This window comes from Lipotes vexillifer, unplaced genomic scaffold, assembly GCF_000442215.2.
Source record: "Lipotes vexillifer unplaced genomic scaffold, Lipotes_vexillifer_v1.1 scaffold69, whole genome shotgun sequence".
Taxonomy (NCBI): domain Eukaryota; kingdom Metazoa; phylum Chordata; class Mammalia; order Artiodactyla; family Lipotidae; genus Lipotes; species Lipotes vexillifer.
This window is the reverse complement of record NW_006790942.1, coordinates 3,016,636-3,088,724: the sequence shown is the minus strand read 5'-3', so window position 1 is coordinate 3,088,724 and position 72,089 is coordinate 3,016,636. Positions and strand designations below refer to the sequence as shown.

Here is a 72,089-nt window from a genome sequence, read left to right as displayed (position 1 = left end):
ATAATTGCTTTACAATGGTGTGCTAGTTTCTGCTTTATAACAAAGTGAATCAGCTATACATATACATATGCTCCCATGTCTCTTCCCGCTTGCGTCTCCCTCCCTCCCACCCTCCCTATCCCGCCCCTCTCCTTGCCCTTTAGATTTCCGTTGGTTTGCTTGTGAGAGGCACAGAAGGGGAAGAAGAGTGAATAGAGGTACTTATTCCCTGGCTCCCCCCAAGCGGGGTCGCCACAGGTGGGCTGCTTCCCTTTTCCAAAGACAGCATTGATTGGACAGCGCTCTTTCGAAGTTCCTAGAGCCACATGTGTTCTTTCTGGGCTTGGAAACCACTCTCCCTACCTTGCCCTTTAAAGCCTACACGTGCTAATGACCACTCACTGGTCCTCTGCTAAACCCTGACTATACCTCAGGAAAAATCCCTTACTAAAATGTTCTCATTTGAGCAGTTAATTTCCTGAGAGCACCCTGACTTATACGGCATGTTAACACTGAGGATATCTACTCAGTAAATAAGAAAACAGTGTATAATTGGCGAAAGGGTAGAGGCTGAGGAATGAAATTTTAAATTCCAAGTCAATCTAAAAGAAGAAAGGAAGGAGAAGTACAGACAAAGCTGGAAATATAGAAAGAAAAAGAAAATGATAGAAATAAATTCAAACATGTCAATAATCACAATATAAATGGTAAACAGTGAGAAGATACGGAATGTCATTTGGATCGAAAAACAAAATCCACCCCTTAATATGTCCGTACAAGGCATACACCTAAAATGAAAGCTCACAAAAATGTTTAAAGTAAAGGGATTAAAAAAAGAAAGATGGCATTGCTAAATTATTAAAAGACAGAGTGGGCTTTCAGTCAGAAAGTATTACTGGGGATACAAAGAGTCACTAAGTAAGAATAATTAAGGGATCAAATACATGGGGTAAGAAAACAATTCTAAACTTGTATGGTGACTTCCCTGGTGGTCCAGTGGGTAGGACTCCGCACTCCCAATGCAGGGGCCTGGGTTCGATCCCTGGTTGGGGAACTAGATCCCACATGCGTGCTGCAACTAAGAGCCCGCATGCCACAACAAAAGGTCCTGCATTGCCACAACTAACACCCGGGACAGCCAAATTAATTAATTAATTAATATTAAAAAAATAAACTTGTATAAATGTACAGTATTACCTCAAAAGACATAAAGTGAAGATGAACAGAAGCTCAAAGAGAAAATGACAAATTTAACGTGACTCAGTAATTGATAGATTAAGCAAACAAAAACTTTGTAGTGATATTGAAGATAAGAGCAGCATAATTAGCGAGCTTCATATCATTGGTACATGTAGGATCCTATATTCTTGTTAAGAACACATATTTTCTAGCACACATGGCTACTTGCAAAAATTGACTATGTACTAAATCTTAAAAGAGCTATCAGCAAATTTCAAAGGTTTGATATCAGAGACTGAATTATGAAATCAAAGTAGATTAAGTTGGAAATAAATTTTAAAACTATAACTAGGTTGTTAGCCATAAGAAAGAAGATGAAATCAGACTTACCATCCTGTCACAAACAACTATAAAATCTGGAAAAATATATTTAAAAAAACAGCGGTTTGCGGGCACTGGAAAGCAACCAGTGCAGACTTGCAATGCTGGAAACATAGGGGCACACAAGGTGAGCCCCAAATTCACCCAGGATTCAACCTGGGGATGTGCTTCTAGGCCATTGCTCAGGGAATATGAGTGCAGAGGTTTTGCTGGGTAGAAGAGACAGAGGAGAGTCCAGGGTACTAAGGGGACTGAGATTTGGGGGCCAGATTGACAGAGAGGGTGAGCCACAGAGAAGGCACCTCAAAATGTGAGTGGAAACTCATCTCAGGTCCTTCGGTGGCTCGTAGCTCTGTGAGCATAGAGCAGAAAGCAGCTGCTAGGAGGCTGAGCACTAAGTGGAGATGCTGGAGAGCATACACATCCAGGGAGACGTTCAAATTCAAGCTTAGAGTGAAGAGATTTGATGGGGAGATATCCCATACCTTCCGTTGAAACCCTAGAAAGACCACACCTTAGGAGAAAGGATCACACAGTAGGAGTAAAGGCTGTGCCTTAGGAAGAAACACAAAAGCACATTTGAACTGCCTTAGCCTGAGAGGATAGAGGTGATCTGCCAGCAGTTTGTCTGCCTGTCGGAACAAAGGCCAACACTCTTTAGGAGAGGATCACACAATCCACAGCTTCAGAAGGTATCACCCACACCACCCAGCATTCGATGACCAGATATTTAAATAAACAGGAAAATGTGATCAATAATCGAAAGACAGTTTGGTTAGCAGAACACCAAAGATGATTCAGATCTTTGAAATAATGAGGCTCTAACATGACTGTCATTTCCACGTTAAAGAAAGTAGAGAAAAGGCTGGACAAAAATGGATTAAAAAGGAATATTTCAACAAAGAATTATAATCTATTAAAAGAATCAAATGAGCATTATAGAACTTAGAAAATATCTTAAATAAGAACATAGTGAATGGTTTCATAACATCATACTGAACAGAGCAGAGGATAGTGTTAGTAAAAAAGAGGACAGGGCTTCCCTGGTGGCGCAGTGGTTGAGCGTCCGCCTGCCGATGCAGGGGACACGGGGTCGTGACCCAAGGGCTTCCCTGGTGGTGCAGTGGTTGAGAGTCTGCCTGCCGATGCAGGGACACGGGTTCGTGACACGGTCCGGGAAGATCACACATGCCACGGAGCGGCTGCGCCCGTGGGCCGTGGCCGCTGATCCTGCGCGTCCAGAGCCTGTGCTCCGCAACGGGAGAGGCCACAACAGTGAGAGGCCCGCGTACCACAAAAAAAAAAATAAATAAATAAATAAAAATAAAATAAAAAAGAGGACAGATGTATTGAATATATCCAAAGGGAAAACAAAACAAAAAACAGGACAGAGTGTGCAAGAGATATAGTGGAATATGGTCAAAAGATGTAACCTATGTGTCATTGGAGTTCTAGAAGGAGAGGGAGGGGAAATGGAGAAGTGAATTTGAAGAAATAATGGATGAAACATTTCCAAATCTAATGAAAATCTCGAGAAAGACAGAAAGATCTGAAAATAGCACAGGAGGGAGTGTCTAAGCAGCAAGTTTTGAGTGAAGCTTTTCATGTGACAAAAGCTCAATGTGCCCTTCAGTTACTGCTCCCCAGCGTGCCCATGGAGAGGAACTCAGGTATGGGAGTATCTGTCCCAAGAGGTGCTCCATGAATCCCTCAACCAAAAAGTTTTTATGCTGAATCTTCCTTTAAGCCAGTCATGCTCCTGTCAGAGTGACACAGTCTCTACATTTTCTCTTTTGTTTAGTCCTCCGGCTTTACATGACTATTTAAACATCAATGACTCCTAGACTTATCTCTCTGGTTCTAGCTCCCTCCTCTGTTAACAGGACTCTATTTCCAACTGAATAAAATACTTTCATTTGGAAGCTGAGGAATAACCTACAAGTTAACATGGCCAAAGCATCATGATGTTTCAGCTCTGAAGCTTTAAAAGATCCCACCCTCCTCTTCTTAGTAAATGGGACCCCCAACTTCCCAGTTACTTGAAACAAAGATCTGGAGGCTACCCTTGATTCCTTCCTTTCCTTCATTCCCCACAGTCACTCCACCAGCATTTTTTGTTAACTTCTAAATCATGTTAAAATTCATGTATTTCTATTTCCAGCACTAGCCCAGACTCCATACCGCTATTATCTCTGCCTTGATGACATAAATGTATTCTCAACTGGCTTTCCTGCATTCCCTCTTGCCCCGCCCACACCCTTAATATTTTGCAAATACAGCAGTATGAGTAATATCTTTGGGGAAAAATCAGATCATGCCACTCCTCGGTTTAAACTGTGTTTGGGTTTCTCATTCTACTTCAGATAAGATTCCTTAACAAGACCTCTGAGTCCCTGGGTCCTCAGGCCCCTGCTTTCTCTGCAGCCTCCTCATTCATCCTTTGTCTCCCTCATTCGCTGAAATCACTCCAGCTACTTCCTTCTTCCTGTTCCTTGAAAGAACGAGGCTGTCAGGTGTTTGTGCTCAGTTATCTGGGGAACAAATGAGCAGACATGCAGAAGCGTTGAAATAAGTCTTGTTTTCATAGTTCTACCCAAAGAGGTGGCAAACCTGTGCTGGTTTGTTCTCAGCCGCATTCTACACTCTCTCCTCCTCCAAGTTGAAAGGAATAGTTCCCAGGCAGTTCAACCAACAGGGCGTCCTGGACAAGTCTGGGTTCAAGAGGGGTGAAGAGGACAAGACATCCCTTCCCCCCCCCCCCCTGTTCTAGAAACACTCACTTTGATTCCTCAAATAAATCCCCCCCCCCCCCCCCCCCCCGGCTTCCTGTTTTGAGCGGCATCTCTGGCTGTACCTACACCTCCCTGTCACCCCAGCTCCTTTGAGCAGTCCTTCCCCCTGGTGTCTGAACTCCTTCAGGGCAGCCCTTCCTATGGTTTTATCTCTTGCCACATATATGTATGTTCCCAGACCGTTTCCCCAGAGTCTAACAGTCCTGGAGCTGGTACAGATCCCTCTGTTCTCTGGCCCCCTTTCTGTCTGTATCCTGTTTCTCTTTTCAGCTCTTCTATCCTCAATGTAATAAGTTTCCTGGATTAAATATTCCTGTTTGAAATACCTAGAGTGGTATCTGTTTTTTGACTGGACTCTGACTGATCCAAACATGTATTTCCAAGTGTTGCCATTGCTAAAAGCATTTTTGGACTCGTCTTTTATAAATGTCATCATAACACGTTTCAAGAAACATCCAAAACAACAGTCTGATTAACTTGATTCACTACACAAGCATACCTCGTTTTATCGCACTTTGCAGATGTTGTGGTGTTTTGCAGATATTGTTTTGTTTTGTTTTGTTTTATTTTACAAACTGAAGGTTTGTGGCAACCTTGCCTCAAGCAAGTCTATCAGGACCATTTTCCCAACAGCACTTCTCTCTTCCTGTCTCTGTGTCACATTTTGGTAATTATCACAATATTTCAGACCCTCCACCAGCAAAAAAGATTACAACTCACTGAAGGTTCTGATGATGTTTAGCATTTGTTAGCAATAAAGTATCTTTTAATTAATATATATATATATATATATACACACACACACACACATTGTTTCTTGGATATAATGCTATTGCACACTTAATAGACTACATAACTTTATATGCGCTAGAAAATCAAAAAATGTGTGTGACTTGCTGTACTGTGATATTCGCTTTTTTGTGGTTGTCTGGAACAAAACCTGCAATATCTTCAAGGTATGCCTGTACAAGCCTAAAAGTGATTTATTTCCAAATACCAAAAGAACATTTAAATTTTTAAAAATCCATGATTTTTACATGTACAAAGTTGCTGAATGAAGTTATAAAAGGAACAATATTCTAATATTTTTTGAGAAATAGCAGTTTTGTTGGTATAAGCATAATCCTTATACGTATCTATGTAGTCTCTTTCTTCCTTCCTCCTTCCCTCTTTCTTTCCTCCTTACTTCCTTTTTTTTCTTTCTGAGAGCAATGACTTTAAGGTTATAGCAACTCACTTTTGCCTCATAGATCCCAAAAGTACGGTCTGTGATTAGATACTTGTATGTGTATGATAATTTAAAAAGTTGATTTGTCAGCAATTCTAGACAGAGAAATGAAGAGAGATAGGAAATTTCAGTATCACCCTATAAACTATATATCTATTACACTTTTATATTGCACATTGGGAATCAATTTCATACTTCTGCTTCATTCTAAGAGCTGTATATGTGGAATTAATTCTGTACAGGACATTCTATCTTCTCATCAAACAAGCATAACTTGAGAAATTTTGCATATTTATTTAAAAGAGAAACTAAAGTTATTCCATAACTTAATTTATATTAGTGTCTCTGCCAGAAAAAAAAAAAAAGCCAGGATCATAAGCAAATGTGCCTAAAATTAGCATCAGTCATTTGACTCTCAAAATATGAGCTGAATGTGTTTCATAGCAGGACTGGTGCCTTGTCTCTGACGAGACTCCTTTGGAACTTTTGTACAACAGGCTTCTCAAAGGCCAGAGAGTGACAGTCCCACTGAATCACTTGTGAGAGAAACACTCACTTACATGCCATATCATTCCTGAAATTGAACGCTGGAATGAGCAATGTAATACTTTTCTTCCCCAGAAAAACTAATCATCAGATCAAAATTTGATAAAGTATTGTTTACAATTTCTATAAAAATGTAAAACCAACCAACTGTTGACTTGGGTTATTACCTGTGCACCCACTGTATGGTTTAAACAAACTAAAATGTAATCTTTTGCTTCAGAGCTAAATGGTGCTACTTTCATGGAAGAAATCCCTGAATTCTGATTTGAAAGAATTTTCTCCAAATTCTGTCCTATGGGGGAGCTTTAGAAAATCTGTTTTCTAGCATATATATCAATGAAATTTAACACTTACAATATATTTATTTGTATATCAGTTCACAATACAACTGGAGTTGTGTGTGTCTCTGAATCTCTTTTCTGGTCACAACCTCTCTTACTTCTGGACCTCACATAAGGCTGGTCATAGTCAACACTAGTGATAAAGTGCTCAGAGAGAGAAGAGAGAGAAAAGTGGACTTAATCCTAACATTAATTGTATTTTAAATATATTAGAGTCATGATACTGTGTAGCTAAATGGCATCTCTAAAGTATGAAACCCTGCTTGATTCTGGTTTCTGTGAGGGCAGATGAGGATGGTGAGAAGATAAGGGAATTAAGTATGATTTCTTATTAGACTTGAAGGACTGCATCTTCTTTTCATTTCTTTGGTTACATTTGTCACATGACAAATTAGTTATTCTCCGGAAGTGCCCTAGTCATTTAGATTACAAGTGTAGGATCACTTAATTGTGATTCTAAAATGCAAAAAGCTCTAAAAATCAATTTTTTCCCCCAGAAATTAGCAGCAAGTTCGTAGGGAGGCAAAATCTGGTCTGAAGTGAAGTGAGACGTCTTGTGGTGTTTATCCCGCTCTGTTTCACTTCAGAGATGTTAATGTTTGATTACAAGAGGGCTGCCTCAGACCTAGTGAAGAAGTTATGTAAAACATGGTGTATATACCAGATAATCTTTAAAAAATATTTATTTATTTATTTAGGCTGTGCTGGGTCTTAGCTGCGGCACACGGGATCCTTTAGTTGCGCCATGCGGGCTTCTCAGTTGCGGCATACGGACACTTAGTTGCGGCATGTGGGGCCCCTGCATCGGGAGTGTGGAGTCTTACCCACTGGACCACCAGGGAAGTCCGCAGATAAGTTTTTGAAAATGTGAAAAATTTAAAATTCTAAAGTACATGAGAGCCCAAGGGCTTGATATGTGGGGTTGTGGGCCTATAATTATACAATTTGAACTTATGGTAAGAGGCGGTTTTATGTTACAAATTATATCTACATTCATAAGAGATATTGGTTTGTAGTTTTATTTTCCTGTGATAACTTTAACTACTTTGATATTAGTTAATACTGGCCCCATAGAATGGTTTGGATTTCTTTCTTCTTGTATTTTTGGAAGAGTTTGCAAAGGATTGGTCATTAAGATGTCTCTGGAGATTTATCTTGTTCTTTTGTCTTAGAATATATTACTACTCTGTTTCTTCATTTTCCTTGACTTTCTGTGTTGGTTTCTGCGCGTTAAAGAAAACAACTGCCTCTCCCAGTCTTTACAGAGTTGTCTCATTTAGCAGATAAACCTGCCCACCCCAGCTCCTAGCTGCTCTCAAACCATTGTGACAATCCAACCCATCTTCTTTGTGCTTAGTGGCTCCCAGTGTCTGAGATAGTGCCAAGATCTATCAGTGTCCCAAAGGGATGGATCACAGCCAGCACCTAGTTGTAGGCTGGTTAGAAGCTGGACCCTCAGGCAGCAGCTGGGAAAGTATTTAGTTGAACCCTTTCCAGGGAGAACCTGGGAGATGAACGTTTTTGCTCCCTGTGTGCTGAGCCCAGATGTACCGCCATGGCAGAGTGCTTCTGCGTCTGTTTAAAAACTGCTTCTTTATTTGCTATAGACCTGTGGGATTCGTGAACGCAAACGCCACTGGCTATTAGAGCCAGGTGATTTAGGTGTTTATCCTTGGTCAGCAGCCGCAAAAGCTGGGCCGTCAGATGTATCTATGACCTTGTTCCAAGAGATACTGGTGCCTTGGCTTTATTGTTGGAGCAGACCAGAGGGGAAGATGGGGAAGGTGTCTGCAGGCTTCCCCAGTCTCCAGGGAGGGTTGCAGGCAGCCCTTAGATGCGTGCTAACGTTAGAGGCTGGATGATCAGGCAGCGTCTTGTAGATGCTTGTAGTTAGACCCCTTTGCGCGAAAGATGAGCAGATGGGCGTTTTTGCCTGTTCCTTCTACACTGAGCCCTGGAGGGACATTCTCAGTGAGTGCTCGTGTGACTGTTAAATGCTTCTTTGTTTGCTGCGGTCTTGTGGGTCTCATGGATGAAAGCCTGTTGGCTTTTCCGGCTCGGTGTTTTGGGGGCCCGTCCCTCAGGAGGGAGTCTTGGTGGTTGGGGTGCTAGCTGTGTCTTCCAAATGCTTCAGTCCTCAGGTAGAAGCTGGAATTAGGAGTCTCCTCCCAATTGTGAGGAGCTGTGCTGGGAGTGGGGGCCACAGTGAGTGTGTCTCAGCGTTTCCTGTCTGTTTCAACATGGGTATTTTCTCTTTCATCTCATGTGTGGAGTCACTTGTTTCTGGATTTCTTTCAAAGGGAATTTCTCTGTGTGTAGTTGTATTGATAGAATTGGTGCATCCGTAAGAGAGAAGTTCACTAGCCTTCTTTGTTATCATTTTGGTCAGTCCTGCAGGCAAGATTTTGATCTCAATGTCACAGGAATAGAAATTAATTTTAAAAATCAGAAAACAAAAAAGATTTTTTCATATGAACATTTAAGAAAAATCAATCTCATTTAAACAACTGTTCTATCAAAGGGAAAATATGAATCACAATTAGAGAATCTCCTGAAAGCACAATAACAAAAACATTTTATTTAAGATCATTTGGAATAAAAAGAAAAGGGCGCTCAGAGGAAAATTTATAGCCCTAAATACTCTTACCTGTTTAAAAAAGGGAAGAAATATCCACCAAATGGAAAAGTAAGAAGAAAAACAGGTTAACTGAAACAAAACAAAAGGAATTAGTAAAGTTAAAAGCCAAAATTATGGAATTAAAAAAGAAAAAACAATAGAGTGAATTCAAGTTCATATTGTGAAACAGTAACGATAAATATTAAAGTAGGTAAGACACTTGCTAACCTATTTTTGAAGAGGGGAGAAATTTCAAATATAAAAGATAAGAAATCATAAGGAGCAAAATGAGAAATTATAGGAAAGTACAGTTTACCAAAACTGACACATGAAAAGACACTCATTTTTCCATTTATATCCTGGTAAAAATAAGGCCAAATTCTTATTGAACTTATGCAAATAGCTATATTGCCATGATAAAATTGTATTGAAAGGTAAAGAGATTCAATAAAAGAAGTGAATTCTTGGAAAGTGAGAATCCCATATCAGTTAAAAATATTTAATTTCAGTTTATCAAAATAAAGTCTACAGCACTGTTATGGATTATAAATAGCTTAAAGTCATCAGTGAGTAGTATGCAAGTAAATGTTTCACAACTGGCTCTCTGGAAAAAACAGAACAAAAGCCTGGTTTGAGGCATTTGCCAGTTGCGGAGGTGTAGGTACCCCATCAGTGCTGATTTCAGCTACTAACCCGTTACGTGGTTCCCCCATACCGATGCAACAGTCACAGCCTCCAAAGCAGAGGTTATAGTAAAACATAGTACAGTAAGTGGCACGGATTCATTTTTAAGTATATATTAGCTTTATCTATGATATAATTTATTTAATTGTAAGTTTATGTAATTTAACTTTTAGTAGTGTCTGTTTCTAACAGCTGGTCAAAAGATTACCCAAATTCTAACAGCTGATCTCAGTACACCATTCTACCTACTCTCTGATCAGATTGTCCCACCTCTGGGAACTTATCCTACAGATGTACCTGCACACACGCCCAAGGACATGTAAGCACAACTGCAGCATTGTTTGTGATAGCAGGAGATTAAAACAATCCAAATTTCTATTTGAGAAGGACTGGTTACATAAACTCTGATATTTCCACAAAATGAAATGCTCTGAAGAAGTTTAATTATTTTAAAAAGAATGAGGGGCTTCCCTGGTGGTGCAGTGGTTGAGAGTCCGCCTGCTGATGCAGGGGACGCGGGTTCGTGCCCCGGTCCGCGAGGATCCCACATGCCGCGGAGCGGCTGGGCCCGTGAGCCATGGCCGCTGAGCCTGCGCGTCCGGAGCCTGTGCTCCGCAACGGGAGAGGCCACAACAGTGAGAGGCCCGCGTACCGCAAAAGAAAAATAAAATAAAAAATAAAAAGAATGAGAAAACTATGTATCGATATAGAACTATCTCCAGTATACATTGTTACATGAAAAATACATAATGCAGAACAATGAATATTTTTGTGTAAAAATGTAGAGAAAGCAATTTAATTGTATTTGCGTAAAGAAACACCCCCCAGGGACTTCCCTGGTGGTGCAGTGGTTAAGAATCCACCTACCAATGCAGGGGACCCGGGTTTGAGCCCTGGGCTAGGAAGATCCCACATGCCACGGAGCAACTAAGCCCATGAGCCACAACTACTGAGCCTGCGCCCTAGAGCCTGCAAGCCGCAACTACTGAAGCCCACATGCCACAAGTACTGAAGCCCGTGTACCTAGAGCCCGTGCTCTGCAGCAAGAGAAGCCACCGCAAAGAGAAGCCCATGCACTGCAATGAAGGATAGCTCCCGCTCGCTGCAACTAGGGAAAACCCGTGTGCAGCAACGAACACCCAATGCAGCCAAAAATAAATAAATAAAATTAAAAAAAAAACAAAAATGAAACACCCCCCAAATACAAAGGAAACTAAAAAAATAGTTTTCTTATATAAGATGGGGGTTGGATGTGGAAAACAGAGATAAGGCTACTTACAATACCTTTGTAAATAGTTCTGATTTTTGGCCCAGGTGAATGTATGAGCAAGTAACAATCTTTTTAAACCAATTAAAAGAAATTACTGTCCATTTTAAACTATAAATGATATTTTCTTAATGTTTACCAACTAAACTTGATAAATTGTACTATATTACTTTCACATGTGCTATATAATCCTGTTCATATCAATTGTTTTTCCCAGAATTAACATATTTTCAGTATTCACTTATTTAATATCTTTCTTTGACTTGACTGTAGAATTGATCAGTCCTCCCTTCTTGCTTTAGTTGTCTGAACATACCACCTTTATAGGGGAGTTTAACATACTAACATTGACGTCATTTTTCAAAATAATTGCCACTGCGTTTGTCTCTGTTTCATAAAATAGATTAACCACCTCTTGCACAGTAGACAATGAAGCCACGGCTCACGCTTCAGCGTCAGAGTGAACACTTGACATTCTTCTCACATTTTAATTTTACTTGTGTGACTCACCTCTGCTTTCATTCAAGCTACAGTTTTTGTGCAAACTGGGAAGGTGAGAAGATCACTGGGTAGGATTCAAAGGAACAATTCTGTTCCTAGCTCCTCCACTTATTAAATGATCATGGTTATGCAACTTAACCCCTCAAAGCCTGTTTTTAATTATAAGGTAGAGATAGGGTTATTCTGCATAAAGCACAAGGAAGTTAACGTGACCAAATGAGATGTTATCGCGGCAAGTACTTTGACAAAATCAAAGGCTCATACACATTTTTATATTGTTATTACCATCAGCACAAAGTGATCTTTTAATATGCTGCATAGATTTTGAAATCAAAAAAAACTGTACCTTTGAAATAAAGCTGGTTTCAAACTTTGCTGTTTTATTGAAAATATTTGTGTGTCGGTTGAAATTTTATTTACTTTTATCTCTTTACCTACTCCCTCTGCTGTTCAACTGTCCTGGTTTTCATATTCTGTTAAACTGGGGGGTAGTGGGTAGGGGTCAGGAGTAAAATCAGAGGATTCACCTCTGTGTCTCCTGAAATATTCTTGTATTGAAATTATCTATTTCTAAGGGTGGATTATTCAAACATTCTGTACTTTTGGGGGGTAGTTTATAGAACTAGGCTTTGATGTTCTTTTAAAACCTCACTCTTTGGGTGCAGTCTAAAAGCTTTTAATTTTAATGGCACATGCTTTAAAAACGCTGGAAATTGAAGGAAGTCTTATGAAACAAAGGAGTCGGTCAGAGACGGTGGTACTAGATTCAGGATGTATTGTGGCTTCTCCACTCAGGGGATGCTTGTTTCTAGACTCTGAGTGCTAACTGAATAATCATGAAGTTTATTGCAAAACAAGAAACATTTTTGGCAAGCACTGCCTCCAAATACAAAGCTTGTTCTGAGTCCGAACTCTCTGGAGTCATGAACTACTAGGTTTTGTTAAGCTCAGTGACTATATTGATCTTAAAAGTGCACAGTGCTACGTAGTGTTCAGAGGAGTCCACCAGCTCGTTTTCTCTAGAGTTATTATCCCTTGAGTGCTGTCCCTTTGCTCATAATTTTGCTTTAAGAAGTATGTGAGAAAAAAGGGAAAGAAAATGGTTTTAAAGTCGATAAATGAAATATAGCTACTGTCTCAAGTTAATGCTACCTTTCAAACACATGCTAACATTCTATCAGCATCTTTTCTGGTCCCAAGCCCGCCCATCCGCCATTTGCTTCTTTACTGTGAAATGTGCCGTATTCTTAATTCATTCAGCCAATGTATGTGTTGTGGATGCTGGATACTATATGGGGGATATCAGCAGTAATGTCATTATGATTATTTATTAAGTCAAAATGCTTTTCACTCTTTGCACACAGGAGGGTGCCTTTGGTGAGGTCGAGTGAGTGAGTGAGGGGGTGACAGGGGTTTGTGTCTGTGAGAAGCCCTGGCCACACTCTGGGGTCCTGCACAGCCTCTTCTGGGCCATTTGAGGACAAGGCAGAAAGCCATTCAGGCACCAGGAGTCCCTCAGTCCCTGGGAAACCAGTTATCCCCCAAACCAGGAGTCCATCAATTCCTCAATGGACAGTGCCTTTGTAAACGTGCCCTAAATGTCCTTGCGTGCTAAGTTGTGCATCAGTGGTCATGGTTATTCCTGAGGATTAAAAGCTCCTGGCCTTTTCGTTCTCCGTTGAAACTCATGTTTTTATACATAAAGTGAAATCCTGTGAACTCTGAGCAATATGTCACACGTCCTCATGTTTTTAAAATGGCTTTTCCGATGTAGTTCTCAGAAGCTGAGGATCTGCAGTCCTCCTGCTACACTCCAAGCCAGTGCTTTCAAGGAGCAAAAAAGACAGACGTGGAGACAGGCACGCTGCTCTCCTGCAGACCCACTCGGCGTGCAGTGTCTCAGAGGCGGGGGGATGGGTTTAGAAAATGTCTATGAAAAGGATCCCCAGGGGGATCCCCTTCTTACTGTGCCTTTTCTAAGCCACACGAGGAGGATGCAAACACCGGGGGAGAGACGAAAATTCCCGTCTTAGTAGCGATGAAGACGTAAGGCATTGAATGCCTGAGACCCCACTGGTTTGACAGAAAACAAACCAAATAGAAAGAAAGAAGAAATAAATAAAAGAATCCCTTGACATTTTCATATGTTTCTGCAAAAGACTTTAGACAAATGCAATTATGTGAGCTACAGTATCACTAGGAGCTGCATGGAAAGTTTAGAGTCTCCTCTCTCACGGGCTGAGACACAATGTGTGTGGTGTGTGTGACCCCCTGGACTGGCCGTCTCTCCCCACAGCCAGTGAGGACACTCCTTGGACACTATCCGGTCTAGTCATGACCTCCGGTGTGTGGAGCTGTTTGTTTTAACCTCATTGGAAACCTCCTAAGGGTGATGATTGAAAGGGAGCAGGCCCTCTGCTCGGGGTACCTGTGCGTGTGGATACTGTTCTAGGCACTAATGTTTCACCAGGACACCCCACAGGCAAGCTCTTCCCTCGGACACCAAGGCCGGGCAAGCAGCAACTTTTCAGGTTCAATCCAGGTGCTGGGAACACAAAGGATCAAACCCAAACGCGTCATCTTCCAAAATGAGCTTAAAGGAAGTCACAACCGCCTGCCTTCTCTGTGGATGCAGGTTAAATGTGCCCCGGGGGACGATGAGCAGGTCCTGCCCAGAGCCGCCTTGCAGGTGGCTGAGCTCATCTAGCAGAGACCCCGTGTGAATCAGGCATGCGGGTCTTGAGACCAGACAGACCAGCACCTTGAACTCCGGAACTGAGAGATTTTAGTAAAAGTCCGTCGATAGGGTGTGCGGAGAGCTGAGTGAATCAGCAAAGGATGAGCTCAGTACCGCAGTGAGGGACGCAGGAGAGAGGGGTTCTGCCGCCCCTTGACCTGAAGGGCAGAGGGAGGAGAGAGCCCTGTCGTTCTGAGAGGACGGCCGCACAGAGAGGGCCTAGGCGGGAGCTGCCCCTTCGGCGGGGGTCGCAGGCCTACCGCGGTGCCCGGGCTGGAGCGCACCTGCTCACATAGGACCTCACTCCCCACCTGCCCTCCGGTCTCTCCCAGGTGCCTTCCAGACCCGCACCCAGCCAGACGCTCCCTTCCCAGAGCAGGTGGGGAGTGATGTGCAGGGGGGAACAGAGTATCCACATGGGGAGGGAGAACCGGACAGCTGGTGTCCTTGTGCCCCTGGGCTGAGTCCTTTACCTTCAAACATCACAGGAGCTGAAAGCCTGGGACCTTGTCTAGTACAGATAGACCTCCACCTTCAGAGCGCGCATGTCCCCCACCCAGCAGCTGGCCCAGATGAGTGGGCCTCTCTGTTCCCTGCAGGGCTATACAAAGGGCCTTCCCTGGGCTGCAGTGGTTAAGACTTTGGACTTGCAATGCAGGGGGCACGAGTCGGATCCCTGGTGGGGGAACTAAGATCCCGCATGCCACCTGGCATGGCCAAAAAATGAAATGAAATGAAGTGAAATAAAATAAAATAAAATAAAATGTGAGGAATAGCCTTGCCACCAGCCACCTGACATAGCCCTGTCTCCCGGGTAAGATGTCCTTGAACAGAGAACTCAGTATCAACTTTTGTGATGCTGTATTATCTGTTCATTTCAGTTCTGATGCTCAACTATAAGTCACGATCTTAATCCTATATAATGCCCGGACCCCAGTGACGTTCTGCTTGTCAAATGTCCTACTTCACGTTCCGTGTCATGTGGACACGCCGTTGATCACCTCTCCTTCCTGAATTCTCCGTCCTCTTGATCTCTGAGTCCGATCCTCCTCCTTCCTCTATGCCTGTCATCAGTCCCCTTTGCTGACCCCCTATTAAATGGTGTGGTTTCTGTAGCGTTTTCTCATTAGCTTGGTGTTCTCCCATGCTCACCTTGGTGCCCTTATTCCCGCCCCTGGCTCTACCTGCCCCTTATCTCTCCAACACGGACGCTCCCAGCAGTAGAAGGCCCTACACCACATACACACACACACACCTCACCCGCGCCTCAAACACAGCCTCGCAGAACCTGAGCTTGTGACGTTCTCCCCAAGTTGCTGTGATTGCTTCTGTATTTCCTGTTTCAGTTAATGGTACCGTCCTGCCCTTGGTCACCCAAGCACAAGCCCAAAGTAAGTCTAGGCTTATCCTCCTCCCTAACTTCCATGTTTATTCAAACCATGAGCCTTGCCAATCTAATTTCCTAAATGGTTCTCAAAACGATCATCTCATCGCTGCTCTCTCAGCAATCGCCTTGCTTTAGTGTTGGATCATCCCTCACCTAGACCATGACGACAGCTCTAGCCCTGCTCCCTCCCCCAACATGGCCCCCCCGGTCCCCCCCCCCCCCCATCCTGCAGGCCACTCAAGCCCCAGCCCAGCCCTGCCGTCCGGGCACCGGCGGCCTCTTTGAGTCCGTCTCCCTCCAACCTCCCGTGGTTCTCACCTCAGCACCGTCACCCTGGTAACACTGCAGACACACGACCACCATGGCCCAGCTTTCACACCTCGGCATAAGTGTTTCCGTGCCCTTTCTTCCTGGTAAATCTTGTTCAAACGCCGGTCCCTACCTGGACGCCCACTTTTCCTCTATGACTGGAGGTAATCCTGACACCTTTGCACTAATTCTGTCCAATTAGTCCTTTGGACTAATCAGTCTTTTATGCCACGTGTTGCTTTGTGTTGCCATACTTTCTCTCACTCCATAACCTAGGGCCTGATGTGGGAGTGGCACTGAATTTACAAATCCATGGATTCATTTTGATCAAGCATTTCAGTGCAGGAAGTTTCAGGTTTAAATACCTGCTCTGTGACCATGGGAAAGTCCTCACTTGCATAACACGCAGGTATGAGGCACATTAAGATGCCCTTTGGTTATAACAGTGCGTGATGCTGATTCAGCCTGAAGCTCCCCACATCTGCTCTTGTCTCTCCACTGCATTCTACTCATTAGAGGTGAGCGATGGTTCAAAAATCCCAGACGTCAGTATATGCCACCCGCCCCCGCCTGATATCCTCCAGTGTCTGTTGCTCTTAGGCTGAAATCCAAGCGTTTGTGAGAATCCAGCGTGGTCTGGGCCTCGGCTGCCCCTTCATCTGGTGTCACGCCTCCCCGGTCCCCAGACTCAGGTTCCCTGACCTCCCCGCAGGCCCACGTACGTGTCCTCTCCTGCCCATCACGGCCGTCACAGGTGTGGCTCCTGCTGAGGACGGTCCCTTTCTTCCTCTTCACCTGGGGAACTGCCACACAGCCTTCAAATGTCAGCTTCAGCGCCACTTCATACTGAGTCGGGGTCCCTGACGCCCCGTCTTCAGGGCCCCTACAGACATGTGCAGCGCGTACACCTGCAATAGCTCACAGGCTTCCTTCCCGCCAAAGACAGAAGGGGACTTGAATCCTTAACATGGCAATTTGCTGACAGACATTAATTAGTAAAGTGTTTTGAGGAAGGGGCGCCATTTCTCATCTCGCACAAACTTGCTGCCTTGGCTGTCGGCTTGTCTGTTTTATTAAACACTTTTCCTTTAGAACACTTACCAGGGTTAGCTGTGTTTGTTATTAATTAATTACTCATAAAGGTAAAAAAAATTCGATCTGTCTCTCACACCAGATTGCACATCCTCTTAGGGAAGGGACTGCCTTTGCCTTGTTTATTTTTGGACCCTCAAAATCCTGCCTCTTTATCTTCCGCTTGGGGGCACTGAGCAACGTCTGAGGAGTGAAGTGATCTGGAGGGCGCTGCATTCTGGCTTTCTCGAGGCTGCACTGGCTGCACCTAGGGTCTACGCAAATGAAACTGCTCCCTTCAGCTATACACCCATTGCAGGTTTCTGTCTACCGTTGGAGACATGAGAAAGCAAATTGACACAGTTTGCTGGTGGGTTCTCTAGTCTATGTGACAGAAATGCCAAAGCACCCATCACCCAAGATGCTCGTAGCACTAATCAATAAAAATCACTGAACACATGCTCAGCTTTACAAGAGCTTTACTTGTAGTTATAGCGTTTGCATTGAGCAGAATGGCAGGTGGGGATAAAGTACTAGTAAGTTTAATAACCTGTTTTACATCAGTGTATAACAGTGTACGGAATGTCAACAGCTTATTTTCCCTTCCTATTTCATAAGCTTTACTCCAATAGCATGATAACATTTCATGTCAACCTGACTCCACGGAGTAGGTAGCTTTCCTCTCTGTGTCCAGAGACACAGGCCAGATTCTCCTGGCAACCAGAGCTGCCTAAAGGCTTCTTAACACTCTGCCCATTTTGGCTTCTCTTTATTTTGGCCATTAATTTGGTAAAAAATTGGAGTACTCAGATGAAACAAAACTACTTTTATCATAATTAGTAATTTTTTGCCTTCAAAGACTGTCCCAACTAGTAGAGGTTTCTTACCGACGATCAAAATTAGAACATCATTTTGCAGTCTAAAAGACACGTGCAGCATGTACACCTGCAATAGCTCATAGGCTTCCTTCACCAAAGACAGAAGGGTCTGAGTCCTGCATTCTGTTTCCATTAGAGAGGTATTTTTCCAGGATTCTGTTTTAATTAGAGAGGTATTTTTCCAGCAAAATCCCTCCTAACACACACTATATATAGTGTGTGTATACATATATATATGGGAAAGGGTGATGAAGAATTTGAATTATTGGAATTGTACCAACTTTTGGACACTTCTTTAAAGTTTTTCACTTTAAAACTTTCCTTAAATCTTTTCAAGTAATACCCTTCCCTTTCTTCTTTTTTGTTCTTGCTAAATATCCCTGTCTATATTGTTTTGTCTTTTGGGGAAGAGAGCCTCTGCTTTTGTTCCTTTACATGAAATCATTCTGTTCAATCAACATACGGCAAGAGACAGAAATACCTGTGTTTGAACCCAGCTCTAACATTACCAGCTGTGCAAGCCACCTGTGTGTGTGCACCAAAACCAAAACCAAAACAAACAAACAAAACCTCTGTATGATAAATAAGTGCAGGAGGAGGATAGATATTGTCAACATCCTTTCAAAAGTGTGTAGCACAGAGGCAGTTGTATCTCAGTGCTGAATTCACAGATAAATAGACAGAGAGGTAATAGGATGATAGATGGATAATCACGCCCTTCTCAGTTATTTTCCTTTAGTGTATTATTTCGACTTTCTTTCTGACATGGATACTGCTCAGTTTTTGTGAACTTCAAACAAACGTCTTGCTGGGCTGCTCTGGTGGCAGCCTGGGATCCCACCGTCAGGACGTGAGCCCCCAGACACCTGGAGAAGATTCGAGATGTGTCTGCCATCTTCCTGACAGACAGGGACCCTCAGACCCACGGAGGCCACAGCATTCCGATGTTTTGTGAAAGCAGATGTCATCTTCTAATGAAAATCTGCAGTCAGACTTAAAAGAAATATAAGGTTTATCAAAACTTACTTTCAAGACTCCTAGGGCACCAGGGTTGAAGGGATGCTGCTAGACTCATATCACGCTTCTCAGAAGAGCCGCACATTTCCAGGCTGGGGTAAGACCCTGGTGGGCACGTCCCTCTTTGGGGGTCACAGTGTCTTGGAAGAGGTAGGGGTTCCCTTCTGCTGTCAGCCAGCGGAGGGAATGACTGTAGGGACTATGATGGTGCCCAGGTGTGGTCGCCGACATGATCTGTGGGAAGCAAGCGAGGGCCCGTGTTTGTCTCAATAAGTCAGCCAGCCAGTCCTAGACAGGAGTCCTTCCAGGAAACTCAGGCATCTTGCCGCCAGTACCCAACTGGGAAAGGGGAACCTCTCCGGTCTCCTTGAGGCCCTCATCTCAGTGGCTGAGTCCTGTTTCCCTCCTCCAGCTGACCTCGGCTTTCCTACCTTTTGGTCACTGTGCTGAGGGCTTCTTTCACCAGCAGAACCTGATCCTGGCAGTGGCAGAGTTAACCGAAGGAAGGATGATCGAATTTCTCTGCGGGGCTCAGACCCTCGGAGGTTTTAGAGAAAAGGTGCCGTAGTGAGGGACCGTGAGGGCTGCAGAGATTAACGTGGGAGAAAGAGACGAAAGAGACACGGTCACCTACCTGCACCTACACCGAGGCCTGAGTAAGGCGGGGGTCTTGCTTTTCCGCAGGTAGCACCACGAAACACAGGTGCTGCCTTAAGGTGCATTCTGTGCATCGTCTCCGACAGAGGAGACTGAAAGGGACAGAATATTCTATTTATGTATATTCAGTCATATAAATGTTGTGATTTGGTCTCGTTCCAATTGCATAATTTCGCTACTGTATTTGGACGGGCCACTCAAATAGAATTACGATTACCCCCTCACCTGAAGGCAGACGTGTCCTGAGAGCTGGGCCTGCAGCAGCTCTAGACACACGGTGAGTACCCCAGCTGCTGACTCGTCCTGGACCGGCGCACCCTTCCCGACGCCCAGCGGCTCACGGTCAGGCGGAGAGGCGGCGAGGCGGCGGGGGCCGTCGGACCGAGGCTGCGCGCGGGGCCGGGGGCGCCGCAGGCCCAGGCGGGCGGGCGGGCAGGCAGGGGCGGGGCGGGGTCCCTGGCGCCCGCGCGTCCTCGCTGCGTCCCGGGGGCTCAGCCGCCTCCGCTCGAGGGAGCCGCGCGCGGAGCGGCGGGGACGCGCTCGGGGGGAGGCTTCCGCGGCCGGAGCGCGGGGCTGCGGGAGCGCGGCGACCGGAGGCCCGAGCGGACCCGGGGACGCGAGGACCCGCGCGGGCCGGCATCACTGCGTCGCCCCGCGCGTCTCCGGTCCCAGAGGTGAGCTTTGGGCTTTCGAGGCGCCGTGCTTGGGAGCGAGGACTGTGTTCCGGGGATCTCGTGTCCCTGGGGGCTCCGGGCCGCGGTCCGGGGACGGTTCCAAGGGTGGCGGATTTCGGGAACCGGGGGAAAGGCGGGCGCGCTCTCCGCCCCTCCTGGCATCCGCGGTGCGTCTGCCGGCGCGGGCGGCAGCCAGAGGCCCGTCCCCCGGGGTGGGCATGAGCGGGCCCTGGGCCCTCGGCGCCGCCGGCCTCGCGCGCTGGCTCGGGCGCAGCCAAAGTTTGCCTCCGGGGTCCAGCCGGTTCTCTCGCCCCCGCGGCCCGCAGGTGTCGCCTGTCTTCGCCCCGCAGCTGCAGCCACCCGACATGGAGCCCCCTGTCCAGATCTTCCGCGGCGAGCCGGGCTCCACCTGCGCCCCAAGCACCTGCCTGCCCCCCAACGGCAGCGGCCGGTTCCCGGGCTGGGCCGAGCCGGACCGCAACAGCAGCGCGGGCTCCGAGGACGCTCCGCCGGAGCCCGAGCACATCTCGCCAGTCATCCCGGTCATCATCACGGTGGTCTATTCCGTGGTGTTCGTCGTGGGCCTGGTGGGCAACTCGCTGGTCATGTTCGTGATCGTCCGGTGAGCTCGGGGTCCGGGCGCCGCAGTGGCCGCAGCAGGGAGGGAAGGTCGGGCCGGCCACCAGGACGCGCGGAGGGACGCCCGCCCGGTAATGGGGACCCCGTTCCGTCGGGCTCCGCAAAGTCTCAGAGCGTGGCCTCCTCGAAGTGAGATTTCCTGGGAGAGTTTTTGGTGCGGGACTTCGAGGTTCGCAGAGGGCTAAGCTGAGCAGCCGGAGGTGTCTTGAGGATTTAGGAGTGACCCTCCCTGCCCCCCAAACCCCTACTGAAAACCCTACGGACAGGGAGAGTGCAGGGGGTGTCCCTGCAAGGGGCAAGGTCAGTGTCTCGTAGGAGGGAAACTGGTCCATCTGCCTGGCCTTTTGCCTGGTTGCCTGCGCCCGTTTGGAGCACTTCGTTTTGCCCTTTGCAAATGTTTCTTTAGATAAAATTCATGCCCACCTAATGCACTGAAGAATTTCCTGTGGCTCGTCAGACTGGTGTTATGGTTTATGAAGCAAAGCCAGCATACTATTGAGGGTTGTTGGTATCCATACATGAGCCTTTTTAGTACTGATATGCCATCTTATTTGTTTAGAATACCATTGACTTTTGTACATAAACCACCTAATGTTTATCGGTTAACGTACAGCTGCTGGAGGTTTCCAAAAATTGTTTTGCTTTTTATCTTCCACGGTGAGAACTGAAGGTTTGATTGTCTAACATCCAGACAACTAACATTGTCTGGATGCTCTTTGAGAAGTTTCCCTTTCTGGCAGACTTAATGCTCTGCAGTTGCACCTTTGAGAGTGACTACAAAACTGAGATTCCTTTGAGAAGTTCTTGTGAAATAAAGGAAGGCTGCAAGTCACACTGTTTAGGGACATTGAAAGGGTGAAGAACTAATTTCTCTTTATTATGAACTTTAAGAACAATACCTGCAGTAGCATGAATGTTTCAAACACCCCTTTCTCTCTGCCTCTCTCTCTCTCCCTCCCTCCCTCCCCTCCCTCCCCCTCCCTCCCCCTCCCCCTCTGAATATTCATTGCTTCCTCCCACCCCGGCCGGCCGACCGGTGCCGAGCACCGCGGCCCATCGCCGCCCTCCCGCTGCAGCCCCCGCCCCCTCTCTCTCTCTCTCTCTCTCTCTCTCTCTCTCTCTCTCTCTCTCTCTCGCGCGCGCGCGCGCGCGCGCGGAAATGTCTGGTCTTTTATCCTCATCTGTGCTCTGGAACTGAAAACCATCATTTAAGCTTCCGAATACATATTATAAAGCTCTTTTCACCTACAATTAGCGTCTCTAGCTTGGTAACCTTGCTTTTCATAATTGCTTATTGCATTTTACAGGACTTCTATCAGTGATGAGTACAAGATACAGAAGGAGGAATATTTTAAAAGCACATTGTTTTCCTAAGTCATTAGTAATTTTAGGGCTGCTCTCCATTGGGGGGAAGATTATAGTAACCAAAAGAAAAGACAGCTGTATTCTAGACTATAATTAAATTTTTTAGAAGATCTTTGCTAGAGCGGCCGTTGTTTTATAATAAAACATTGTTACAGAAAAAGAGGATGCTAAGAACAAACCCACTCTGTTCCTTCTCATATCATATTTAAGTACTTGAGTGAAACAGATACATCTTATTGTCACTTGAATGAGAACTTGAAGTTTTGAGTTTGAGAAGGGCTTCTTAGTTGCTCTACAACTTTTTATATAGCCCTGCAGTCTAGGATTAAAAAGAATAAAGAATCTTAAAATATATGCAAAGGGAACTCCATGGGGAGCATTAGACATGTCAGAAAGAAAGAATCATTGTAGATTGACTAGGATTTTTAATGATAAATATAAAAAAGTATAATTATAAATTGAATATATCTATTCCAAAGATATCTAAGGTTAAAATTTGTGTGAAGGTGATAAATTCAGCTAAAAATACAATAGGAGTTAGAGAGTTCACATAACATCATCCTTCCTCCCACCCCACTTGATAGTAAATGAGGAGGGAGCAGTTCTATTCTCACCCTGGAAAGCCAACCTCCTGAAACAATAGTTGGCTTAAATCTATGGCTGAGAGCGTTACGGAGCATTTTGTTCAAGCTGATACAGGGTCAAAGAATTGAAAAATGAAACCTCAGAAGGAAACTTGATGGACTTGGGTTTATTTTGCTCAGGAGAAAAAAAGGGCTGAAGATGGTTTGCAGCAGGCGGTGGTTTGCTCATCAGAACTCAGAGCAGAGCCAGAGTGTGGAATTCAAGTGCAGCTTTGGTGATTGACGTTGAGGGCTGACCAGCATCGCCTGAAAAGATGGGGGATCACTTTTGAGAGGGACATTACATTTTATTTTTTAACGTCTTTATTGGAGTATAATTGCTTTACAGTGGTGTGTTAGTTGCTGCTGTATAACAAAGTGAATCAGCTATACGTATACATATATCCCCATATCTCCTCCCTCTTGCGTCTGCCTCCCACCCTCCCTATCCCACCCCTCTAGGTGGTCACAAAGCACCGAGCTGATCTCCCTGCGCTCTGTGGCTGCTTCCCACTAGCTAGCTATTTTACATTTGGTAGTGTGTATGTCAGTGCCCCTCTCTCACTTCGTCCCAGCTTACCCTTCCCCCTCCCTGTGTCGAGAAGGACGTTATTTTAAAATATTGTACATGCAAAGGAGTCCTGGTTGAGTTCTCTAGGAAGTCACTCTGGAGATGGAATTTGGACGCTTCGATGGCAGGGCAGGTGCAGGTCTGGGATGGCCAGCTCAGACCTGGGGAGAAAGTGAGGGTTGTGGAAAAAGCTTTGACTGTTTCTAGACCTGCCTTACACATAGCTTTTCCCACCTTGAACACCTGGAATGCTGTCCAGTATCTTCTGAAGATAATCTAGTATTTCAAGGATTTTCATCATTTAATGTGTAGCAACTGCTATAATTGCCTAATGTTAGGGTACTTTAACCTTTCACTTTGAAAACCTTAAAATTTAAGCACTCCAGCCTCCCTCTCCAGGCTTTGGGGTTTGTGGTCCTGGCGTAGGATGTTCTTACCTCAGCCCTTGATCCACGTCCTTGGGTCCTACCAACACCTTGGGGGTGCCTGTGATGTGACACTCCTCTCCCGGAGCTGAAGCTCCCACAGTCCGGATGCTCGTTTCGGCCTGGCTGTCCCTTGACTCCCATGGGGATTTGGCATGCTGGACCAGTCTCACCGTCTCCTTGACTTCCTTCCACATCCGCTGGGTTTCTCCTCAGCCTCCATCACAGCCCCCTCTTCCCTGATGTTCCCTAAATGCTCCTCTTTTCCAGAGCGTTCTCAGCTCTCTTTGTCCTCACTTTGCACACCCTCCGTATTAGTCAGGATTCAACCAGAGGAGCAGAACCAGTAGGGGATGTGTGTGTTGAGGGTTTTTTCCAAGGAATTGGCGTACGTGATTGAGGGGCTGGCTAGCCAGGTCTGCAGCCCGGAGCGCAGGCATCAGGAGAGGCAGGCTGCCCTCCCCAGGCAGAATCTCTTCTTTCTCAGGGAAGCCACAGCCCTGTAGTTAGGCCTTTCTACTGATTGGACCAGTCCCACCAGATCATCTAGGGTCATCTTCTTTGCTTAAGGTCAACTCATTCATTAGGACTTTGACCACATCTACAAAACACCTTCACAGCCGCACCTTGGTAAGTGCCTGGATATTCAGAGACTGTGGCCTGGCCAAGATGGCTTGTCAAACTGACCATCACTCTTAGTGTGTCGTCCATTCTTGTGGCCGTAACTGTCAGGGAAGTTCTGACCAGTCCTAAGTCTGTGTATCTCTCTCCCACGTATTCATCCCCAGCTGCAGACTCAGCTGGCCTCCTTCCTTCTGGATGGCTCTATGCGATTATCTCGCAGGTAGCTCAGATTTCTAGACATCTGCCTGTATTAGTTTACTAGGGCTGCCGTAACAAAGTACCACAGACCCGGTGGCTTAAACAACAAAAGTGTGTTTTCTCACAGTTCTAGAAGCTGGAAGTTCAAGACCAAGGTGTTGGCAGGTTTGGTTTCTCCTGAGGCCTCTCTCCTTGGCTTGCAGACGGCTGGCTTCTCCCTGTGTCCTCACATGGTTGTCTGTGTGGACGACATCCCTACTCTCTGTGTCCTAATGTCCTCTTGTTATAAGGGCGCCAGTCATGTTGGATTAGAGCCCACTCTAATGACCCCATTTTACCTTAATTTTACCTCATTTCACCTCTTTAAAGACCCTACCTTCAAATACAGTCACATTCTGAAGTACTGGGGGGTAGAACTTGAACATATGAGTTGGAGGGACACAATAAGGCTCTAAACACTGCTTATCCTTTTTCTGTTCTCTTTAAGAAGACACTCTTCAAGCTTCAGTCTTTATGAAGTTACGTACATATAATTTTCCTTTTGTTTAATTTAAAGAAAAGCTTTACTCTTATAAAGGTATGTTTCTTTTTAAATTGAGTGTAAGGATAAGCAAGGAAAAATTATGAGGAAAAAAATAACAGAAATCAGAAAATTATTTGGTCCTTGGTCTTAAGTTTTGCCTTTTCCTTTTCTCGTTAGTTTTCATTAGTACTTTGCTACCATAATAAAGACCTCTAGGGATCAGCATTCTGCTGACTTTGCCCTTGGAGTAGAAGACTTTGGATTCCCTATAATTCAGCTTGGGCAGTGTTGGAATTTGCCAGAAGAGGTAACTTTGTAAGGGGCTTAGAAAAAAACAGAACCACAAAAATACTCGGGAACTTGGAGTAAACTCCAGTAAACTGGAGAAACTCAGATTTCTTCTCCAAAGGCAGCTATAACCCCCCAAGCTTGCTGGGCATGGAGGTTGTTCCTCACGAAGGTGCCTGTTCTCTGGCTCATAAATTAGGGGGCAGGGTGTTTCTTCCCCAGGCATGACGGAAGTCCCATGCTCCACTCTGCTGAGACCATCTGACTCACTCAGGCCACCTCTGAGTCAGTGGGGACCCCATGCTTGAACTTATGCCCGTCCCGCCAGAACTGTGTGGTATAACCAATTTGGGGAAGTATGGGAGGGGGGATAGGGTGAGCCAGTCAGAGTGTCTGCTACACTGCCTGCCTCTTTCCACGCCAGGTGTCCTAGCCCCGCCTCCTGCAAGTGTTGCTTGTAATCACTGCAGTTGTATGTGCAACGTATTCCAGGTTCTCTCAAATGTCAAGGGAGGGCTTCCCTGGTGGCGCAGTGGTTGAGAGTCCGCCTGCCGATGCAGGGGACGCGTGTTCGTGCGCTGGTCCGGGAAGATCCCACGTGCCGTGGAGCGGCTGGGCCCATGAGCCATGGCCGCTGAGCCTGCACGTCCGGAGCCTGTGCTCCGCAACGGGAGAGGCCACAACAGTGAGAGGCCCGTGTACCGCAAAAAAAAAATGTCAAGGGAGCCGACCTTAGATAGTGTCACCAAGGGACACCTAGGGAGGTGTGAGAGGAAAGGCAGAGGTGTGTGGCTATCCAACAGCAGTCTTACCTTAGGCTTTGGTTTAAAAAAATATGTTGTAATTTATCCTGAATCCTCTCTCTTTGAATCAACACGCAACATTTCCATTAAAGCAAGCATAGTAAAATAACTTCAGAAATTATTTTCAGAAGAGCCTATCATGAATTTCTGGAAGTAATTTTATTGTTTGATAAGCTCTTAAAAGAGAGAATTGGCTTCACTGCCACTGTTTATATGGATTAGCTAAATGGAATTCTTTGCTGTGGGACATCGCAGAAGTCCAAATCCTCATGGAGCTGTTTCAGAGAGCAGAGACTAAACGGCTGCTAAGAAAGAAAGAAAGAGAGAGAGAGAGAGAGAGAGAAGAAAGAAAGAGAAAGAAAGAAAAGGAAGGAAGGAAGGAAGAAAGAAAGAGAGAGAGAGGGAGGGAGAGAGGGAGGGAGGGAGGGAGGAAGAAAGAAAAGAAAGAAAGAAAGAAAGAAAGAAAGAAAAGGAAGGAAGGAAGAAAGAAAGAGAGAGAGAGGGAGGGAGAGAGGGAGGGAGGGAGGGAGGAAGAAAGAAAAGAAAGAAAGAAAGAAAAGGAAGGAAGGAAGAAAGAAAGAAAGAGAGGAGAGAGAGAGAGAAAGAAAGAAAGAAAGGAAGGAAGGAAGGAAGAGAAAGAAAGAAAGGAAAGAGAGGGAGGGAGGAAGGAAGGAAGAAAACAAAACAGGAAAAAAGAAAAGGAAAGAAAGAGAAAAAAGAAAGAAGGAAGGAAGGAAGGGAGAAAACAAAACAGGAAAAAAGAAAAGGAAAGAAAGAGAAAAAAAAAAAAACCAAGGTGGTGATCAGGTATAGAGCTCTTAAGCTTTAACAGACTTGGGCAAAATTGTAGTCTTCAAAATCCCTTTTGGATTGTGTTGCCTTTACAGTTTTTCCCAGTGCCTGTCTTAGAGTTAGTTTCAGGAGGCACTGACTTCTCTCTGGGAGAAGGTAGCACCTCTCCATTTACCGTGTCTCCAGCTGTGTCTCTGGGGCAGCCAGCAGTATCTTTGGGAGAACTGGGCAGCAGGCACCTCCTTTACTCCAGGTTAACCTGTGGACACACTCAGTTGTCGCTGCTGGGGGTTGGGGGTTGAAGGTGGGAGGGTGATGGGGTGCTCTGTGCTCAGCTAAAACCCTAAAATTCTACGTCCGCAGGACGGTTTCCTTTCTAAGATTTGGCTTAACATGGTTTCAGTGGTGCAAGTTTTACAGGCTTAACAAGATACCGTGTTAACAAAAGGTAGTTTCAGAATAACATTCATTTATTCCTTAACAGAAAATCAGCCAATGTTTTTTTGTTTCTTTCTTTCTTTCTTTGCAGGGGATGCTGGCTTTTGTCTTAGATAAGGGAGACTAACGTAAGAAGAATAGGTTTTAGGAGTGAAGCTAATATTATAAAAGGCTTATGTCTCGTTGTTGTTATTTTTTAACCCACTCCACTGGCCAAGCAAGTCAGAATTTAAATGAAAAATGAGAAAAACATAAAACGTGATGAATTGAGATACCCTGAAGGAACTGGTCTGAAGTTGAGCGGGGCAGCCTTCAGACTAAGAATGGCTGGAGTTATGAGGTTTTAACGATCGGCTGTGGCAATAGGAGCGATTTTCCTAGGTTCTGTTGAGTATTAACTCTTTTAACTTCACAACGCAACTCTAAACTGTCTCTGCTTTACTGTGTTGCTTTCCACCTACCGTAGGGGCGCCTCCTTCCCGAGAAAGAGAGAGAGGAGGGTGACCGTGTCACCTCTCTGTGGCACCCTGTGGTTCACCTTAGCTAGGTCAGTTTTCTGTATAAAAACAGAAAAATCACTTAAGAATTCTGTGTTCTTCTAGGTATCCAGATAGTTGTACACTAGGAAGCAACATGTCAGTCATTTGAGATTTGTAGTTTTCTACCACGTGTGGTTGGGCGTGATAAACACTCACCCAGCGTGCACCACCGAACGTACTAGAACATTTCTTCTGGGTCTCAGGGCCATGAGTGCAGGGAGGATGAGTAGTTTCTGGGGCCCTCTGGCTATTGCAGTGAAAGCATTACTTCTGCATCGGCCTTCCTCCTCTTCTTCTGCTACCCTGCAAGGACCACCTGCCAGCACCCAGTGAGATGCCTGCCCGCCCTTCTGGCTGTCCATCACTAGCAGCCTGGTACCTGCGGTCACAAGAGGCAGGAATGGGAGACACCCCCCACTGCTCTGTTCTCATGAAAACTTTTGCTCTTTGCATGTAGGAGAGTATCAGGGACCTGATAACCTACATGAATTTGACTCCTTTCAAATACTATAGATTGAGGCAATTACAAAGTCAGATCACTGGAGAAACAATGGCTGAATTTCCCTTCTTTAAAAAAAAAATTAAGAAGCTACTTCCCTTGAGTAAAGAACCATAATTTCAGTAGTAAGTAATCTAAAAGGATGTATAGCAAATTCATTTCATTGAGATGAACCGGAAATATCTGGAGAATTTAATGAAGCAAACTTATTATGTTTTCAAATAAGTTCTCCTGAGAATTCACATCAGTACAACCATCATGTCTGGTTATTTTAAACATAAAATCTAGAATGCTGTGTATCTGGAAAGCATGCCCAGGAGGATGAATAAATCATGCGGGAAAAAGAGTGCCGAAACCCATCTCTCACTGTGCTGTTCTCCCAGCGCTGGTTAAAAAGCGCTGCATCTTCCCAGGTGCTGTAGAGCTGTCCTCCTCCTGAGTTTGGTGTTTGGGGCCTTCAGACTCCTGGTGCAGCTCCAGGCTTGTGGGGTAGTGGCCAGGTTCCCGTGGGGCGGGAGCCTTTGGTCACACTCGTTTTTTTCACCAGACCAGTGTTTGTTCAGGAGCTTCCTATTGGCCGTTAGCTATTTGCTGTATTAAAGGAGTCTCTTCAAAAAAATGGCCAGTAGGGTGTTTGTTTTTTCATTATGTTGGAGCCGTAGTTTGATGACTACTCAGAAAGCTCAGATTTTACTTCCCACTGTCTCTCAAATTTGAGGAAATCACTTACTTCCTCTTTACGGAGTTTCCTCACTTGAAAAAAAATGGCTCTTGCTTATGGAGAACCTGAAACACCATAACGTGCTGACGGCATTTGTCCATCGAGGGGTGAAATGCTAATATTTTACATTTGCATTCCCTGGACCAGGCCCCATTTCATCCTGTCACATGTTTTCTGCCCTCATGATGCACACTAAACCACACTTATCAGAATGTTTTGCAACCTTTGGCTGCTAGAAGTAGCAGGATTCACAGAATCCCGTTAGTCCTCTGATAAAATTTCTGACTCGACTCCTTAAGAAACTTTGGACTATGGTCCTGAATTCCTTTACTGTTTAGGGCTGGATTCCGAGAAGCACTGAGAATCGTCTCTAAGGCTGCTTCCTCTTCAGAGAAAGTGGGGCTGCTGTGTCTTGCAGGATTGTAATACAGTTACTAGGACTGCGGTGGGTGATTAACGGTGACACTAACAGCATAATAAGAGGAGTGGCAGCAGGATGGTGACAAGGGGGGCTGGCAGGCACTGAGTGCGTATCGAGTACCAGGTCCTGTGCTGAGCCATCTGAGGCACCGGGTAAGGTAATCATCATGACGTTATTGCCAGACGACATAAAGTTGCTAAAACAGTGTCTGTCACGTGAGTCCTCAGTCAAATACTTAAATTGGTTTTTCTTCCTGGTGTTCAAGGTTCTCTGCGGCCTGACACCCCTTTTCCTATCCCAAGCGGCCTCCCATCACCCCCAGCGGGACCCATGGCCCTGAATAAGACTCTAGCCAGCAAACCTGCGTGTCCAAGTCCCTCTCAAAGTGCAAGAGCCTATGCAGGTTCTGCCTTCCTTGAAATATGTCCCGACCTCTTCACTGCACAGTGAACTTGCCCTCTGTCTACTCCTCTAGTTCACATCATAACTTTGGCTCAGTTAGTTTGAAAGACCGTGGGGGCGGGGTCTGTATAAACTTCTTTTTCAGTAGGCTAGGGGTCCAGGATATTGCTGTGTATGCAGCAGGCATTGAGACGTGCGGAAACGATGACAAGATGAGTCCGGGGAAGCAGCAGGAGTGTGACTGAAGTGGGAGAGAGGTTGTCAGCCCAGTGGACAAGGGCGGGTAAGAGTCACAAGTAACTGAATCCGCAGAACCAAACCGCCTCAGTGTTTAAAGAGGTATGGTGATTAGCCGTCAAGATTATGGCTTTATTTGTAGTTTTTTAAGGAACCTCCATACTGTTCTCCATAGTGGCTGAACCAATTCACATTCCCACCAGCAGTGCAAGAGGGTTCCCTTTTCTCCACACCCTCTCCAGCATTTATTGTTTCTGGATTTTTTGATGACGGCCATTCTGACCGGAGTGAGATGATATCTCATTGTAGCTTTGATTTGCATTTCTCTAATGATTAATGATGTTGAGCATTCTTTCATGTGTTTGTTGGCAGTCTGTATATCTTCTTTGGAGAAATGTCTATTTAGGTCTTCTGCCCATTTTTGGATTGGGTTGTTTATTTTTTTGTTATTGAGCTGCATGAGCTGCCTGTAAATTTTAGAGATTAATCCTTTGTCAATTGATTCATTTGCAAATATTTTCTCCCATTCTGAGGGTTGTCTTTTGGTCTTGTTTATGGTTTCCTTATATACCCTGAGGAAACCAGAATTCAGAAGGAGTCATGTACCAAAATGTTCATTGCAGCTCTATTTACAATAGCCCGGAGATGGAAACAACCTAAGTGCCCATCGTCGGATGAATGGATAAAGAAGATGTGGCACATCTATACAATGGAATATTACTCAGCCGTAAAAAGAAACGAAATTGAGCTATTTGTAATGAGGTGGATAGACCTAGAGTCTGTCATACAGAGTGAAGTAAGTCAGAAAGAGAAAGACAAATACCGTATGCTAACACATGTATATGGAATTTAAGAAAAAAAAATGTTATGAAAAACCTAGGGGTAAAACAGGAATAAAGACACAGACCTACTGGAGAACAGACTTGAGGATATGGGGAGGGGGAAGGGTCAGGTGGGATAGGGCGAGAGAGAGACATGGACATATATATACTAACAAACGTAAGGTAGATAGCCAGTGGGAAGCAGCCGCATGGCACAGGGAAACGGCTCGGTTCTTTGTGGCTGTTGGAGGGGTGGGATAGGGAGGGGGGGAGGGAGGGAGACAAAGAGGGAAGAGATATGGGAACATATGTATATGTATAACTGATTCACTCTGTTATAAAGCAGAAACTAACACACCATTGTAAAGCAATTATACCCCAATAAAGATTAAAAAAAAAAAAAAAAGATTATGGCTTTATTATGCTGCCCCGAAGCTAAAAGGCAGCTCCTGGTTAAAGAAGCTTCATTTAAATTAAAAGAGAAGCCCTGGGGCAGTGCAAGGGATGGTAACGATCCAAGAATGACAGGACATCTCCACCTTCGTGGTCTGCGCCCAGCAGGTTCAGGGCAGGACAGGAAGCCGTGAGGCTGCAGGGTCACAGGGTCGATCAGTGTTCCTCCTGCCGTAGCCTCACTTTTCTCGTGCAAGTGCCACGCTGTCCCAGAATCTCCACGTGGTGACGCTGGTTCCCAAGAGCTCTGCAGATAATCTTTTTTCCCCTCGCTGTCACACGAGCGTGTACGGCTGTCCCTGTGAAGAGAACCACGCCAGGAAGGTCTCGAGTCAGCGTGCGAAGGGGGGGCGCTGTCAGCTCGCGGGGACACCATCCGTGACGTTGCCCCGCGATGACGTCCTCGTGGCTGGCGCCCTGAGCTCCCTGCTGACCCCTCTTCCTGGCCTGCTCTCCACCTCCCACCGTCGTTTGCAGGCTTGCAACATTGCCAAGTTTAGCGGGGACGGCGCGCAGACTTTGCTCTCTCTTTTTTTTTTTTTTTTTTTTTGCGGTGCGCGGGCCTCTCACTGTTGTCTCCCGCTGCAGAGCACAGGCTCCGGACGCGCAGGCCCAGCGGCCACGGCTCACGGGCCCAGCCGCTTCGCGGCACGTGGGATCCTCCCGGACCGGGACACGAACCCGCGTCCCCTGCATCGGCAGGCGGACTCCCAACCACTGCGTCACCAGGGAAGCCCGGACTTTGCTCTTTTGATGCCACGTGCTCCTGCGGCCTGGATGCTGACAAGTGCAGCCACGCCCCGCCAGCCCACCTCCAGCCGCCTCACACAAGCCAAGAAGTCCCACTCACATGGCGCCATTTTACTGGAAATACTTGCAACTTCTTAGAAAGCAGTGTGGATGGAACGGAGAATAATTTCCTGTCTGATCGCAGTGAGAAAGCTTACTTGTTTGCTTTCACCAGCAGACGCACAGTGACTGAAAGAACTCACTGCTATTTTGCTTTGGTTCAATGCAAGCAATACCCAGGGGGGCTCAACCAGACTGTCTTTGGGGGTGGGGTCTTTTAATCCCGTGGCCACTGGATGCAGTCCAGTGTAGCGCCTAAAAGACTGTCAATAGCTATGCGGTGAGGCCATAGTCTGCTACTTTGAACTATACCTGCTTAGTTCTCCATTTCAGTGTTGTAGGCTTGGAAGCATGTGTCTTCCAGACCCTGGAGGAGGGGCCGTGCCCTGCCGCCTCCTCCACCTGTTCCCACTGAGCCCCTGCCTCTGCTGACACTAGGAAAATCACTTCACTCACCTGAGTCTACTTTCTTCAGCGATATTAGAGAAAAGACCTAAATCTCCTGGGCAACTCGAAGGGCAGTTGTTGTGAGAATCAAATAGGATACGTGGAAGTCAAAATTCGGGGCTTTGTAAATTGTCAAGTGCTGGGGAGATGTAGAAATGCAGGGGGGAAGTCAAACCCCTGGGTTTGAATTCCTGCAGTGCCTTTTATAACCATATTACTTTGAGAAAGGTACAGAACTCCAGCGATTCCCAGTGGCCTCATTTCTAGAGTAGGAATGCTGGTACCCACCACACAGAGTCACTGTGAGGACCACCTGGGATAAAGCACGTGGAATGTACAGCAGAGTCTGACACAGGGAGTGTTTTGAAGTAAATGGTTATTACCATTATCGTCATTAACGCGATCCACCTCAGTGCTATGACACTGGATGTTGGTGGATGCAGAGGGTACAGGAGGAGGGTGCAGCCATCTCTCTACGTCTCTGGCAGATGCCTGTAGCCCTTGGGGTGGTAACAGCGGTAGCTCCAGCATGAAGGATCTGGGCAGAGCTTGTTTCTCGGGGAGCACATGGACTCTTGCTACAATTGGTATAATTACGATCTGTGTAATTCGTTGACATCTCTGTTGTAGCTAGTCACCTCTCTTCTTCTGAGATCTGATGACAGGATTTGAACTCTTTATAAGTTCAGGCCTGAAGCAGTTTCACACATCTAACTGTGAAAAATATTTTTGAAAAGCTCAGAGCGAGTTATTATTCAGCATTTTATTGCTACTTAAAAGGTGCATATTCTATTTTATTGTAAGTCAGGTATCATTCCGTTCATGGTCTTCTAGCAGTTAAGGTTCCAAGCTTCATTTTTCCTATTATCTTTCATATTCAGGCTGAATGGGTAAATACAACCAGGGGTGTTAACTGGAAACCATGTTCCCCTATGCTGCCTGTGGTAACTGGTGGCTTCCACCCACTCAAGAGGAGGGGACAGGAGTTGGAAACATGAAGTAAATTACACCTAGTCTCCAAGTCAGGTGCTTTCCCTTAGTTATCTCAGGAACTCCATGAGGTAGGTGTTATGTTTCCTATTCTATAGTTGGGAAACGGAAGCTCAGGGTTTTCAGTGATCTCTCCAAAGTCTGTCAGTTGGAGGGAAAACTAAGGACTAGAACCCAGTCCACCTAAATGTATAAGGCAGAGAACATCAGTCTAACTTCGTAAAGAAAGAGGAGGATATCAGGTCACAAAACACGAGAGCAGAAGTCAAAGGTGTTGCCAACTCAAGTCTTTGCTAGTATCAGGGATTGAAAGAGTAGGAGCCTGGCTTGTAAGATGCATTTTTCAAACATAGAATCATATTTTTAAGAAGACTGTAGGGCTTCCCTGGTGGCGCAGTGCTTGAGGGTCCGCCTGCCGATGCAGGGGGCGCGGGTTCGTGCCCCGTTTCGGGAGGATCCCGCGTGCCGCGGAGGGGCTGGGCCCGTGAGCCATGGCCGCTGGGCCTGCGCGTCCGGAGCCTGTGCTCCGCAAATGGGAGAGGCCACAGCAGTGAGAGGCCCGCATAACGCAAGGAAAAAAAAAAAAAAAAGACTGTATTTGAATGGATAGCATTTATTCATTAGAAACATTTGACTCGACCCTCCTACACCATTGGTGGGAATGTAAATTGGTGCAGCCACTATGGAGAACAGTACGGAGGTTCCTTAAAAAACTAAAAATAGAACTACCGTGTGACCCAGCAATCCCACTCCTGGGCATATATCCAGAGAAAACTCTAATTTGAAAAGATACATTCACCCTAATGTTCATAGCAGCGCTATTTGCAATAACCAGGACATGGAAGCAACCTAAGTGTCCATTGACAGATGAATGGATAAAGAAGATGTGGTGTGTATATATACAATGGAATTTACCCAGCCATAAAAAAAAATGAAGTAATGCCAAAGTGAGAGAGTGGCATGGACTTATGTACACTACCAAATGTAAAATAGATAGCTAGTGGGAAGCAGCCGCATAGCACAGGGAGACCAGCTCTGTGCTTTGTGACCACCTAGAGGGGTGGGATAGGGAGGGTGGGAGGGAGACACAAGAGGGAGGGGATATGGGGATATATGTATACGTATAGCTGATTTACTTTGTTATACAGCAGAAACTAACGCACCATTGTAAAGCAGTTATACTCCAATAAACATGTTTAAAAAAAATGAAATGACGCCATTTACAGCAACACGGATGGACCTAGAGATTATCATACTAAGCAGAGTAAGTCAGAAAGAGAAAGACATATATCATATGATATCACTTATATGTGGAATCTAAAAAAGTGATATAAATGAACTTATTTACAAAACAGAAATAGAGTCACAGACGTAGAAAATAAATGTATGGTTACCAAAGGGAAAGTGGGAGGAGGGAAAAATTAGGACTTTGGGATTAACAGATACACACTACTGTATATAAAATAGGTAATCAACAAGGACCTACTGTATAGCACAGAGAACTATACTCAATATCTTGTAATAACCTATAATGGCAAAGAATCTGAAAAAGAATACGTGTATATGTGTATTGATGTATAGGTGTAACTGAATCACTTTGCTGTACACCTGAAACCAAGACAATATTGTAAATTAACTCTACTTCTATTTAAAAAATGGTTTTAAAAAAAAAGAAACATTTGTCTCTGTCTCAGGAAATGCACTTGCTTAGTTATCTGTGCCTTTAAAAGCCTGTGCTCAGAGTCTTGGGTATATACATTCAATCACTTTCTAAAACTTATGGGCCATTTAATAATATTTGAGTAAAAAATGTAAAAGCAAAACGTATTTTAGAATAAACTCCTCGCTCTCCAGATTAAGGCACTCTTTAGTTAACAGAGCATCAAAACGGAGGCCAAGAGATACTGACTTGGGTCCAAGTGTTCACAACGCTTTCATCCAAGCACAGGCGGGAAGAGGAAACAGGCAAGGAGACTGGTGCCGGGGTGGGACCCTGAGTGCAGTGTGATCCTGTGTGTCGGGTATTTTGAGTCAGGTTGTCTCCTGCCTTTATCTCGTGTCCTGTCAGTTCGGTTTTATTGTCCTTGTTTCATGGGACCTGAAACTCAGCAAAGTCGTACACTGAGTTCAGACTCAGGACTGTCTGACCACATCAGACCGCAGTGCCTGCAAAAGGGGAGACAAAGCTGCTCTGTCACCACCTGTCCCAGAAGTGTCATGTGGAAGTTTACGTATTGAACAGCACAGACACAGTGATCAATAAATACCACAGATATTGACTTTATAGCCAAAGTAGCGGTAGTTTTCCATAATTGGCTCCTTACAAAGAACCTTTATTATGAAAATCAAGGCCCTAACATTGATGTCTGGCTCCTTGTAGGTACATGGGACCTGGCTGAATTAACTGTGATTAGGTCCACAAATGTGAGGTGTGCAGAAAGTAATTAATATATGGATTTTCCCAACATATTTTAGCATTTGGCCTCAGGAAACCTGCTGATGTACTTTGGTACATTTCATGCCCTGCAGATCTCTAAGGAAGCGTTCTCTAAGTAAAACAATCTTCTTAATTCAGTTTTAGTAGAAAATGGAATTGTTCTAAGCTTCATGTTAAAACTGAAAGAAATAATTTGGGCTGAAAGGCAATATTTCTGAGCTATTTTGAAATTTTTTTTTGCCTCAATTGGAAAATGAAACACACTGTGTGCTTTATAAATCTCTCAAGATGAAAGTAAAGGAAAACAGATTTCTTTCTCACCTACCGTACCAGATTATGTTTTATGCTATACTGTGTATAAGGGAAGAACTCAGTCTGCTTTTTTTACATAATGCATTTAAAATGAAAAGCTAGTGGGACACTGGTAGACAAAAATCAACACTTAGTTGTGTTGTAGTCATTGAAATTGAATGTATTTAAAACTAAAAACCATTTTAAAAGACATAATTACAAAGAGTGATTTCTCAAAGTAAAGTTGGGTAAACCTTCCTCGAGGAAAAGTTGGGTATGTTTTATCTTTGTTTCACACAGTGAAAAAATATAAAGCATTAAAAAATGAACAAAGCCAAGCAGTTCTGGGTAGGATGAAAATGAATTGTCAGTCACAAAATAAAGACCTGTATCATACGCAAGTCTGTTGAAAAGATCTGTATGGATGTTCATCTGTCTGTCTATACTCGTTTCTTCACCCTTTTAAATTTAAATAGATTTTGGAACAAAGCACTAGAATAAAAGCTAAATAAAGTCAGAAATGTTTGCCTATTTTTCTACTACCCCTAAAGTCTAGAACAGTCCTTTTACATATGCTAGATGATAAATACGTGAAGAATAAGTGAATGAAAAACAAATTCAATAACCCAGCGGCACATTTACATCATGGGTATGACAGGAAGATGGAGAGAAATAATCTTGTTTCTTGTCTCTTAGATACACAAAGATGAAGACAGCAACCAACATCTATATATTTAACCTGGCTTTGGCAGATGCTTTGGTTACCACGACCATGCCCTTCCAGAGCACGGTGTATCTGATGAACTCCTGGCCCTTTGGGGATGTGCTGTGCAAGATCGTCATCTCCATCGACTACTATAACATGTTTACCAGCATCTTCACCTTGACCATGATGAGCGTGGACCGCTACATCGCTGTGTGCCACCCGGTCAAGGCTCTCGACTTCCGCACACCCCTGAAGGCAAAGGTCATCAACATCTGTATTTGGATCCTGTCTTCGTCTGTTGGCATCTCTGCCATAGTCCTCGGAGGAACCAGAGTCAGGGAAGGTAAGGGCGGCTTTTTAAATTTCATTTAAAAAATGTTGATTTTTATCATTGTTCATAAAAGAAATAATTTTTTATTGACGTAGAGCTGATTTACAATGTTGTGTCAGTTTCAGGTGTTCAGCAAAGTGATTTGGTTAAATCGTTTCATTTTTTAGAATATAACTTCTAATTACACAAACTCTTAATTTGGGAGTGAGTAGGCCACATAGCTAGAAGAAAAGCCAAATGCCAACGGAAATAGAATGCTAAATCCACGGAAGATGAGAAATAAAACAGTTTTGTGTTCCTTTCCACATCTAAACATAGGATGGGATAATGGCGTGACCGGAACACAGACACCCAACCTGTCCCCTATTCAGAAAGCGCTTACTGGAATCTGGAGGGGCGGGGATGAAATAAGAAACCACAGTCATGTGGATTTTTAAAATACAATTTGTTGCGTCCTGGCAATTCTAAGATACACCTCCTTGCTCGGCTTCTTCCTCCCCAGAAAGCACCCTAAGTCATTAGACTCATGCTGGCTATTTACTCTTTTTCCTTAGGGGTTAATCTCCAGGCCACTATCATGGCAGCTTCATTTGGGTGTAGGCCACTCAAAATTAGGTTCACAGGTGGATGGTAGTACAGAGAAGCAAAACCATCAGATTTTGGACTCGTTACTTTTTACCCCATGCAGACAGGACATTTGATGTTTCCCCTGTATTTCTAGGACAGTGGTTCTGACCCTGGGACGTGTGTTGGAATCACCTGGGTACGTTAGAAAATACTGCTGCCTGGTCCCACTCTGGAGGGTCCGGTTTAATTGACCTGAGGCACAGTTTGGGTGTCAAGATGTTTAAGATCTCCCCAGGTGACTCTGACCTGTAGCCAAGGTGAGAACTACCGCTGTAGGAGCTTAGCTTTACTTGTAGACAATAAAGCTGTGAAAATATCTTTGGTCTTAATAGAAATTCATTGGGGTGGGGGAGCAGAGTGATCACTTTGGACTTTATAAATGCTATTTATCACTTTAGCAGTTGTCTAAATGCTCCAGTTTATTTTGGGGGTTCATGACACCTGTGAGTACAGATAAGTAGGGACTTTCCAGGTCGCAGTGAAAAGGCAGGTGCTAAAATCATAGCTTATCCTGCATGGTACACATTTTTAAATGAAGCATAATCTTTTTCCTCTTAAACTACAAAATGAGTTTACGGCATAAGCACTGCAAGTGTTAAGCTATAATACTTGGTAAATTTTAAGAAAAGCCAAACTTTACCAGAGAAGCACTTTAAAATATGATCAATTACACACAGGATTTTCTTTCTTCATACACACAACACATGAAATAAAATTGCAGGAAACTCTTCTGAGCCCTAGGGGTTGGTGCGTAATAACTTAGATTCAAGAGGAGATGCTGCATGTGCACTGTGAGGGTGAGAACAACGGGCTAAATAACATAAGAAGATGGATGATTTTTTCCCAGGGCAAACAAAGAATTGATTTTTACAGTTATACTTGTAAATAGTTATGTTATACTTGTCGACTTAACCACAACTCCTGTAATCATTGTCAGAAAATGACATTCTAGAAGAAATGGATTTCAGTTAGGTTTTTGAAAGGAAATGAAGATAGATGTGGGTTTTCCAGGAAGGAGGTGCTGGAGATGGACGAGTGCAGATGCAATGGCAGAAGAGAGCCCCCAGTGTCAGCAGAAGCTGAGTTTGTGCGGCAAAACTAACACGGGAAGAAATGAGAGAAGAGTAGAGTCTTGTAGGAGGGGCTCCGTCCTTTCCGTGTGTCTTGTATTTTGTGAAGCATATGCTTTGTTTATGTGATGAAAGATTGTCTCCAGACTGGCTAGCGTGCTCATTTTGGAGTGTGCTTCACAGTGCCTGTCAAGACTCCTGGGTGACCAAGAAGAGTACTTTAGGTGATCTCCGCACACTGTATCAGAGCTGATTGGCACTGGCATTTTTTTTTTTTTTTTTTTTTTTTTGGCTGCATTGGGTCTTCGTTGCTGCGCGCGGGCTTTCTCTAGTTGCGGAGAGCGGGGGGGGGCTGCTCTCCGTTGCGGTGCGCGGGCTTCTCATTGCGGTGGCTTCTCTTGTTGCGGAGCACAGCTCTAGGCACACTGGCTCAGTAGTTGTGGCACGCGGGCTCAGTAGTTGTGGCTCGTGGGCTCTAGAGCGCAGGCTCAGCAGTTGTGGCGCATGGGCTTAGTTGCTCCGCGGCATGTGGGGCCTTCCCAGACCAGGGCTCGAACCCGTGTCCCCTGCGTTGGCAGGCGGATTCTTAACCACTGCACCACCAGGGAAGCCCCTGTTCTGCTGCTCCTGAGTGAAGTGTTTTGTGTATATCTGTTGAGTTCATTTTATTTTTAATGTTTTCAAGTCTGCCATTTCTTTACTGATATTCTATGTGGATCATCTACCCATTGTTGAAAGTGAGATATTGTAGTCCCCTACTATTATTGTATCGCTGTCTATGCCTCCCTTCAGTTCTGTTTATATATACTTTATATATTTAGGTGCTCCAATGTTGGGTGCATATATATTTACAATTGTTTATCCTCTTGATGAATTGACCCTTTTATCATTATATAAAATCGCCTCTTGTGACAGTTTTTAACTCGAAGGCTGTTTTGTCTGATGTAAGTATAGCTAGCTACCCCTGCTCTCTTCTGGTTTCCATTTTCAGTGAATATCTTTTTCTGTCCCTTCACTTGCAGCCTAGATACGTCTTTAAAGATAAAGATGCACTCTTCTTCCTGAAATCAAACATTTAATAAAAATGGGTGCTTGGACTTGGATTTCCTTGGTGGTTGCCTCAGAACTCTCCCTTCCCCTTGTAGGTATAAGTTCAGCTTCATGGACATTCCCGAGGATATTTACAACTCTATCACTGGATGTTTTCCAAAGTCTTGTAAAAGTCTTGCAGTTGATTATTTCACCCATTCGTTAAACGTTTTTTGAGCTCCTGCTACATGCGAGAGGAAGCTGGTCCTCAGAGCTAAAAGATGTCTCCAAGTTATAAACGTCAGCCCTTACGTTGCCTTGCTTATCTCAACAGGTTACTCTTCCACAATAACTACTGTACTGAGTCCATATTTTCATTCAAGGGTTTCCTTGTGGTATTAATTTGTTTATTTAGCAAATTATTCTCCTCAAACACCATGTATTCCTGCCTCCCTATGTGGCAGGGACTGGGTACCTACCCTCAGGTAGTTTACATTCTGGATGGAGAGAAAAACGTTAGGAAAGGCAGCACATTATTACCGAAGAGCTTCTGTCTGGTTTCTGTCTAGCTTCTGTTATTATACAATGATAAAAATAGAATAAGTATAATATCATTATACAATGATAAAAATAGAATAAGTATAATATAAAGAAAATATAAATTGCAGGGAAGAGGGCTATTCAAATGGGTCAGCCTCTGTATAAATGTCTCTAAGGTGCCATCTAAGCTGAGGCCAGCCACAAGAAGGAGGCACTGTTGGAACACACGAAAGTTAAGCAGGAAAGAAAAAACCTTCAAGGAAGCTAGGTAGCAATGTGCCACCCTAAAAAGTTGTTTAATAAATGCATTTCTTCTATGATGATAGTGATGATTTTAAAAAAATGACTTTGGTCTTATTTCCATAAACACTAAAGCCAAAAATAAGGGAGATCCTTGTTTGTTTTTTGGAGTCTTCCTAGTAATGGTACTTTGCACAATGGCTTTTTTAGGGAATCAAAAATTACAAGTTATTCTGGGAGCTTTCATTTACTATTGAAAGGTTTGATATGGTATTTAGTTGATAGAAAATGACTCTAAGATAGTCATCTCTATTAATTGGCCAAAACGATTATACTCTCTGTGTTTTAAAGTATGTCTAATCGAAATTCTAAGATTTTGTTTTACTAAGGGATATACGATTAAGGGCGCACGAAGATGTTTTAGAAAACACTACATTAGAGCTCTTTCACTCTTTGAAAAATATTCTTATACTATTTTCGAAGCGGATTTTCCAGTGTCAGAAGAAAATATTTTCAGTCTAAAAATTACAACTTCGTATTGTTCATGATTCCTTTATCTAAAGAAGAATAAGGACAAAGAGAGTTTAGCCTGCTCCGTGCTCAGTGGCTGATGCTTGGGGAAGAGGGAGCCCGGGAGGGGTAAGCGGGCCCCCAGTGGGAGTTCTGTATTATAAAATGTTCTTATCCTGTGTCTCTGCTCTTTCTAATATTATGGTCACTCCAAAGAGAATACTGTTCAGCAAAGAGAAGCAGAGCAAATAAAGCCATTTTCTAAGTGATCCTATAAACATAGTCGTTTTACCTGTTACATAGTCAACGTTGGCAAAAGCAGAAAACGTGTCTGATTTATGAACTTCCTTGATGACGGTGATGGCGGTGACTCTCTTCCTCCTTTTCTCGCCCCATCTTCTATTTTCTTCTCCTTTTCGTCCTCCTCCGTCTCTTTTTCTTCAAAAGTTTACTCATGTTTCAACAATGCTCTCAAAACACCACTGGTTCCACTAAATCACAACAGCTGGGTCATATTTAGACAAATTTTGTTTAAATTTTTATCGACCCACATAGTGATTTCTTGTAAACCACTTAATGTTTTTTGGACAAGTTGGCTTTTGTTAAATTGAATGGCTAGATTTGATATATTTAATCGTTCATTACAAATAGATACTAGCTTTTATTGTCAGAGCCTTTGATCTGGGAGAATTGTTAATGTATGGAAATGCAAATAAGTACTCATGCGATAAATGAACAGTTTAGCTCTTCTGGAAATCCTCCACGTCAGCCCATTCCACAACGCGGTAATTTCCTGTTGCTGGCTAATCGTATTTATTCTGTAGCATTGTGTTCGTTAGCAGTGAATGGTGACCTTCTGGCTCCATTGTTCTACGTGCAGAGACAGCACGGTTAATATGCACAGCATTCATTCCTAACTGGTGATCTGCTTCAGGTAATAGCGTCTCACCATGATTGGACCTTTGCAACCGAAGGCGCTATATAAATTGCAGGGCAGAGCTAACCACTGATGTTCCTTTCGTGGCTTTGCTTTGTCACCTCCTGCAGACATGGATGTCGTCGAGTGCTCCTTGCAGTTCCCGGACGATGACTACTCCTGGTGGGACCTCCTCATGAAGATCTGTGTCTTCGTCTTTGCCTTCGTGATCCCCGTCTTGATCATCATCGTCTGCTACACCCTCATGATCCTGCGCTTAAAAAGCGTCCGGCTCCTTTCCGGCTCCCGAGAGAAAGACCGCAACCTCCGTCGCATCACCAGGCTTGTCCTGGTGGTGGTGGCGGTCTTCGTCATCTGCTGGACCCCCATCCACATCTTCATCCTCGTGGAGGCTCTGGGCAGCAGCTCCTACAGCACGGCTGCGCTCTCCAGCTATTACTTCTGCATCGCCTTAGGCTACACCAACAGCAGCCTGAACCCCATTCTCTATGCGTTTCTCGATGAAAACTTCAAGCGGTGTTTCAGGGACTTCTGCTTTCCAATTAAGATGAGGATGGAGCGGCGCCAGAGCACTGCCAGAGTCAGGAACACCGTTCAGGACCCTGCCCACCTGCAGGATGCCGATGGGATAAATAAGCCAGTATGACTAGTCGTGGAGGTGTCTTCCTGCAGTTCTCCAGGTAGAGAGGAGTTCAACGATCTAGGTTCAACTCAGATTACTACTGCAGTCTGAGCTGGAAGGGCAGCAGTTTTAACAAACTTTCAGAAATCTCACGGTCCGAGGTGGTGAGATGCAGGCTGCATTAGCGACCCAGGTCAGTGGAGACGTCAAGGCTGTGGGGACAGAGCGCAAGAGGTCTGAGCAAGGAGATGCAGCCCCTGTCTAGGGAGGGGAAGCGAGGCCGACTCCCAGTTCCTTTGAGGGACCAAGAAAAGAGCCTTTTCCTTCCGGTTGCCTAGATCTCGTTCAGGACCCGTCTGCTGTGACCTTCCTATGCAACGTGGTGTCCAAAGCTCTGTTTAGGAAAAAAGAAAAGAAAAGTAAAGTGGTTTCAGAGCTTAGCGGGCATCCAATCCGGACGCTTAACACTCACAGCAGCAACCTCATTAAGAAGGAAAACCGTGTCCAGGGCCCGTGCCCAGCTCGCTTAACGCCGTGTGGGCACGCATCTCCTGTGGCTGCATGGTGAGGAGTTCCGCTTAAGACACCCACACCTGGGGCGTCTGCTGTTCACGTGTAGTAGGAAACTGTCCTGATGTTTACAAAGTCATTTAAACATGCAAGAGGTGGTTATCGTTTAACCTCTTGAAAACAATGGTTTCTTTGTTTTTAGCATGCTATTCAGATAAATAACCTCAAGATAAAGCATGTCCTGGTGTCAAGAGACACCAAGTGGTTTAAATACCACCAACTATACATATAGTTTCATCTGTAAATAACAGTGTACGTACAAATAAGGAATGGGCTTGCCTCCCCGCCAAGTGGTTTCCCGAGGGCACGCTGATGAGATCCCAAGTCATTCAGGGTTGATGCCGAGATATTTTGCTGCTGCATAAGCTTCTGTCTGGGGATCAGTCATGGCGCCATGACTCCCTGAGCGCCCGTTAGCCCTGTAATGGGTGTTCTGAGCCCAGAACTCATGTGTTAATGAATCAGGAAATGTTTAACTCGCTCCCAGGTTGTAGCCTTGGCAGAATCTAGCTCATAAGCAGCATCTCTTTATGAATATATCGCTGGTACCAGATTCTCTCTATTCATGGAAGGAGGACGTCTTGCTCATGTAAATCTTGTGGTACTGTTTTGTGGCTTTCAGCGAGAAGTAAAATTGATCCTAATTGTGGGCTGAATGAGGGCATCATGTCGCTCGTGGTGCTTGGGCATACCTGGCACCATGTTGCATGGAGCACACCTGCTGAGGATAATGCCAACGGGCAGCACATTTAGGGTGATTTTGCTAAAACTTCCGGATGATATGTACATTCCTCTTTCTTTCCCCTGAAATGTATGGTTTCAAGGTAATGGCTTTTTCTGCAATTTGCCTGGGCAGAAGAAAGGGCTAATTTAGAAATAACACCCATCTCTTCTTTAAGCCTGTATGTTATTAGGGCAGCATCCTGTGGAATTTATAGGAAAATCAAATGTATAGACTATATAACCACTGTCATCACTACACTGATAAGTTCTGTTCACTGAGTACTTTCTCTCCTGTGTGTGTACTCTCTCCTTTTGGAAACGTACCTTGCATGGAAGAGTTTGTACGTGGTTTCAGAATTTTACTGTGATGATGTTTGTCTACTTTGCAGATTTTCATGGCACCTAGCACAGCTGAGTGAAGGCAGTGGGGCAAGGTTTTCCCTGATGAAAATGAAGTGTTCTTTTGAGCATTTCCTACATGTCATTGATTTTCTTAGGTGTCCTTGTATTCTTATAACTAAAAGTACATAGGAATGGCTTAAATACTGGTTGACATTCACCCCATGGTTAAAAATTTTGGCCATCATATGAGAGGGATATTTAAATGGAGGGCTCCAGGAACAAGCCCTGCTGATGTGGGAAATATGACAATCTCTTTAAATTCGCACTCCACGTGCCCTCATAGCGTCTTGGCATTATTGCAGTCTGAAGGTTAGCCTGAGCGTCCTGCATCTCTTCGTGTCTAAGTCTGCAGCCCCAGGAGAGAGGGAAACAGCTCTCAGTGCCCGTGAGGTCATGGTGTTCCGAGCTTTTCCATCGTTGGAAGCACCAGAGTCCCCAGAGCAGAAGAGGAGAGGATGGCTGTGTCATTTTAGGGTCATTTTAGGGCAGTACTTTAAAGGATGTTAAAGTGAATCATGTATGTTAGGAAAAATATCTCTTACACAAATATATTTCTCTGTCAAAGGTGTGTATGCGTGTGTGTGAGAGTTGAGTGTATGTGTGCGTGCATTGTGTGTGTGTGCGTGTGTGGATACTGTGTGCATGCACAGTGTGTGAGAGTGTGTGTCTGTGTCCCATCTCGTCATGTTCCTGTTCTCCAGTCACGGCAAGGAGTGTACTGTCCACTGTGTCTCTTTGGGACCAGAACTGCACGTATCTAACCTTGAATTCAGCTTCCTCCATGAGCCCCTTCTCCCCTCCCTGGCAAGAACTGGAAGACAGGACCTAGTGAGGGGTCAGAAAAAGGCAGAGAAATAAAACCGTGCGGGAGGTGGCAATGAGGATGAAAAACCATAATTCCTCCTGGTAGAAGAGTAGAAGTTCGTGTCTCGTGTTACTCTATGAATCTGGATGCATCCCCTATGCAGAGTTTAAGTCAAAACTCCAGGCTTAATACTAAAAAGGAAGCATAGTTTGGAAAGATAGTTTTGAAGAAAATCAAGGAAAATTCACAGAAGTCTTAAGAAAATGGTTTCATTCTATGATGCATTACTGAGAAATAAAGTTCTTAAGTCTGTATAACTGTTAATCAGGCAATTTATAGGTGTTTCATCTAGTACCGGGACATAAGAAGAATTAACTGGAATAAAAGGAATACATTGGCTGGCTTTAAATTGGAGCTTTTTAAGCTCTAAGATGTGACAAGATTGTATGTCCACTCAGTGAGATTTATTTTCTAAGCAAGAGCTGCCTGGAAGATTCAGCATAAATATGAAAATCTCTTCCCCAAAGGGCATGAACCTGCTTGCCCTAAGGCGGTTTTCTTCTCTGAAACAGAAGCATATCCATATGGTCTTTACTCTAATGTATATTCTTTATATCTTGTACTTAGAAGGTGATAATTATGCATTGTATATATGACTGTGTGCCTTGCAATAAAATAAAAACTGTACCTAAAATCACATCAGTCCACTACTGTGCTCAATTAGTCATTTATTCTTTAATGGCTTCAATGATGCTGCACTTTGGCAAGAATGATGCTCACTGTTTCTCAAAAATAGAAGCTGTTGCTTTAATTTTCCATCCACGACAATGTGGTTGATGATTAATGGAAAGGAACGGAACACGTAGGAATCTAAACCGTGTATGATTTAAATTCCCAAACCTATCAATCACTTAGGAAAATGCACTTGTTTCCAGAGTAATGCTACCAAGATCCCAGAATCAGTGGTACATACTGCCTTCCCTATGAAAAGCCACTTTTTCACTATTAAAAATATGCAAAATTCAAAATCAAACTGTCCCACCAATAAAAACACGAAAAAATCAAACTCTTCTGGAAACACAAGCAGCCTTCCGCCCTGCTCCCAATAAAATACAACCACATCACTGCCGTGAATTGTTTCTAAACCTCAGGGTATTTGAACACTCATAGAACAATTTAAAAAACAGTATCTTGACAAAAGAAAGATTTTTTGTAAATAAAAACAAAAACTTAGGAAAGGGAAGTGAAAAGGGGAACTCCTTTTACTAATTGGGGACAACACACTAGCAAGTCCTATTCTCATTTAAAACTGCAAATTTCTTACTACTATTTATCTTTAATTGCTAACTCAATTTTTCATTAGTGATTGGAGCTCAAGTATGTTTTAAGACTCCATTTTTGGTGGATCCTTCCAAATAGAATTGGAAAAAGTCTAAGGAAGCAAATAGTTTTTCATTGGAAACAAGGTCCTTTCCTTGGGCTGGATGCTATATATTTGGTTGTAAAAATATTGGAATATGGTGAACATGATTAGAAATTTAGTTTTTAAGGAAAGTGTTAATATACTTGACTGGAGGGAAAACTCAATATGCAGCAAGTTGTAGGCATTATGACATCTTTTCCTCTCAGTAATTTACAGCACTACACATTTTGGCAGACAGTGTCCACGTTTGTGGAAACTAGTGATAACAATAACAAATGAACATTATAATTAATTTTTTTCAATAACTGGCGCTTGAAAAGGTGTTCATTCAGATTTATGCCAGGAATCATTATTAGATTCTGGATAGACAGGTAAACAAAACAGATACACTTTTTTTTTTTTTAAACAGATACACTTTTGAGGCTTACAGTCTAAGAAAAACAAGCAACTAAAGAATGAATTATGATGTATTGCACTGGAGGCACAAATTAGTGGAATGTAGCCTATTCTGAAAGGTCTATCTATCCGTCAACCTAGATGTATTTTTACAGTTGCTCTATCCATGTCTTTATGATACACTTAAAACTACTAGAAAATTAAAATAACAGTATTCCAATAATTGGAGATAACTAACATGGCAACTACTAAATAATATGTAACTTAATTGAGTTTCCAATAGTCAAGGAAGCCAATATGTTGGAAATCAAATAATTTAGCAACAGTATAGTCTTGGGATTATACCGGAGGATGAGACGTTGATAATTATGAGGTGTGCTATAAAGATGTACATAAAAACACAGACCAAACTACAGGGTCTAATGTAGTTGCTTTTAATATTTTTAGTGGAACTGGAGAGTACAGATTTGAAATAGCTGGTCTGCAATCAGTGCACTGCCCACGTGGAGGGAGTAGGGAGAATGAAGCCAGGTGACTGCCTAATGTCCTTCTCAGCGGGACCTCTGGACCTCTGCTAACTAATGATTTTTGCTCCGTGGGAGAGACCTTATCTACAGAATGCCCTTAGCAGGATGTCCCTGGCTAGAGGATTACTTGGAATAAACCTATAATCTATAGGTTTATGGTTTGGGGTGGGGTATAAAATGGATATGTTTCATAACTTATACACTTTCCATGCTGTTCGAGGTGATCTAAATAATAATATTATTTAGGGGAAGAGAGTCCACGTGGATGTAAAAAGAAGGACCAGGGAAGCACACTGAAATCTCGGCTGTCTCTCTATCACGGTTGTAGATTTCCTATATTCTTGAAATTACCAATAAAACTTGATATTTCTATGGCATAACGCACCTCAACCTGAAATTCAGGCTGAAAATATGCAGCTTAAGCCTGAGAGATGGGGAATTCCCTGGCGGTCCAGTGGTCAGTGGCGCTTTCACTGCCGGGGTTTCATCCCTGGTCAGAGAGCTAAGATCCTACAAGCTTCGTGTCAAAAAAAAAAAAGGCTGAGAGTTACTAAAGGAAAAGATGGGTTAATTTTTGATTTAAAAAGAACAATGCTTCCATGGCAATATATAGTATTAATCATTATAAAACCTTACTAGAGGGAAGAGATATGGTGATATGTGTATATGTATAACTGATTCAATTTGTTATACAGCAGAAACTAACACACCATTGTAAAGCAATTATACTCCAATAAAGATGTTTTTTTAAAAAAAAGAGTAGCCACCTCTCATTGCAACTAGAGAAAGCCCACACGCAGCAACAAAGACCCAATGCAGCCAAAAATAAAATAATTAATTAATTTAAAATAAGTAAATAAATAAAATGAGTGATTTAAGAAAAAAAAAAAAAACCTGGAGCAAATAGTATACCTCTGTGTTGCCTTCCTACCATCCCAATGTCAGAATTAGCACCTCTTTCTTCATGCTCTTACTGCAAAGTGTACATGAGACATATCTCTGTGCTAGCACTTGACACAGAATATTGTTATCTATTTTCAAATCTTACTTCCCCACTTGAATGATAGCTACCATAAAGAAGGCATCATGCCTAATTCATCTTTTGTTCCCTTGATACCTTGCCTAGGGCTTAGCAACATAGAAGCCCCTCATTAGGTGTTTGAAGGCTAATTAACCAGAAGATGAATCATAGAATATGGCTTGATAAGACCCTATAGGGCATTTGATTCCCCTTTCTATATAACCTGTTAATTTCCTACTTACAAAATCTCCAAAGAAATCATCATACAGACTCTGCCTGTAAATATCAGAGCTTGAAATGCTGGAAAGTGCTTAAATTGACCTAAAATTTGCCTGAATATAACATCTTCGATTCCATGATTGGCCATAATTCTAATCTTTCTGTCCATGATGATTCTTCAAATGTTTAAAGGCAAATATATATGGTACTGCATCAGGCCTTTGGAGTAAGAGTCAGTACAGATATCCTCTTTTACAAAGGAGCCCAAGGCAACTCTACCAGGATCCAGAGCATGACTTCTCGCAAAGGGAGGCTACTAGCTTTTCCCTAGTAAGTAAGATCCAGTTGCCACAGGGAAGCAACTGACTCTATAACACCTTTACATGACACCTGAAAAAAATGGACCTTTTCATTTCATTCAAGAAATATTTATGGGTGTTGAGCATCAGTTACATTATGTTCCAAGTGCAGCCCTAGACACTGGGGCCACAGCAGAGAACAAAGCAGATGAAGTCTCTATAGTTGAACTACTTGTCTGTTTCCCAATCCTGAAAATCAAAAGATGTATATTCAGTTTTGTGGAGAGAGCTCATCTGTGAAACAAGAAAATGCAGATGTTCAGGAAAAAAATGTCTTTGGGGTACCTTTTGCATCTACTCTGTGACCCATGTGGTCTAAAAACTTACTGACTTGGGGAGAGAAAATTTTTCACAAAAAAAATATTTGAGAACAACACCTAAAATCACATGATATAGTGTTAAAGGTGTATGTATTGACCTAAGTGCTACAGGAATTAAAAGATCAGAGGCTCATTGATGGGAAAGGCAGAAGAGGAAGCCAATTTGGGGAAATGTTTTTATAGTTAACAATAGCTCCTATTTATTGAGCATTTTCTAAGTGCCAGGAGCACTGCTAAGCCAACTGTCACATGTTGATTCACTTGATTCTCACAAAACACTGCAAGGAAACTCATACTATTTTCTCCATTTTTATAAAGCACAGAGGAGTTAAATAACTTGCCCAAGATCACAGAGCAGTAACTGACAGAACTGAGCTTTAACCCAGGGAATCTGGTCCAGAGTCTGGTTGCTTAACCAACATACTCTATTGCCTCTCAGCATTCTCACAAGTTCATGTTAACTCATGGCCAGGAGCAGACAATCCTCCACGTGTGCCAGTGATGACACAATGGTTTCCCAGAAGTGAATCAGGATCCAATGGAGAGAGGAGGGATGATTCTCCATGCCTACCTTTCCACCACACACCCTCTCTCTTCCACTGGTGACCAAGCACTGGCAGCAGGCAGAAGGATGGACAGCACAGCCGGAGCCCTGGCAGGATGCTAGGGGCTGGGACTGGCCCGGGCAGTGCTGCAGCAGCACCTGTGGTGGTCGTAGTGTCTTCGTTCCTCATCCCAACTCCTCTCCACCAGCTGCTGTGCGGCCTTGTGTCACAACACTACACCAATCTGAGCTTCAGCTTCATATGTTTATGAAACACCATGTTTGACAAGGTGATCATTTCCTGGTCTGCTGCTCTATTCCACTCTACGGGTAGTGGAGGGAGGCTAGAGGTAGCAGCACAGTCCATAATGCAAAACTCCATCCACTAAAGGATCCGATTTCAGCCACTCTGCCAAAAGCTACAGTCTTGACAACAGTTGTACTATAATTTAGAACCAGCTCCGAGTGAGGGGGTGGGAACATACCAAGCACAGGGTTAAACCAGTGACCTGAACATTTCTCTTCTCACATTCACAACACCAGAAACCAGCTACAGAGGATTCGAATGGAGCAAATCCCTTAATCTTTCAAATTCTTTTTCCTAATTTGCTAGAGCAGCCAAGGATGGGGTGGGGCTTTCACTTGTGAATAAAAGGTTCTGCTTCATTGTCCCCACGCAGGAGAGCATGGCCAAGCAAATTGCAACTGTGGGAGCTGGGGTCAGTGGCCTGGCCTCCATCAAGCTGTCTGGAGGAAGGACTAGCGCCCACCTGCTTTGAGAGGAGTGACGACCTTGGGGGGCTGTGGAGATTCACCGTAAGTGGGGCTTCGACAGCTTTGTTGTGTGTCCGTTGGAAAAGGGCTGGACTGGTGCAAAAAGAGATTGAATTTCTTCCACAAGGGCTGGCGCCCATAGGCGCCAGAAACATCTGCTGAACAGGGGGACAGAAAGGGCCATTGAAAATGATTTAAAAAAAGAAGCAGGGAATAGCCTGAATTTGGGTGGGAGGTGCATCAGCCACCTTGCAAACTTCATCCGGGGCCAAGAGGAATAAAGATGCCTACAAAGGGTAGAAGAGGATGGAGTGGCTGGGACAAGCCAGGAAAGCTCAGGACAAGCAGGGCAGGAGCAGAACCTGGGGGTCAGAAGCAAGAGACTCGAGTGTTGGGGGCAAAGGTATAAACACAGCACAGGAATTTCTGCCTCTGCCTGAAAGACTGAGCTGCTTATACATGCTTCTTTTTCCAGCTCTGCTCTATCTGAAGTAAAGCGACACAAGACTCAGTGTAGGATGAGTCCTATACTCAAGGTCTTGTTGTCCAGGCCATTTTAATCAATGTCAAGAACAATCAGAAGTGAAGGATGTGAGGAGTCTGGAGACTTTTTTGTTGCCTGAGCAAAAAAAATAATAATATTCTCAGGACTACAGTATGCATTGGAGAGGGAAAAGGGGTGAGGTAGGAGGAAAGGCAACTATAAAGACCACCCTTGACTGGCCTGGGGTCCAGGGAAACCACAGGGGCCCTGCTGGAGGCCACTGAAACCCTGTGAGCTCCACGGCTCAGCCAGGGAGTCATTGGCATCAGATCTCCCCAAACCTCCTATTTTCCCTTCTTCTCAGGAGAGCAGGAACATATCCCGTGAGCTTTAGATGTGCTAAGGAGAAAGCAGTCAGGAAGAATGAAAAGGAGCAAGGTGTCAGATATCCTGGCCTCAGAGTCCTAAGGGACTGAGAGAAAGCAACACTTAGCATTCCCTTATTATAGAAGGGTAGAACTTGGAACAGGAATAAAGTAATTATTTTCGAATTCAGTGAGCAAAGCTCTAGAGAGGCCAAGGTTCCTAGTTTAGTCCCAGCATAGACCAGCTTGGCTCACATAAAGAAGAACTGCATATCTTGAAATGTGTCCAACCACCAAATGTGACCGTCAATGCACAGAGACCTCCCCAAGGGGCCTAGGGAAAAGAGAACATCTGTTCCCATGATTCAAACCACATACATTCCGAAAGGGGAGCAGAAACCTGACACAAATGCCATAACTCTAGCCTCTCACGCCCATTGAAAACATTGCTAATCAAACACTATACCCTTCCCCTAATGAGCCTCAGAATCCTTCTTAACACAGTATTCCAGATAAGTGCTACTACTCCACTGGGGTTGAGGGTTAGCTTCCAGGATAAAACTGCCAGAGTAGAGTTACTTGGTTAAAGTAATCTCAATCAAAGCAAAAAGTAAGCCCAGAGACCTTGGCATACCAGACAAAAATGCTCCTAATATAAATCACAGATACCCAATTATTAACACACACACACACAAAAAAAACTATTAATGTAAGAATCAAGAGAAATGAGTTCTTGATACAGCTGTGCCCAACTGGCTGTATGATTGGGCAGGTCAAACACCTATGCACAAAGAGCTGTGAGGGACACAAAAATGAGAAACAGTCATCCTGCCTCAGGGAGCTGTCAGTCTGATGGGAAAAGGGCAGGATCTTGTAAGTCAGAAACGGTGCTATGGGTATTTAAGTGAGGTCAGGATTACATTCACTTGAGGGAAGCCAAGAAAGGCTTCACGGAGGAGATGGTGTGTGGTGGACTTTGACGGATTTCAACAGGCAAATGAGATTGAGTGGGAGATGCCAGGGAGGAAACCGTAAAGAAAAAGTACTGGGCATGCTTGGAAAATAAAAAGAGATTATTGGTGTGTGTGGTACTTGTAAGAGAAATAATGAAAGGGGAGGACAGTGGCTGAATGTTTGGGCAAGGGATTCGTACTCAATTTAGAAAGCAATGGATGATGAGCAGAATTAAGATGTCTTTCTGTTGTTGTGTTTGTTTTGTTTGCATGATAGGAAGACCCATATATGTTTACAGGTAAAGAGAAAATATCTGGATGATAGGAAATGATTGAATATGTAAGCCCAGATTGAGACAAGATCCTGGCAGAAAAAGGAAGAAGTGGACTTGCAGGCCCAAGTAGAAGGATTTGCCTTGGAAAAGTGGAGAGGCACACTTTTCTCAGAGACAGAAGGGGAAGGAAGAAGAAAAATAGAGGCCCTTGTGAGGCACGTGATAGGACATCAAAAGGATGAGAAAGAGGGTGACCCAGCAGTAGCCTAAGTAAAATGGTACCCAGTTAACCACTTGTTTCAGTCCCCATTACCTCATCTGTAAAGTAAGAACGCAGAGTCAGTTTAAAAAATAGATAAAAGCTAAATTGCTAGGTCCTGGGAGGCAGGAAAAACCATCCCCACCTTCATTCAGCAGCCCTCTCTTGACACAGCAGCCTCTTGAAGGCACCTCTGTACTACCCTGAGATTCCTCTAAAGCCTGATTGAAAATCTCTAAACTAAGTGACCTTAAAGGGGACTTCCAGCTCTAAAATGCTATGACTCTCCTGGGTCTTTCTAGAGACATCCCTTCCCCCTTCTACCCCAGCAGATACACACACACAAACACACACACATGCACGCTAGAGACATCCCTTCCCCCTTCTACCCCAGCAGATACACACACACAAACACACACACATGCACGCATGCACACACACACCACGAAAGACTGTTAGAGGTGTCTTTGCAATCAAAGCAAGTGGCCCATTCAAAACCTGAAGAATTAGAGAGTCTGCTCAGGCAAGGGCTGTGCTTACCAGAAAATGTACAAGGGGGATCCTTAGTGCCTGTTCTGGGTGAAAGGGGCCATAATGCAAAAATAGGCAAACTGCAGAAACCCAATAAAACACATACGGAGAACATTTCCATTTACAAATAGAGAGATTCCCCCAACATTACAGAGATTATAAACTACTGCACTTAATTCGATACTCACATGGGCATAACTCTGGCCTCTTCCAGACCACAGTCTTAAACTGAGAGGAAAAAGACAAAGGTTACACTGGAAAAGAAAGTCCATCCTTCATTGGGGCGGGGGAGAGGTTGGCATCGTTTCAAAAGAAAAGGGATACTTTGATAAAGAACCCACCTGTGACCACCAACTCAAGTGGCAGCAGGAGGTAAGTGTGGAACATCTGTTCCACAACCAACTCTCTCAGGCTCTTGAGAGGAAAGGGAGGCTTAGAACAAACAGTAATGATATTGGCTAATTATCTCGACTGTAGAGGAATACTTGAAGAAATAAAATGTCAGGAATTGTTCTGTCACTCATAACTAATATTACTCTTAGAGAATTTTAGTATAGGAAGGAGCCTTGAGAAATAGCCTTAATGTAGAACCACATTGACATCCTCTAGAAGAAATTATACTATGCTGATAGACACACATTCTGCTTCACCCATCACATCTCTGTAACAATAACCCTCCCTGGAATGACGTGCTTCCTTATGCGCATCGAGGTCTTTTCTTCTGCACATGTAACCTTTCACTTATTCCACATTTATTGAGCACCTACTATGCGCCTTATGCACCACATATTTTTAGATTCAGTGAGGGCAATGATGAAGTGTAATACTTCACCCCCTTAAACCACTAAGGAATTCTTCTTCAGCTATTTCTTCTTTAGGCACATTAAGCCTGATTCTTACAGGGGCTGAAATGATTTGTTAATCAGGTACCATTTTACTTCTTCTTAAAAGCCTTATTTCTAAAAGTTCAGTAATCTTAGTAGGTTTCCTTTTATTCATATATTAAACAAACATTTATTGAATTCATATTATCTTGGAGGGGATACACCTGACAGGCCCCTAACCTCTTGGAGGTTCCTCAAATTTCCTCTGAGGTTTCCACAGCTCCCCTGTGCTGTAGATCTGAAAACAGATCTACAGACTCTGGACAGATTGTAGACAGTCTGACTCTCCATAGGGAGAGGAAGTGACAAAGTAAAATGTGTTCCGGCTGTTCAAAGGGGAAGAAAAGAAGGAAATAATTGTTCTTAAGAACAAGAGCTGAACTCCCCTGGTGGCACAGTGGTTAAGAATCCACCTGCCAATGCAGGGGACATGGGTTCGAGCCCTGGTCCGGAGAGATCCCACATGCCACGGAGCAACAAAGCCCGTGCGCCACAACTACTAAGCCCTGCGTGCCACAACTACTGAAGCCCACGTACCTAGAGCCCGGGCTCCACAACAAGGGAAGCCACCACAATGAGAAGACCGCACACCGCGATGAAAAGTAGTCCCCACTCGCCACAACTAGAGAAAGGCTGCGCCCAGCAACGAAGACCCCACGCAGCAAAAAAAAAAAAAAAATACAACCCAACATTTTGAAACTTTTCTCCTTTCATCTGCTAAATGTGTATGAAATCTACAGTATGGGACTAAGAAAATATCTTCTGACATAGTAAATTTTCACTTATCCACAAAAGTTTAAAAGCTGACACAACCAGGTATTTATTTATAATAGTATATGTTGGTAAAAGATATTTAAAAGGCCAACTCATATTAACTCAATAAGACTGGATTTGTTATCACTCAGGACGTGCACAAGGCAGCCCGGAACACGTGTCTCTCGGCAGTTCTTTCTTTCTGGTTTAGAGAGGAGCCTAAGAGGGGAAAAACAACCTTGCCCTCTTGTGAGCTCACTTCTGCCCAGCCCTGTCTACTCCCTGGGTTATGAAGCTTCTCTAGACCCTCTGTTCCCATGAGATTAGCATTTTCCAGAAGGAACCTTGAAAATGTAAGCAAAGGAAAATGAAGAAAATTCCATGAGTGCAAAGACATGGATGTGTTTGTACAGTACAGGCAATTGGGACGGCAGAGCAGGTGGAGAACACAGCCCTTATTATCTTTTCCTCAACATTATCTGGCTGAGCTGAGCTACTATCTTTCAATTTAAATTGATTCGAACTTTGAGTCTGAGCTGGTAACATCTTAAAACCAAGTGGAATCCTTGACCCTTCCTGAATCGGTTTATCTTTAGTTGTGGATAAACTAGTTGTCCCTCTGGGCTCCTGGCTGTTTCGCTCTTCTATCCTGGAACCTTTTTGTTCTCTTTAGCCTAGCTCTTGCCACTCCAATAATAAAAGTAACGTAAAAATAATAACATCGAGCATTTAGTGCTGACTTTGTGCCAGGAATCATCCTCACTTTCTGGATGAAGAAAGGATGACTTACTTTACTTGCTTCAGGTCAAAATCTGCCGAGTGGTAGAATGAGATGCAACGTAGATCTGACTGCAAGCAAAGAGCATACACTTAACTCACTAGAGAACCCCAACTTTCTTGGCTTTGAGGTTGTCCTGGCAACCCCTCCCCCTCCTAGCAGTATCTATGGTTCTCTGCAGGAGGCCTCACCCTAACCTCTGCCCTGCACTGCTGACTTAGCAGCTGCCAAGGCCAGCACTGTCTGATTATGGAGGGTGCTCAGCAAGGTCTCTATTACAAGGTAGACTCTTGCCCTTTAAAGGGGGGGTGTAGAAGTGATCTCAGAGGTCTTGCTACCTAGAGCTCTTCAAGGAGGCTCAGCTGAACCTAACAGAGAAAACCTTCTTTGTGCTTTGAAAGCAGCTCTGTCTGGGCCACCACTAAGATGCTCTTGCTGGAATGTTTCCAGCACTTGTTCATTTCCAGAGTGAGGAATAACCAGACAAGGCTTTCCCTGGCTCGCCACTGACAGCTCTTCTCACTCAAATCCTTTCTCTCATCTGGAGGCATCTTTTACTTTTATTCTTACAACACGTGAAATTTTAAATACATCTCCATATAACACCATGTGCACACACGAGCCCCTCAAATTATCCTACCCTACCATAAGGTGAAAGTTATTTCATTTACAATATTTAAACAACATTTGATATATACCAGGTACCATATTCTAGGTGTCAGAAATATAATAATGAGTAAGAAACATACCTACATGTGAGGAATTAATAGTCTAATGGTGAGGTAGGTCTGAAAACAGCTTGATATGATTTAAGATAGAATGACAGCAAGGCTATAATAGAGACAAAAATAAAAGTCTTTTGTGGTGCACAGAAAGGGGGATTTACTTCTATTAAATGCAATGCAGAGTGAAAATGCAGTATGTTTTAGGCCAATTATTTGGGAAACTAGTTGGCTTCACTTAGCTGGCAGCTTCCAGCACAAGTAAAGTACAATTACTGGTGTAGATGGCGGGCAAGTTGGGCAGAGTGCCTGGTGAGAGGCCAGCAGCCATCACGAGCAATTCATGATTAAAGACCACCAAGCGCCACTGAAACTTCAGTTCCAAGGAAAAAGCACTTCTATTGATTGCATGTAAAAGCATTACTTGAAAATGTTCGAGAATCTGTGGGTCAGGGCTTTGAAATGTCGATCCTCAGATAAATAACCAAGAGAGAAAACTATTACTCCTGTCTGGGACTTGTCAAATCACCCTCTTGAGAGGTAAATTTTGTGCTCAAAAAAGAACGTGTTCATTTTGCAAACAATATTCATGGGGAAAGTGGGAAGGTGACAACTGTGGCATAATATGAACAGTCCTCCTAAAAGTCCTCTGCCTCACCGGGCCTCTCTTGCACGGAAGTACCCTTTCTACCTTCTGAAACCCCACTGAAATTGAGGGCAGGGCTACACTGGCATATTTTGAAGTGCGTGCCGGTGCCTGAGGGGCAGTGGGAGGAACACGTGGAAAGGAAATATTTTTGGAGCGTTGTTAAAAGTCTCAACTCCCCCAAATGTCTACCCTTTATACCAGAGTACCAAAACTCCTTCCAATGAATGTGTACTTGACCACAAGCGTGGCTGCAGCATTTGGAGGACTGCAATGCCAGAAGATTTTGTAAGCCACACGTTATTGCAGAGTACTTCTATTTTTAAGCTCTTTTCGTTGAATAAGTATTTTTCATAAAAATTTTAAGATGCCCCCTACATAGAGGCATTTCTTCACCTCTGGGGAGAAATAGCAAAGTAAGCAAACACAAAAGGAAGCATAATAATAGGTAAATGTCATTTCATAGAGTTAGGATTAATGTTAGGCTAAGGGTAGGTATTATGATCACTGTTAGGGTCCAAACTAATTTAAATGCATTTTTATAAAATCAAAATATGCCACCCCAAAATACACCACTTTGGCATAAGGACTATTTTTAGCTGAAGACATTTGAGAGTCAATAGATGCAGAAACATACCTTTTTTGAGCTTCCCTTATTCGACCAAAAGCAGAAACTTCTGAGAAATCAGGACTGCCATAAATCCCCTCTGCAGGGATCTTTTTTTTTTTTTTTATAGCCACATGGAGGACAGATGAGGTGCGGAGATGCACCTACACAAACATACTTTACTCCATAATTTCCCCCATGTTTACCTACCCACAGTTTGTCACCCTTGGAAGCCTAAAACCTTTTCCTTTGTCTTGTCACTCCTCTACACATTTACAGGTCTTTGGTAAGATGCTGTAATAGAAGCCCAAGTTCTAACCACCCTTTTGAGTTACTCATCACTCACCTGTGTGTATGCATGCTGCACATGTTAATAGACTTCTGTTGGCTTCTCTCTGATTAATGTGTCTTTTGTCAGTCTGATTTGCAGGGCCCCAGCTGAAGAACCTAGGAGGGTAAAAGGAAAACCCTTTTCTTCCCCCACACATTCTAATCATATAAGAATTAATTTTTCCCTAGGTTTCAAGTTCGTAAGATCGTTGTTTGGCTTGATTATTTTTAAAACTTTATTATTTTTCCTTTGAATTTTGAAACTGAATCCTTCGGTATATTTATCAAGCAGATTTGTGTGCATTGAAAAACAGTAGTTTTCTTATGCTGTTCTGAACATCTTTATTGACTAAAATCCTGACATCTAAATATATTTTACTGCTTTCATATTTGTTCTAATGTTTTATGCTATGCCAGCCAGCATGTCCTGACACTGAAATTACACTGTCTTAAAGTCTTTTCCTCCCCTTGTATTTTTTAACCCATCTGAGAGAAAGCCTCACAGCAACCTTGGTTGGGATGACAGCCAACTCCAGAAAGATGATCTTTCAAACTAAAATATGTTTAAATGCTGTATAAATATCAATTTTACAAACTGATAAATTGCAAAGAACTGAGTAATGCATGTGAACATATTATATATCTTGCATTGAAATGTTCAAATACTAATTTATTAAATGCTACATGCAGTAAAAGGAGGACACAGAATAAAGTTTCTTTTCTCTGACATTTGTTCAAAAAGAGCTTTTTCAATAAATTCTGAAAGTAAGCTGTAAATTTCCACTTTTATGGAAAAACCATTTTTAGATAATGATCTTAACTCTAATTCATTCTGAAAAGCAATGAATTCACTGCTTTTAAACATTTAGTCATTAAGATATATCTAAAATGTTCCATACTTATAAGAATTACAGTCTAATGGTCAAAATTCGAGCACTGAAAATCGGGGATATTTAGGTCTTGTTTTGCTCTGATCTATTACATCAAGATGAGTCATCAATTCACCCAAATAATTTTGCTTAACAACAACACCAACAAAAATAATAACAAAATTACCTCTTCCCTGAAATATTCTTTCTCATCTAAACCTACTTCTCTATTCTCCCGACTATTAAACTTATCTTTTTTTAATAAATTTATTTATATATTTATTTTTGGCTGCGTTGGGTCTTCGTTGCTGCGCGCGGGGTTTCTCTAGTTGCGGCGAGCGGGGGCTACTCTTCGTTGCGGTGCGCGGGCTTCTCGTTGCGGTGGCTTCTCTTGTTACGGAGCACGGGCTCTAGGCACGTGGGCTTCAGTAGTTGTGGCATGTGGTCTTAGTAGTTGTGGCTCGCGGGCCCTAGTGCGCAGGCTCAGTAGTTGTGGCTCACGGGCTTAGTTGCTCCACAGCATGTGGGATCTTCCCAGACCAGGGCTCGAACCCGTGTCTCCTGCATTGGCAGGTGGACTCTTAACCACCGCGCCACCAGGGAAGCCCTAACCTAATAACATTTATACATTGATTTTATATATAACTTTTGAGTGTTTCTGATTAGAATCAAAAAAGATTACATTTTACCTTTTTTTGTTTTAACTTGGTAGATTGTTATTTGCAAGGAGAGGACAGAGAAAAGAGACACTGGAATTCCTGTAACAACCAGGTCAGTTTTTTAATTTATTTTTTATTTTTTAAAATTACTTTTTGGCTGCGTTGGGTCTTCATTGCTGCGCGCAGGGTTTCTCTAGTTGCGGTGAGCGGGGGCTTCTCTTCGTTGTGGTGCACGGGCTTCTCATTGCGGTGGCTTCTCTTTGTTGTGGAGCTCAGGCTTTAGGCACGTGGGCTCAGTAATTGTAGCACGTGGGCTCAGTAGTTGTGGTGCACGGGCTTTGTTGCTCCGCGACCTGTGGGATCTTCCCGGACCAGGGCTCGAACCCATGTGCCCTGCATTGGCAGGCAGATTCTTAACCACTGTGCCACCAGGGAAGTTCCTAAACTTATCTTTTAGAATTCTCCCAGGGCTTTTCTATTCTAGTGAGCAGGTGCTTCAAATTCATCACTTTTACCTAGACCCACCACTCTCCTCATCTCCTTTGGGACAGAGAACAGAAACACAAAGCGGGTTTTGGATTTAAGTGTGCACATTAAAAGGAAGAATGTATTAACTTCTAACTGGAATAAGCACTTACTGAAGCTTGGAATGAAGGAAATATTAACTAGGAAGTTTTGCAGGAGAGAAAGGTATAATGATGTTGGATGATTTAGTGTTTGGGCATGAGCCCAAACATTTATTTTATTAGTATATTTTTCAGATATATAGAAATATAATATAATATATATTAAACTATACACACCCAGACTTAGCATTTTACCATATTTGACTTCAATTTTTAAGATATAAATAGTATCTAAATAATCAAATCCCAACCCTATATCTCTTTCCTCTCCCTACCTATAGTTTACCACTATCCTAAAGTTAGTTTGCATTTTATTTATGTATGTTTTTAAACCTTTGTACTATATTTATATATATTCATATTGTATACACCTTACATTTTTCTAAATAATTGGTGTCAGACTGTGCATCCTTGCATTACTAAGTTTTATTCACATAATGTTATGTTTTTAAGATTCATACATGTTGATAAGAGTAAATCTAGCACATTCACACCAAATGCAATGACTGTATTTGTTTATCCATTTCCCTCTTGATGGGCATGTATATTATTTCTAAGTTTGAACAACTGCAAATGATGTCACGATGAACATGGAGTATTTGTCATCCCTTTACTTTCATCTTTTGTGTGTAATTACGTTTTGTGTGATTTCCTTGTAAAAAGCATATAGCTGGATTCTCCAATTTATCCAATATGAGAATCTCTTTTATTTAGTAAGTTTTATCTCTTTACATTGGTGTACTTAGAGATGTATTCTGATTTTTTCCTACCGTTTTAGTTTGCGTTCTCCACTTAGCGTGCACTAACTCCTTTTCATTGGCTTGATCAAGTTTTCACTAGCCTTACTTATCCCCCTGTGATTTGGGAGTTATAAACTATATTTCTGTATCTATCATTGATGCCCTTAACATTTAACACGGATATTTGATTTAACAAGTTCTGGTATCGTAACTCTTGTTCTTAGTGAATGTCCACTTCAGACGTGACCAAGGAAGATGGTGGAGAAGGAAGAACTTCCCAGAGGCTGGACCCAGGGGACACATTAGACAAGAGAATGTACCCCGGAGAGCAGACCCCAGCCAGGGCACAGGAGAGTCCTGACACCCACCCAGGAGGTCCCGTTACTTCTGTGAACCTGGGACTGCCCTGCGATACTATTTGTTCTTTTACTGCATAGAGCTTTTGCTTCACTTATCTTGTCCTTGCTCTACCATCATATATTATGGAATGGGGGATGGAAGGTGGGGCACAGACCACCTGCCTTTTAGTTCATAAGTGCCAGGCTATGGGAAACTACATCAGGACCTAACAAAGAAGACAGCACAGAGATCCAGGGTTGAGCTGAGTGCAGTAGTCGGATGGGATTTGAGTTGTCTCTTAAAGAGGAGGGTGAGGGTTTCACATGTGTGCAGCGGAAGGCATGATGGATATTGGGGGGTCTCTGGAGTGGAAACCGTCAGCTGCTCTCCAAACTCCACACAAATAGTTCTGCAGTTAAACATGGTCCAGTGACTGCATTCTGTATATTGGACTGTGACCTCAAGGAATATGGCCCAGAAGGTTCTTCTTTCTGTGCTCCCCCCCGCCCCGCACTTTTTCCCCTTCTACCTGTCTGGGGAGTGGCTGAGCCCCTGGTCACTGCATGGAAGAAAGTTGTCCCTGGCTATGGAAAGGCCACGTGAGGCCACAGCAAGAATGTGACCACCTGTGAGCCAGGAAGAGCGCTGTCACCAGAAGCCAGGCCTTGTCGAGTCTTGATCTCGGAATCCCAGCCTCCAGAATTGTGAGGATATTCACTTCTGTTGTTTAGGCCACCCAGTCTACGGTATTCGTTACGGCAGCTTGAGCTAACCTCATCGACTAAGGGAATATTCTCCTGAGCATTCTGCTGTGTCCATGTTTTACGAAGTTTATTCCCTGTAGCTGGTGTGAACATGAACTACGTCCAGTCCAGTGTGAGCTCCGCGTGCTCTCCGACTGTCATTATTGGGTGGTTCCTGTGATACTTGCCAAAGACTCAGGGGGGCCCGTCTGCAGCTCTCATAGAGCCTCCCCCCAGAATACTCCTAAGGCCCTTCTTGTCTTAATTAACATTTGATGATTTCATGACAGCCACATATGTGTTTATCTATTTGTGTATTTAATAGACAACTGAGAGATTCTAGGTGTATCAGTTGTGTCTGATCTTGAAATTCAGATTGATTTTCCTGCTAATCAGTAGCAAATTCAGGGAGAACTAAAATTTCCAATTCAAAGTATCTGCCCACCCATAAGCCAAGGTGGCTCAGTCTGCTTAATTATCTATGACTCACATCCGGTGTTGCCTGATAAAACATGTCTACTGTGATATTGCACACACCAAGAGCCTGAACATTTTAAAGTATCTCAGGCCAGCAGTTCTGCTGTCGACATCCCGTCGGATGGTTGTGAGGAAGGAGAGGCCACATCGGTACAAATGCTTCTTATGTGCTTCTCGTGGCGGTCGCGCCATGGAATTTAGGGCGTGCATGCGCCATTAAGCTGAGTTCCTTAGTCTCTTCCCTTCAGTGAAATCAGCATTTTGTGTCTGGCATTCCAGTTTTAGAGTAAACAAGGAAGAGCAGATTCAGTTGAGGATTTCCACAAGTCACTGAGCTGCTTGCAAGTTCCAGAACTGTGGGAAGTCAAGAGCCCACCAGGAACCAGCCCAGATTCCTCCTGGGTGTGGGCAGAAGGTTACGTGTCAAGGGCAAGAAAGCCTGTAGAAGCATTCCACTTACCTTCAGCCGTCAGGAGGAAAGCAACTGACACTCGGAGTTTAGGCTACTTACCTCAGAAATAATAGGCATTTATAAGGGACTTCCCTGGCGGTCCAGTGGTTAAGCCTCTGCGCTTCCACTGCAGAGTTCCGTCCCTGGTCAGGGAACTAAGACCCCATGTGGTGCGCTGAGCAGCCGAAGAGAAAATAATGATAATTATAGTAAAAATAATAGGCAATTTATAAGCTACAAGGACACTGCATTCCCTTGATAACTGTAAGATTTATACTCCTGAAAACTTAACATAAAAATCACCACTATAGGAAGAGAATTAGTGGTTCGGGGAAAAATAAGCCTCAAGTGGATGTAAGAAATGAGGCAAAGCGATAAATGCAACACACGGAACAAAAAGAACATCAACAGCATTTTGCACCTTTGAAAACAATAATGAAGGATGCAGTGTAGTTAATTTCCATTGACCTTCTTTTGTTAATTAGAAATTTGAAGGATCACTTGTCCCCAGAGTGTCATCTTGAGGCAGACAACAGGAACGCTAAGAACATCCTTGACTGTCAATCGAGTGCGTTAAAACATCACGACTCAGCTGTCGACTTCCACTTTCCAAATCTCACTATGAGTCCAAGGATGCACAATAACTTGAGTGAGAAGGCTGGAACTTTGGGTTCTTTTTATTTAACAAGCACTACCGAGTCCCAGGGGGATAAACCTCTCCTCTGCCCCCTCCCAATACATTCCTCCCTGGCTTCATCTTTGACCCATTTGTGCCAGAGCACTTGGACATAAACCCCCAGAACGTCTCAGTCCCTCCTTCCTCTCTAATGCATGAGGAACACATTCAAATTTTACCTCCTTCCCCAAAGCCAAATTTAGAAAAACCCTCTACTTCTGCTCTGCCATTCACCAGATTTATCTTTTAAAAAAATTTCTCAGTTGTTCCCTGGCAGCCCAGTGGTAAGGACTCGGTGCTTTCACTGCTGAGGCCTGGGTTCAATCCCTGGTTGAGGAACTAAGATCCTGCAAGCTGTGCCGGTGTTGCAGCAAAAATAGAAATGAAGTTTTCCCTCCCCTGAGAACAAGGAAAATAAAGGGAACAGCGAACAGGCTGGAGAAGAAACATAACCTGGCCTGAAAGTTCATCACTTCTTGTTTTACTTTTGTCACTCATTTGTAGTAACTAGATTTGTACTTTACAAAGCTAACCTCACTCCCTGACACGATGTAATTTACATTCGGCACCAGTCACCCCTGACTCTGTGTGAGTTACATCCCGTGCCTCTCACTCCTTAGCCTTATTATGTCCCCAGCACTTACATTCTATATGCCCCTCCTAACAAATCACCCCCTATAGTTTATGCATTTCAAGGTCACCGGTGGATAAACCAGAGGCAAAGGACACAATTACCAGACTGCCGGACCCCAATTACCGGGCAGCCTGACGCCACCTCTGACTGTTTTGAAATAACGTAAAGGAAAGGAAGAATGCAAGGCTTTGGATCATTACTTTGATCCTTATCATATACGCTGGCCTGCGAGCCCCACATATAAAATCTTCTCTGATTCCCAAGGAGGGGGGGCACAGTTCTTGAGGCGCTAGCCTGCTGTGTTTTCCTTTCTGCCTGGCAGAAAGATAAAGCCATCTCTCTCTGCCTCCAAAATCCCTGTCTCCATATTTGTGTTCGGCCTCGGTGCCCAGGAAAGCCGATATTTCAGCAACAGCAGCACAGCCAAAAAAATAAAATAAAATAAATAAAATTTGCCTTTCCAACTTAGTTTTCTTCTAATTTTATTTTAAAATTATTTTTATCATTCTTTTAAAAATTTATTTATTTTATTTTTGGCTGTGTTGGGTCTTCGTTGCTGTGCGCGGGTTTTCTCTAGTTGTGGCGAGCGGGGGCTACTCTTCGTTGCGGTGCATGGGTTTCTCATTGCGGTGGCCTCTCCCATTGTGGAGCACAGGGTCCGGACGCGCAGGCTCAGCGGCCACGGCTCACGGGCCCAGCCGCTCCGTGGCATGTGGGATCTTCCCGGACCGGGGCACGAACTGGTGTCCCCTGCATCCGCAGGCGGACTCTCAACCACTGTGCCACCAGGGAAGCCCAAGGCCCCAACTTCTGAACTGAAGAGCGTAGAGAAAAAAATATTTTCCTCCTCTACAAAAAGAAGGGAGAGAGAAGGGGAGGAAGGAAGGCAGAGAGGAGAGAGGGAAGAAAGAAGGAGAGGTTTCCAGTGAATTAAACTTTCATATTCTCCTAATAACCAAAAGGAAATAGTTACTAATATAGAGACAAACAGGAGAAGATGTGTGAAACACAGTGAACTGAGAATGACGTTTATGAGAAAGAGCTACGTCTCTGCAGGTGTTTCCAATTTACACTCAGCTCCTCTTCCCGAAGTCCCGTTCTACTGAGATTTTATGGAGCTTTAAATGCATTTTCCCATAGAAACAATGTTATAAATGAACTTGGATATGCAGGCCGGCTGTAGTAAATGTAGCTGTTTCTAAGAATGAGAATATTTTGGTTTTCTATGTCAACACTGGAGAGCTACCTGTCTGGGAAAAAAAATAAAGACACTCTCTGCTTCCTCTGAATAGCGAAAAAAGAGCACACCCCAGATCCCAAAAGAGGAAGTTAAAAATACCAGCCTTAGGGCTTCCCTGGTGGCGCAGTGGTTGAGAGTCCGCCTGCCGATGTAGGGGATGCGGGTTCGTGTCCCGGTCCGGGAGGATCCCACGTGCCGCGGAGCGGCTGGGCCCGTGAGCCACGGCCGCTGAGCCTGCGCGTCCGGAGCCTGTGCTCCGCAACGGGAGAGGCCGCAGCAGTGAGAGACCTGCGTACCACAAAAATAAACAAAAGAAAAAGAATATATAAATATATGTATAATTGGATCACTTTGCTATGCAGCAGAAATTAACACAACATTGTAAATCAGCTATACTTCAGTAAAATAAAATTGAAGAAAATGAAATAAAAATAAAGAAAAAATGTTTTAAAAAGAAAAAGTTAAAAGAAAAGGGATTTCTAGTTCTGGCAAAGACCCTATTCTTACCAGCTGCTCCTTTTTCCAACTAAAAAACCCAGGTATAATAAACACACAAGCATAGGAAGCCTCTGGAAGGTAGAAGGAAGGAGGGCAGCCCAGGGACCTTGGATTGAGGACAGCACAGCAGCGGGTCCCCTGGGTTCCTTATCACCCAGACATGGCGCTCCAGAGCCTCTGATCCAGAACTGCCAACAGCACAGACTAAAAAGGCTCTGAGAAAAGCCTGCTCCCCTGGGCAAAGGACTGGGAAGGTCTATCACTGGAATACCTTTCTAGCAATACCCACCCTACTTCGGGCAAACACCAGCAGGAAAACTGCACCCCTTCCAAACTGCTCCACACCTGTGGTTCCCGCAGGGCTGAGCAGGGAGCTATCTTCCACCCCACACCCGTGCCCGTGGAAGCTGAGGGCAGCACCCTCTCCTTTCATGGTGCTGTCTGTGCAGCCAAGAGAGGGCTCATCCTCCATCCTTGACTCCCCTGCCAGGGCGTCCTCAGTGAGGCTGAACGGGAGCAGCTGAAATTGTATGGCTCCTGCCACATTTACCAACCACAAACTGAAAGACGTAAGGCATATTTTATATACTCTCGCTAAGCCTTAAACTAGAGTCATAACAATGCAATCATGTAGCTAAGACAGTCTATTTCTAATTAAATGGGCAATCCTCGTCAAGGATCTCTCGTGTACTTAAAACCTGGAGGTACCCTATAAATGCTAGTATCTTTCACAAGACCCTCTTCTAGTATGTAGCTGTTAGAATTAGGATTTTGCCATTTGGTATGGGAAAAAAATCCACAGTATTTTCTAAGAAAAGATATAAAATGCAGACTTCCAGAAAACAGCCTTTTGATCATAAACAAGCAATTTGCACTTTCTCCTTGAGGATAGATCTCAGCCTCTTGAAATAAAAGTGCTCTTCCAATGAGTGGCAAGTTCTCAGAAAAATTTATCATTTATAAACATTAAAAAGCCTCTGTTGTTTGTTCCTCATGCTTGTCAACAGTGAGAGAAAGTGCTGTCCACAACTCATCATTCCCTTCCCTGTAAGTTTTTTGAAGGCAGTCAAATAGCACTGAGCCAGAGAGATGCTTTTTAACTCTTCATCTTGTCTTTGATCTAAAATTTAAAACTTAACACTAAAAGCATGAGCAACAAAGAAGAAAGAAATAAACTGTACCTCATCAAAATGTAAAATTTTTGTGCATTAAAGGACACTATCAGGAAAATTAAAAGACAACCCACAGAAGGGAAACCATTTTCGCAAGTCATATACCCGATAAGGGTCTAGGATCCAGAATATACAACGTTTACAACTCAACAACAAAAAGACAAATGACCCAATTTAAAAATGGGCACACTTTTAGATCCATGGTGCATTCTATTTCTACGACCACCTTCTTTCAATGAAAATCTTTCTATTAATCTGCTACTCAGCTTCAGAATTCCCACATAAACGAAAATTTAGTAAATTATTCAATGCAAGTTTTAGAACTTCAAAAATGTACGTCACCGTTGAGCCTGACAGTGACATTAGGTGTAAATAGTACATACATACATACATAAAAGTGGGCAAAGGACTTGAACAGACATTTCTCCAAAGAAGATGTGCAAACGACCGACAAGCACATGAAATCGGGTTCAGTGTCATTAGTCATTAGGGAAACACAAATCAAAACTGCAATGTGATACCACTTCCTCCCCACTAGGAGGCTATGATTTTTTAAAAGGAGATAATAACAAGTGTTGGTGAGAAGGGGGATAAATTAGAACTGTTAAACTCTACCATCAGGATGTAAAATGGTACCGCCACTTTGGAAGAGTCTGACAATTCCTCAAAAGATTAAATATAGAGTCACCATATGACCCAGTAACTCCATTCATTTTCACTCAAGAGAAATGAAAGCATGTCCACATCAAAACTTGTACCTGAATGTTCACAGTAGCATTATTCATAACAGCCAAATGTAGCAAGTGTAGAAATCAAATGTCCATCAACTGATGAACACGTAAATACAACATGGAACAGTGGAATATTTCTCAGCCATAGAAAGGAATAGAGTACTAATACATATTACAATGTGGATGAACCTTGAAAACATTATATTGAGTGAAATATGTTACGTATTATATGATTCCCTTTGTATGTGACCCAAAAGTCACATATTGTATGATTCCCTTTATATGAAATATCTAGAATAGTTAACTCGTTAGAGACAGAAAGCAGACTGGTGGTGGCCGGGAGCTGGGGAAGAGGGGTGAAGGGAGACTGCTTAGTGGGTACAGAGTTTACTCTGGGTGATGAAAATGTTTGCAACTGGATGGAAGTGGTGTTTGCACAACTTTGTGAATGTACTGAATATCACCAAATTGTTCATTTTTAGGTTACATTTTTGTTATGAGAATTTCACCTCAATTTTAAAAAAGAATTATAAATTAAATTGAGACTAAATTATGGTGAATCTTGAATGACTTGATAAAGGTTTTAGATTGGATCCTGCAAATAATATAGACAACTCCTTAAAATATTTTTTAAATCAAAGTTCACATTTTAGAATGATTAATTTCTTATGTCTGTACTGTTTATCCAAGACCAAAACATCCAGTTCAGAAGCAGAGCATTCAATCAGCTTTTGCTGTTCTGTCTAAACGAGGCTCCCCAGTTGTCAAGACTGATTTTTCTCCCATTTTCCCCCATTGATGAAACCGATAAACAGGGGGGCTAGTTCCTCATTCAGTTATATGGGGTCACAGAGGCTCTTTCAATCTTTAAAAAAGAATCATTTCATGAGCACCTGAGTGAAAAATGGGGTTTGGAAACAGTAATTTGTGATGACCTGGAGAGAGGATGAAGAAATAGATGCAATTAGTGAGGAGCATAAAACTCAGGCCAGTGAGTCCACAGAGACGTGTGGGAACAAAGAGGGGAGCTGGCTGGAATCAGAAATGAGTCAGAGGGACCCAGGGGAGCCTGTAAGTCCTGACAGCTGCAGCCTGCAGGGAAGTGGGCGGGGCTCTGCCTCTTGAACATCCAACTGAGGGACCTTGCTTCACTCAAGACAAAAGCAGGTTTCTGGCTACTCAGCCAACAGTAGGCTCTGCATCTTTTAGGTTTGCCTGGGTTTATACAGTTCTCTACAGCTGTGCAGTTTATGTCTCAAATTATTCATGTTGTTGTCCTCAAACTGAGCAGAGGAAGAGGAAAAAAATTCCAAGGTGAGGTCCCGAGTAACTGTGGCTGGTGACCACAGTAAAACCCCAGCCTCCAACAGTGGCCCAGGGACGTGATGGGCTCCAATGTAAGGAACCTGTTTTTTTTACCTCGAACTCTTGTTTCTGAGTCAGAAGCCACATCCATTGTCATTTATTTCTGTATTTGTTTCTCTTATCATTTTCTTTAACGTATTCGTTTATATAAAGCCCCATAGGATCTCAGTGGTAAACTCTCATCTCCAAGACAAATGGTGATGTGTGCTGTAAACCAACAGATCGATAACAAATACCCAGCTTAATGCTATAAAGTGGCTTCTTTGTGATTGAGTGACACAGCGGTTTAGCAGCTATTGATATAAAATATGGTTACAGGTCTAGTTCCTAATCATCTCCACGGCACCTCTTACTTATCTCGATGACATGGCATTTCATCTGCACTTGGACATGGCCATCTCCACCATTAGACCATGAGCTCTCTGGAAGTAGGAAACTTTTCCTATATTTCTTCCTATATTGGTCATCCTGGTGCGGAGAGGCAGAGAAGATGCTCAGTCAGTGAATATGAACTCCATGTGTGGTTCATGCGGACAGGGACCCTTCCTGCCTTACTGCCTGCTGTATCTTCCATACGAGTTCAGACCTTGCACACAGCAAGATCTCAGATACGTATTTGTTGAATGAATGAATATGTTAATTAAGAGATGCATACATTCAGCTTTTTTTCACTCATTTAAGCTTATTGTCAGTATTAAAATATCCAAATAGAAAACTAACAAAATAAATGGCCCCTTGGATATTTTGCCTACAGATTGCCAAACATCTGCATGGTGGATATATCTAGATATTTGCTATTATGAATGAGAATGACTGAATGGTAGACTTCCTTGGCTATCTTGATGTGGGTAGGTACAATCTTTTCCTTTGTGAGCAGTAGTTGTTAGCCCTCCTCTATATAAAACTAAAAAAAAAAAAAAAAAAAAAAAAAAAAAAAAGGATTTCTAATCTAGCTCCTTTCTAGATGAGAGCTCTTCTGTGCTGGGGAAGTCAGCGTGCTGAATGCACATGATTTCTCTGCTTTCCTTTCTTAGCTAAAATATCCTTCTACTCTGGGAAATGACCTGATATTTCAGCTCATAATTCGCCTCTCAGAACTTTGTGTCATCAGGGGTGACTGTGGCCTGGTTTCATGCCTTTAAAGTACTTTTGATCAGAAATGTTCATATGCCCTTTTGTACCACTGCAAAAGCAATGTGCTTTCACCCTTGGGGAACAATAACAAAAGTAAGTGGGAAAAAGTAGAGTCTCTTCAGCTATAAAAACATGCATTTTTACATTTTCATATAGTAAAAACTTGCTTATTAGATACTATAGCAGGTATATTTTATTAACTAGCAGGTCAGTAAAAGCACTATAAAGCAATGACAGATATTCAAACCTGTAATAGACTAGAGACATTAAGAAATTTAAAGTACCTTAGAATCATAGAAAAATATGTTATTATAAAATTGTTCGGGCAATCACTGTTTTAGCCAAAGTCTCAAGTTTCTCAAATGATTCATAGTAAACACTACTGTATACGTGTATATAATGCCAACCAAAACGCTTTTGTCTTATGCCAGAAATCTGTTTTCTGGTCTGCCAGAATGTTCTGATGAATAAAGTGTATAATATTAGTATATACAGATAATCAAAATTGGTTTTATGTGTGGTAAATGCTAAAATGTTTGGGTTCTGGTGAAAAAAAAAAATCCTGTGTTCATCTTGCCAAGAAGTTCTTTACCCATCAGGAATGTTTCAGGAAAATCTAGAGCCTAGATCTCTTATTCCTTTGCATTTAGTTACTGACTGTTTTTGATAAGAGGCTTTGGACTCTGAGCTTGCTTTATGGAGCTGTTCCAAAACTGTTCTCTTTACAAGGGAAATTTTCCTTTGCCAACATTAAACCAAATCTAGACTTTAGCTTGGTTACTGTCTTATATATTTGGACAGAGGATTATAAT

At 43.5% G+C, this 72,089-nt stretch overlaps 1 protein-coding gene and 1 non-coding gene across 2 annotated transcripts; both read left to right on the top strand.

The window, feature by feature from the left end:
- Positions 1 to 961: 961 nt before the first annotated feature.
- On the top strand, positions 962 to 1,033 carry TRNAG-CCC (transfer RNA glycine (anticodon CCC)). Its single transcript has one exon. It is a non-coding gene; the product is annotated as a tRNA-Gly (tRNA).
- Positions 1,034 to 20,559: 19,526 nt separating this feature from the next.
- OPRK1 (opioid receptor kappa 1) lies at positions 20,560 to 43,282 on the top strand. Its single transcript, XM_007464020.1, has 3 exons — positions 20,560 to 20,867; positions 37,338 to 37,690; positions 42,742 to 43,282. The coding sequence occupies exons 1-3, from the start codon at positions 20,611 to 20,613 to the stop codon at positions 43,275 to 43,277; spliced, it is 1,146 nt and encodes a 381-aa protein (XP_007464082.1). The 5' UTR covers positions 20,560 to 20,610; the 3' UTR covers positions 43,278 to 43,282.
- The last annotated feature ends 28,807 nt before the right edge of the window (positions 43,283 to 72,089 follow it).

Excerpts from the sequence above, each read along its gene's own strand:
- OPRK1 (XM_007464020.1), top strand. The coding sequence starts at position 20,611 with ATGGAGCCCCCTGTCCAGATCTTCCGCGGCGAGCCGGGCTCCACCTGC. Across the intron at positions 20,868-37,337 it reads GTCATGTTCGTGATCGTCCG|ATACACAAAGATGAAGACAG; the intron begins GTGAGCTCGGGG and ends CTTGTCTCTTAG. Across the intron at positions 37,691-42,741 it reads AGGAACCAGAGTCAGGGAAG|ACATGGATGTCGTCGAGTGC; the intron begins GTAAGGGCGGCT and ends CACCTCCTGCAG.